At 39.7% G+C, this 72,089-nt stretch overlaps 1 protein-coding gene and 1 long non-coding RNA gene across 9 annotated transcripts; both read left to right on the top strand.

Moving 5' to 3' along the window:
- Window positions 1-17,937: 17,937 nt before the first annotated feature.
- Window positions 17,938-60,290, top strand: LOC131258268 (uncharacterized). Of its 8 annotated transcripts, XR_009178034.1 has the most exons (6): window positions 17,938-18,429; window positions 19,155-19,202; window positions 53,599-53,967; window positions 54,111-58,844; window positions 59,192-59,264; window positions 59,752-60,290. XR_009178034.1 is itself a non-coding variant. In XM_058259472.1 (5 exons), the coding sequence occupies exons 1-4, from the start codon at window positions 18,289-18,291 to the stop codon at window positions 58,794-58,796; spliced, it is 5,244 nt and encodes a 1,747-aa protein (XP_058115455.1). In that variant the 5' UTR covers window positions 17,938-18,288; the 3' UTR covers window positions 58,797-58,844; window positions 59,752-60,290. The 8 variants fall into 8 exon arrangements, 7 of the variants coding, with proteins under 7 accessions (XP_058115455.1, XP_058115454.1, XP_058115453.1 ...); XM_058259472.1 differs by lacking the exon at window positions 59,192-59,264; XM_058259471.1 differs by lacking the exon at window positions 59,752-60,290 and having other exon boundaries at window positions 59,192-59,593.
- LOC131258269 (uncharacterized) lies at window positions 42,117-42,682 on the top strand. Its single transcript, XR_009178036.1, has 2 exons — window positions 42,117-42,171; window positions 42,242-42,682. It is a non-coding gene; the product is annotated as an uncharacterized LOC131258269 (long non-coding RNA).
- Window positions 60,291-72,089: the final 11,799 nt, after the last annotated feature.

Here is a 72,089-nt window from a genome sequence, read left to right as displayed (position 1 = left end):
ACCTGCTGGCACGTGAGACAACGAGACACAAACTCAGCAATATGAACCTTCATGTTGTCCCACCAATAAGATCTTCTCATATCTTGATACATCTTCGTGCTACCTGGATGCATCGCAAGCTTGGAATTATGGGCTAACTTAAGAACCTCCCATCTCAAGTCAGGAATATCTGAGACACATAACCGGCCACGAAATCGTAGGCCCCCATCTGAACTAACACTTCACTTGGAGTTCTCACATGTACCAACCCGCTTTCTCATCTTCGCGAAAAGCTCATCATCTGTCTGCGCTGCAACGATCCTTTTATCAATAAGGGGTTGTACACGAATGTATGCGATAACCTCATATGGCTCTTCCACCGTAAGTTTCTGCTCAAAGTCTCGCACACATTCCAACATGTCCCATTCTGCTATCATTAGCGAAGCCGCAAACTCTATAGTATTCTTGCAACTCAATGCGTCTGCCACAAGGTTCACCTTGCCCGGATGGTAAGAAACATCGAACTTAAAGTCTTTCAATGTTTCCATCCATCGACGCTGCCTCATATTCAAGTCACGCTGTGTGAAGATATACTTAAGGCTCTTGTGGTCGTAAAAGAGCTTGAACTCCTCTCCGTAGAGGTAATGTCTTCAGAGCTTTAATGCAAAAATGACAGCTGCCAACTCCAGGTCGTGGGTCGGGTAATTTTTTTCGTGTTTCCTCAACTGTCTCGAAGCATATGCAATCACCATATCCTTCTGCATAAGGACACAACCCAGACCAATGCGAGAGGCGTCAGTATATATCGTATATTTAACCCCTTGCTCTAGCAATACTAGCACAGGAGCGGACATCAACTTGTCCTTCAGCTCTAGAAAAGCTATCTCCGCCCTCTCATTCCAAGCAAACTTCAAATCTTTCCGTGTCAACTAAGACAACGGTCTGGCTATTTTCGAGCAGTCTCGTATGAAGCGCGATAATAGCCTGCTAGACCCAAAAAGCTCCTCACCTCAGTAACTGAACCAGGCTGCTTCCAGTCCTGAATTACAGCTACCTTAGCAAGATCGACAATTATCCCTTCCTTGGACACCACATGTCCTAGGAACTTGACCTCCTCTTTCCAGAAATCGCATTTCTTGAACTGCACAAAAAGTTGATTCTTCCTAAGAGTATCCAAGACCGCTCTTAAGTGCTCCTCGTGCTCTTCCCGACTCGCAGAATATATCAAGATGTCATCGATAAAAACAATAACGAAACAGAACAAGAATGACTGAAATACCCTGTTCATCAGATCCATGAACACGGCCGGTGCATTCGTAAGACCGAACGATATCACAAGGAACTCGTAGTGGCCAAAGCTAGTCCTGACAGTGGTCTTCTGCACGTCCTCATTCTTGACGCGCAACTGGTGATACCTTGACTGCAGATCAACCTTCGAGAAGTACCGTGCCCCCTTCAACTGATCAAATAAATCATCGATCCTAGGCAAAGGGTACTTATTCTTCACAGTCACCTGATTCAACCTGTGATAATCAATATATAATCGCAAGGAACCATCTTTCTTCTTCACAAAGAGGACAGGTGCTCCCCAAGGAGATACACTAGGCCGAATAAAACCCAAATCTAGCAAGCCATCTATCTGCCTTCTCAATTCCTTCATTTTACTTGGAGGCATACGATAGGTGGACAAAGAAATGTGTACCGCACCAGGCATGAGATCGATAGTAAAATCAATCTCACGCTGAGGGGGTAATCCAGGAATCGATTCGAACACATCTTCAAACTCCCGAACTACAGGCGTGCTTTCAAACGCCAATTCAGCAATACTCTCCAACAGAGAAGTATAATAACCAAGACGAAAAGGGTAACTGACCTGAACTGGGAAAGTAACTGTCTCGCCCTCAGGTCCATGGATTGTCACCGACCTAGTTTCACAATCAATTTCTGCCCGCATCCTCGTGAGCCAATCCATACCTATAATGACATCGTAATGGTAAAGAGGTGCGACAAAAAGGTCAACAAGAATCGATCCACTCCCTAGATCAATCAAACAATCCATACAACGCTTGTTCAAAGCAGATGAGATCCCTGTAGCGGTAGTGAGCGTCACTCCCTTCATAGTGATCGTGCCCAAACTCAAATGCCTAACCGCCGCATACGATATAAGAGAGGTAGTGGACCCTGTATCCACCAACATAGAAATGAGAATACCTTCAATGTGAGCTGTAACCTCGAAGGATCTCGGCACAAAGTCAGCCACAGACGCTTCAGCTGAGAGCGCATGAACTCGAGCCTGCTGCTGGCGATTCGACAGAGGAACTATGGGCCGCTAAGGTGGCCTGAAGCTAGGTACAGAAGGTCTGAAGGATGGATGAGCTGGCGCTGAACGAAGAGGTGGAGGTGATATAATCTGAGGCATCGGACGGTTGATCCTCTGCGGTGGAGTAAATCCATTATCCCGCATACGCGAAAAGCAAGTACGATCCAAATGCCCCATCTTCCCACAGTACGAACAGTGAAAATCAGCTCGCACCTGCTGAGCGGGCGGCGCTGATCGCCTCGGAGGAGAATCTGCCCGCGGCCTCTTGCCGAGAAATAGTGCACTCTGAAAGTCAGGTCGTGGTCTGGGAACCATAGGTGCTCGCATACGGGACGACCTGTCCCTGTCTTGCTCAGCTCGCAAAGACATGCTCACTAACTCCGCATAGGAAGATATGCTAACACAACACATCTTCAATCAGATCTCAGGCCTCAACCCCTCAGAGCAACGCCGCATCCTCATCGGCTAATCGTTCAGAATCAAAGGAGCATAGCGGCCCAACTCAGTGAACCGGTTTTCATACTCCGTCACCGACATCCCTCCCTGACGGAGGCGAAGGAACTCACTCTCCTTCTCGTGTCGGTACGTAACCGGAAAATACTTCTCGTGGAAGCGTGCCTCAAACGCCTGCCACGACCACTTATACCCTTCCGCAACAGTGCGAAGAACACTGTCCCACCATAAACTGGCCTCCTTCTCAAACATGAAGGAGGCAAGCTCGACCTGCTCAACCTCAAAGCAGTGCAGCGGTCTTAGCATCTTAGAGATGCGATCAATCCAGTACTCGGCCTCCTCGGGTCTCTGAGAACCCGCCAATGTCAGAGGTTGTAAGCGCTAGAATCGCTTAAAGGTGCCGCTCGCACTAGCGCTCCCAGATGGGTGCATAGGTGAAGCAGGTGGAGTCGCCCCCACCGACTGAGCAAAGATGCCAGCCATGGAAGACAGAAACTGCTGCTGCTGCTGCTGCAGCATCAACAGCATCATCTGCTCAAACCTATCAGAAGGCGGAGCAGATGAAGATGCATACGGCATCGACGCAGATGCACAGTTCGGCTCAGGAGCCGAAGGCGTGACTGGAGGAACCATAGGTGGAATCACAGGTGTCGGCCCAGCACCAGTATGAGACAGGCCTGACTGTGGATTCGTCTGGCTATCGCTTAGGGGAGAAACCCCGACAAGCGACTCAACCAAAGAGAGACGGGCCGAAGTCTTCGAACCCTTAGGAAGTATACCCTACATTCAACAGAAGATGCAACCTATAAGATTCAACATCCACATAATCCACCCACACAGCAATCATAGCACAACTTCAACGATAAACAACATGCATTCCATTTAACAAAATTTTCGCAATACAAGAAGTGCAACATTACATGAATCGCGACAGAAAAAGCATGTGAACTAAAACATCTAAAACAGCAAACAACAAACAACTTCCAACAACTATGCCAACGACGGCAAACACAAAACAAAGCAAAGGACGACTACAACTGCAGCTACTCGTCAGAATCAGGAGATAGATGCGGGGCACCCTTATCCTGCAAACAACACAGGATAGACTTCAGAGTTCGAGTCACCTTCTTAAACTTATGCTTCACAAGGCCTCGAAGATCCATGATATCCTAGCATAGAACAGCCTGACCTTTCTCAAGCCATGCGATACGGGCATCTCTGGCAGCCTGATCTGCGCTCTAGTCTGGTGCCACAGGAGGAGAACTCTCACTTGTATCCTGTGCCTCAACCTCTTCCTCGTCCTGCTCTGTTTCTTCTTCCATCTCAGCTCCACCTTCGCCATACCTCTCTTCCTCATCGCTCTGTCTCATCCTCACTTTCTGAGGCTTATCGACGATGAGGCCCAATTTGCATCTGATTTAGGGTCGTCTCATTAATGTAGCGAACAGGTACCGGCTTTTCTGCCCCAAGCCTGAAGCCAAACTCATGTGCAAGCTTACAGATAAGTCGGCCAAATGAGAGCGATTCGGTCCTCCTGTTCGAACGAGCGATAAGGATAATCTGGTGCAAGATGTACGACGGCACACATAGCTTCGCTCCTTGCCCCACCTGATACAGAAAATCTACCATCAGGCGTGTACACTCGTTGCGGTTGCTCCACCTTAGATATACATTGAATGTACACATGTGGTGAAGCAAGCGAAAGTCGTCCGTCATATTGGTAGCTAGAAGGCTTCTATTAGGCTGTCATTCGACCAGACGACCACACAGGAGCCGCGTGCGGCGATCCCTCTCACGCATACTGCTCAAATTCTTCTCACTGGCATGCACCTCACCAAGCGGCACATTCAAGAGTCAGGATATCAAAGCGACGTCGACCGTGGCCTCCCAACCGATTCCACAAGGAATCTTGAACTGCAGAGGCTCCAGCGATGGATCACGAATGTTGGCATAAAAAGCTCGAACAGTGCTTGCATTGGCGCGATATTCGCCCTCAAACAAAGGACACCAACCGGCCCCTTCCAGGCGCTCCAACAACAGAAACTTGTCGAATAGCCGCAGATCAACATGAGCCTAAAAAAGGACCCTACGGCCTTCATAGACTCCATGAGATAGCTCCGCCAACAAGGTTCTTCCAATGGGAGCTTGAGGATCAAGGTCCCGCTTGGTCTGAAACTCACGGGTGGCGGTCATGCTCGCCGCGGCACCTCTCGGCCTCCGTGCACAGGTTGGGCAGCCAGGCCCAGCTTCGTCCACGGGCGCTCTCTTCTTCCCCATCAAAGAGAGGAAGGTGGAGATGGAAAAGATAGCCGTGATAAACTCAAATAAGGCCATGAAAAATGAGAGAAAGGGAGAAATAGGAAGAATGGTGAAGCTTTCACACATTTGAGATCCTAAAGAAGGATTTAAGAGCTCAAATGAGGAGAAAAGGGAGTGAAGACAGCAATGGGAATGGGTTTTTGAGATGGTTGAATGGGTGTACACGAAAATGGAAGAAGAAGGAGATTGAGGAGAGATTTTGGTGGAGTTTTAAGAGAAACTTGAAGAAAAGGAGAGGTTGGGAGGGTAGTTTATGAAGGAAAGGGATTTTAGAAAGACCTAATATCGTGGAACCATGGAGGAGTGGGCCACACTAGGCCCCAAAGGCGTCGGCCCGAGCCGGTCCGCCCGGCCTGGCCCGCTGGGCGACGAGGGCTCGCCGAACCGGCGAGGTCCTCCTGGCCCCCTAAGTGTAAAATGATGTGGGCCCCCCTAGGTCCCCCTAGAAATGCCTCGATCGGCCCCTTAGTCCGATTCAACACATATCGGGCTACTCGAGTTAAAATTTGATACAAACAGAGGTTTACAGAAATTTTAAGGGCTGAGATGGGAAGATAAACCATCTAAACTCATCAAGGGACGGTCTAGAAGAGATTTTGAGTCGCTGTGTATGATCAGGAGTGCGCACAGACTCGATCTCGGTGATCGTTTTCAGTAAACTTTCGCCGATAGAAGCAACGGGACACATACACACATTTTACAATAAACTCGCACCCAAATACACTAAGGTGGCGACAGCGTGCGGTGTGTGACCATAACCCAGGTCCGGTTTAATCCAATTCATACTCTGATACCAACTTGTAACGCCCTGAAATTTGGGGGTCGAGCATAACTCAGCTCCCGAGTTTCAAAACACCACTTATGCAACATATTTAATGATGGATGTATGTTGTCTGTAAGAGTACATAAAACATGGAATAGATTACGCCAAACTGCAAACATAATTCAGGTATAAGTGAAAGAACGCAAGCGGAAGACTAAAAAAACATAAGTGTATAGGTGAAAATCCCTGAAATACGTATACATGCCAGGTCATACTTACAAGTGTTGCTATCAAAAGTACAAGCATCAAAATGAAATTCATCTATTCCCAAAAGAAAACCCAGAACTCCCGCGCATTAGGACATAGCTCACATGAACCCGCTTGAGAACTGCATAAAACAAAAAGCGGCCTCATCATCCTCGAACTCCTGCTATGCCTCAGGGGTCACATCAACATCTGCATCTAAGACAGAGTCTGGTTGGTGTTTAAACACCGTCCCAGAACGTAGGAGTGAGTGATCAACTTAGTGGAACAATGAAGAAAAGGTTAACATGTTATCAATTCAATTAAGCAGTAATGATAAAGCAGAAAATCAAACATGTCCTAATTACTCTTGTTAGTGCAAGGATGAATGTAGAATGATGCATGCCCTCGCCTGTACACCCTCAGCGTCTTCATCTTACGTTACGCATGACAACCGTCCTCAAGTGCTCCACCTCTTCCAGGCACATGCAATGCGGTGCATGAACATGATTACCAAGTTGTTATTAGTCCTTTTCATACAGTAGGATTGGGAAGCTAAGGTACCTTCCTTATATCAATTTCCACACAGTGATCCATTCTAGGGTCGTCAGTCCTAGATCATCTCATACGATCATATGGTTTTAGGTCACTGAAAAGGGCTCGTCACCAATCAATACACGCCTATCATACCTTCGTTACTACTCCAAGACTCGTCGCCCTAATGCAGTATCCAGGTATGCTCAAGGTCACTACAAAGGGCTCGTTACCAATCAATGTAGGCCGATAGCACGAATATAGTGTCCCATACCACCATAATCGGCTCACAAGTTTGGTTGCTCACTGGTCATTACGGGGAGGCTCATCACCCCATCGTAGGCCGACAGCTCAACCACGGTGTCCCATACCACCATGTCCGGCTCATGAGTCTTAGCGGATCAAGGTACCATGATTAACAGGATTTCATTGGTAAGTTTGGTACTCTAGATTCATACAATAGCGTCCATACATGGTGAACATACATCAGATAATCGGGTTACTTGACGAACTCGACTAGCACGAGCGCACGTTGGGTTGAACGACATAGAGTGCGCAAACACTCCGTGTGGCCAAACCACTGCCGACAACTCTAATACGACTCGGAATCACGTCCTTTGTGGCGAAAGCAACCTCAGCTACGAACTTAAGGCTGATTACCGATTTCCTGGACTATTTCATAGTGCCAAACACATTCCATTATAACAGATATGCATATAGAATTTAGAACAGTAATGGAACAACAATTCAAATCATGTAGTATGTGAGCATTTGCAGAATATCAACTTAACATGGATTTAACATAAGTAATACTGGAAGTTAAACAACAAAGAATGTGACTTGCATGTAGGAAATCATACCCATCAATAGGAGAGTTGAGAATCGCTTCTCAACGCTTGCAAATAGGATAATATATTACACTTTAAATCATTCAGACATTTCTACAAACACTTAGACTACTAAGTTCAACATACATGACGTATGTTGAAACACACGCATTGGGACAATTCCTTTTGCCAAGGAGTTGACACACATACAATTAGCACAAATACACGACAATTAATCATGGCAAGTACATGTTCATATTTTACACGTATACGATACTTCCTATATATACATAGAATATAAAAATCTCAATCTAATACATACATAACAGAAAAGCAAGATAAACATAGCATTTGACATGTGAAATTTCATCCATAACAAGAATAAACCATTAACCGGCATTAAAAGCCTTGAAAACCATAACCTATACGAATATAGTCCGCACCTTAAACCAGAAATAGCGCACCGAACTGATTCAGACGATATGTCTTCGTCAACGGCGACTAGATAACCTAAAGTAAGAATAAAAATGAGCTACAACAACACATATACTATTCTAAGCTCTAAAACAGATTAGGGTTATATTAACTTACCCAAAGATGAACTTAGAATCGCTGGAATAATGATTCAAAAGTGATGGCTTAAGGATGTAGAGCGACAAGAAAGGATCTTAAAATGATTCACCAACTTCTCTCTCACTTTCTGTCTCTTTTCCCCTCTCTTTCTTAGATAGGGTTAGGAAATTCGTATGGAAAAGAGAGTGAGGGTTTTAAGGTCTTTATATAGGCCTAACATTGATGAAAATAGCCCCAAGGCCAAGGTATACTTAGGTTATAACCAAATCAGGCCTCTCTCGATCCAACAGAGCACTTTTGGTGGTCCTTTTTCCATGTACGGTTGGACTTAAGCTCACTGACCATGGATCTAGGTCAGGCTGAGTTTTCGTACCGACCGGCTTTACAGATCAGCCGTGGCGGACCACACTCAATTCAACGATCACCCAAACTCGATCAGGTCTACAAGCACTATGACATGCCTGGGCCATCTTCCCTGATCCAAGGGTGAAATTGGGTCAGAATCCGACGGTCAGATTGCTTAAAATCGTCGCGCAAGCGAGACGACTCAAATTTCATAAAGTCATATTTAATTTCTCACCGTTCTCACACTCTTCACTCTAGACTCAATCAAATCGACACAGGACATCATCTGGACTTTATTTTTTGAGGTGATGGCCAAGTCCAACATGGTGACCATAACTGTCTAAGATCATCGCTATCGGACTTTTGACGCGCGATCCAGGTCCGATCCAAAGTTTCTAAAAATTTCCGAGAGCAACTAGATTTAGCGTTGAATCCCAGATTTCAGAGTAACATAGCGCTAACTATTCTACAGGTTTTGAGTCCTGTAGATCAAATTTAAAGTGATTGATGCTAATTTCACAAGCAATCGAGTTAAACGCTAATTAACCCACAAATAGCTTATAAGGAAAATAGAAGTAGTACTCGGGTCTTGGCACGAAATTTTTCGGGTCATTACACATATCAATATGAAAATTGTTTTTCCTCTTCATCCATGTAGTTGTGACCTTATTAACAGATTAGATGGAAAATAAATATTATGGTGGGCCTTACAAATTTTTAACAATGAAAATCATATAATTTAAAAAAATTAAAATTAAAATAGAAGATTCGATCCGAACGGTACCCAACCTAATCCAACTTCGCCTGCGTCTTTATGAATTAACTTAACATTAGAATTAGTGTAGGATTATGTTTAGTTTTCAATGTGTTTTCAGATTAGATTTTTATGAGATTTCTAGATACTAATATTGTTATTGTTTCTTTTATTTTCTAGAATCTAATCTAGAATCACTAATTGAGTACTATCCTTCAAACTCTCTTACCTTAGTTATTTCATAAATTCTTATTTTGTAATAGTTTTTATTTCAGTAGAAGTAGTTTTTAAAATTGTGGTTGAGAGTGGTTCGTGCCCAAGTGGGTTTGAGATAACACTCTTCATCCCTTAAGTAAATAAGGATTAGTTAAAGGATTGCCTATCCATCACCAGATTAGACAATACATATGATCATCTGATTTTGCTGAGAATATGGTTGAGAATCGACCTAATATCGTGCAGTTGAGTAACGAGATGAAAACAAAGTGCAAAATGTCTCACCAGCTAAAACTCTACGTAATTATTTACAACCATCTACGGTAAGAACGCCTTCCTACATGATCTTTCCACATAATGCAGGAAATGTGGATTTTAAGTTAGGAGTAATCCAATTACTTCTGGAATTCCATAGACTAGATTCTGAGAGTCCATATTTACATCTCAAATAGTTTGACGAGATTGTAATGACCTTATACTTCAACAATATGTCAAATGATACCTTAAGATTAAAATTGTTCCATTTCTCGACCAAGTCTTGGCTTCACTCATTGAGACCAAGATCAATTGGGAAATGGGCTAAGATGACCAAGAAATTCCTTAGAAAGTTATTCCTATTCCGTAAGACCGATATCTTTAGAAGGGTCATTATGAATTTATCACAGAAATATGAAGAAACCTTCTTCCAATGCTGGAAGAGGTTCAAGAACCTCTCAAGTGCTTGCCCACATCATGGCTACGAATTTTAGTGGATCAGAAGCTTTTTTTTTATCATGGGTTGACTTCATCCATGCCTCAATTCATAGAGATGATGTGCAATGGGAATTTCATGAACAAAGATCCTGATGACGCATGAGACTATTTTGACATGCTAGCTTAAAACGCGCAATCAAGGGATACTTCAACTAAGCCAACAATAATCCCAAGTTGACTCGGTCCAAAGAGAATGGAGGAATATACGTCTTAAGGGAATAAGACGACGTCAATGCTAGGGTGGCTAACCTTACGAGAAATGTCGAGGCTGTGGGATTGAAGAAAGTAGAAACAGTCAAACCAAAGGAGATCATTGAAACTATTTGTAGTATTTGCGGTAGTAATATATACTTGATGCAAGAGTGTCCTACAATTCCTACATTCCAAGAGTTGTTATGTGAACAATCTAATGTTATAAAGAATTATCAAAGGTCATTCAATACTCCTATCTCAAACATGTATAATTCTAGTTAGAGAAACCACCGAAACCTTAGTTGGATGAATGGGCCAAGGGCTAATGCAGACAAAAGAACCCAAGAGTCTGCTTTTCAAAAATTCATATATGATCAAGAGCAGTTCAATTAGAATAACTTACAAGTATTCCAGAATATTAAAACATCATTAAGAGTGTTTCCATCGCCTATTCAAATATTGGTGTAACAATTTACTGTTGGGGAGAAGGGGACTCTTCCAACTGAACCGCTATCAAACCCAAAACCACAATATGAGATAAGTGACCCTGACTTTTCAACTCAACATGTGGAGCAAGCAAAGTCTAACACCACTCTTATAAGTGAAAAAATAATTGACAAAAACATCCTGATGAGGGCTAAGAATCCTAAGGACTTGGAAGAATCTATGGGAGATGATAGGCCTAGCGATATTACACATAAGGAAGAACCAAAAAAACAATATAAGCCGGTTGCACTATTCCCACGAAGGTTGATCTCACCAAAACATCTATTCAACACCAGAGATATGTTAAAGGTTCTAAAGTATGTGAAAATTAACGTTCCTCCATTGGATGTCATAAAACAAATTCCGTCATATGCCACTAAAAGATCTTTGTACAGCTAAGAGATGACACAATATCCAAAAATAAATATTTTTCACATAAAAAAGTGAGTGCCGTCATCAAACAAGATATGCCTCAAAAACACAAAGATCTTGGTAGCCCAAACATATCATATGTGATTGGGGACCACAGGATTGAGTACGCATTACTTGATTTGGGGGTAAGTGTGAATTTGATCTCATAATAGGTCTACGAATAGTTGGGCCTAGGTGAGCTAAAACCCACCAAGATCATACTCCAACTCATTGATCGTTCAATTTGTATATCAAGAGAGACAATGGAGGACATTCTTGTCCAAGATGATAAATTTTACTACCCAATAGATTTTATCGTTTTTGATACGCAGACTATCATTGATGCTAACACTCAGATTCCTATCATCATTGATCGACCATTCCTAGTCACATAAAATGCCATAACCAATTGTAGGAATGAGATTGTGAAACTATCCTTTGTGAATATGACACTTGAGTTGAACGTGTTCAACGTGTGCAAACAATAGGAAGATAGTGATGATGTCCACGAGATTAACTTGATATGTTCATTTGTGGAGGATAAGTCATCTTTTACTTTATGGTCCGACACCTTAGAGATGTTCTTGGACCACCCTACTGATTTAGATGATGACATAATTAGGGAGATGGATGTCTTTTTTTATGCTACGTTGGTACTTGAAACTAACTTGTTGATGCTTGAATTTGAAAGATTACATTTGACTGACTCAAAGCCTCTATTATCTAGTATCAAGACACCAAAGCTTGAGCTAAAACCGTTGCCCATTAATCTTAAATATGCTTATTTGGGTTAAGATGAGACATATATAGTGGTGATTTATTTTCACTTTGATGAGGAACAAGAGAGTATATTGATATTTTTTCTTTCAAATAACATAAAAGAACCCTTAGATGGGCGATTGTAGACCTCCAGGGAATTGACCATCTGATTTCTACTCACCACATTCACCTCGAAGATAATGCGAAAATATCTAGACAACCACAACGCTGTCTAAACCCAAATATGAAGGAAGTGGTTAAGACCAATGTATTAAAGTTATTGGATATTGATATTATATACCCCATTTATGACAGCCGATGCGTGAGCTCAACTCAGGAGGTACTTAAGAAGTTTAAGATTACCATCGTAGCCAGTTCGGATAATAAACTCGTATTAATCAAAGTTACTACTGATTGGAGAATGTGCATTAACTACAGAAAATTAAAAACCGTCACAAAAAATGACTTTTTTTTTTTGCCTTTTGTTGATCAAATTTTAAAAAGATTAGCAGTTCATTCTTATTATTGCTTTCTTGTGAGTATTTGGGCTACAACCAGATAGAGATAGCCATAAAGGATTCGAAAAGGACCACGTTCACATGTTATTTTAGCACTTTCGCCTACCGAAAGATGCCATTCGGATTATGTAATGCCCTCACTACATTTCAACGATGCGAGTTAAATATTTTTTTAACATGGTGGGCTGATTTTTAGAGATCTCTGTGGATGACTTTTATGTCTTTGGTTCATCATTCATCGAGTGCCTTGAGCACTTTAAATTGGTGTTGAAGAGATGCGAACAAAAGAACCTTGTGCTAAATTGGGAGAAATGTCATTTTATGGTTTAGAAGGAAATAGTTATTGGACACATTATATCGTCTAATGAAATTGAGGTGGATAAAGCTAAAATCGATTTTATCTCTAACTTGTCACCACCTAAAAGCATATGCGACATGCGATCCCTCCTATGACATGTTAAATTCTACCAAAGGTTCATAAATAACTTTAGTCTAATCTCTCATCCTTTAAACAACATTTTTCAAAAGGAAACTCCTTTCAAGTGGAGCAAGGAATGTCAAAAAGCTTCCGTCAAGTTCAAAGGTATGTTCACTAGCGCTCCTATCATGCAACCACCCAATTAGAGTATGCGTTTTAAAATTATGTGTGATATGAACAATTACGTAATTGGGACGGTGATAGGCCAAAGAAAAGAGAAGAAGCCTCATGTTATATACCATACGAGTGGAACTTTAAACTCTTCTTAAGTGAACTACTATGTTAAGAAAAATGAACTCCTAGTCGTAGTGTTCGCTTTGGATAAGTTCAGGTCTTACTTCGTAGGATCTAAGATCATTATCTTTATCGATTATGCGGAACTGTAATATATTATTTTTATGAATGATACTAAGCCTCATTTGCTGAGATTGATTATTTTACTCAAAGAGTTCGACCTTAAAATCTAAAATAAGAAATGAGTAGAAAATGTAGTGGCTAACTATCTCTCTCGGCTTGTCCTATCCAATTCCATGGAGATGACGCCTATCAATGATATGTTCCTTAATGAACAATTATTTAAAGTCTCTCAGTTACCTTGGTACACTGACATTACCAATTATCTTGCCACACATACAATTCTTATTCATTGGATTGCACAAAATAAGAAGAAATTCCTTACTAAGGTATATAAGTTCTTTTGGGATAATCTGTATCTTTTCAGATATTGTCCAAATCAAATCGTAAGGAGATACTTGCTTAATCATAAACAACAGAGTATCATCTCATTTTTATCATTCATATCCATGTGGTGGCCACCTTTTTACTAAGAAGACCATTATGAAAATTTTGTAGTGCAGTTTTTATTAGCCCACTATGTTCAAAGATACGAACGAACTCTGTAAAATGTACGAGAGATGTTTTAAATTATGAGAATTATCTTATCGAAATATGATGCCGCTGAACCCCATTATAATCATTGAAACATTCAATTGTTGGGGCATCGATTTCATGAGACCATTCCCCCCATCTTTTGGAAATCTCTATATTCTTCTCGCCGTATATTATGTCTCCAAATGAGCTGAGGCAATTCTGTATCAAAATAATAACTATCTCACGGTCATTAAATTTTTTAAAGAAAATATTTAATCTAGATTCAGAACACCTTGAGCCATAAGAAGTGATGAATGATCTCACTTTTGTAATAAATTATTTGAAACGTTAATAAATAAATATAGTATTCACATAAAATGAGCACCCCCTATCATCCTTAGATAAGCGACCAAGTTAAAATATCAAATAGGGAGACTAAACGGATTCTTAAGAAAATGGTTAATTCGGATTCCAAGGATTTGTTACTTTGACTAACCGATGCGTTGTAGGGTTGTCATAAGGCATATAAAACCCTTATTGGTATGTCATCTTATAAACTTGTATATGGGAAGACTTGTCACTTGCTTGCATAGTTGGAACATAAGGTGTAATGGTCTATAAAGAATTTCAACTTCAATATCGACAAAGCCGGCTTGTTACATATGTTACAATTTAATGAAGTTGAAGAAATCCAGAATGAGGCTTACTAGAACTCTCAAATATACAAGGACATAATGAAGGTGTTCTATTATAGGAACATTTTTAAAAAAACTTTTGAAGTAAACCAGGAAGTCATTTTTGTATAACTCGAGAATTTATCTTCTTTTTTTTCGATAAATTGATATCTTGTTTCACTGACTCCTTTAAAGTTAAAACGATTTATCCTCATGAGATCGTTCAGAAAAAAAATCCAGCGAATGGTAACATTTTCAATTTCAGTCATCACCTTAAATCATTTGTTGAGAAATTCTCTTTAGAGGATATGTTTATCCATCTAAATGATTCCGTCTATCAAGACTGACCTTCTAGTTTGATGGGGGTCCATTTATTTATTTACCATTTTTTTTAAGGATTATGTTATAATAATATAGTTGTTTTGTCTAGTGGAAACCCTTTAAATGATGGAAACATCATGCTATCTTAACGATCTTCTTCAGGTACTCTCTCTATTACTCATTCCTCTTTTATTTTCGTTATCTTATGTTATGATGCATTACATATCTTTTACATTGAAGACAATGTATATTTTAGGTTGTGAGAGATTAAATTATATTTTTTTAGTTTTTGAACAATTTTTTTTTAAATTTTTTAATGTCAAAACTATTTTTTTAAGATTGATATTCCGTGTATTTGAATGCATTTAAATGTAATATCATAAGATATAAAGTAATTCTGAAAGCCTATAATTTAGCTGATTAGTAGATTTTTAAACAAGTTCTTTTTAATGAATTAATTAATAAAAAAATTTAAACATTAATTGAGCGTAGTTCACAATTCACATCCGATTCATATTTTTTAAAAAGTTAAATTAAACTCTTAATATTTAACTTGATGATTACTTAAAAGTGTTACGAACCAAGTATGGATAGCCTTATTTACCTCGCTATGAAAAGAAGAAAAATGACTAGTTATAAAAATATTTGGAATCGAAAATGACTACCCATTGTATATGCTTAAATGAGAAAACAATGGAGAGATGAAAAAAAGAAAAGAAAAGACGATAGTGTGAAAGTTATCGATGAAAAAAATTAAAAAGTTGAAAAAATAAGTTAAAATGAGATGGGTTTGGAATTAGTAAGTTGTGTTGATCTGTCCATTTTAAGGTAATTGTTATGATTAATATCATGAAGAGAAGGTTGACTCTTTTAAATTATAAGTTGGAATTCACTAAGCATACTAGGAATTTAATGTTTAATTGCATTATATTAATTAATTGATGAATGTAAAATTAGTTTCATAGTTTATTAATGATATTAGGTTCTAGATTAAAGATATTTTGTCCTTGTATCTTTAAATTTTACTTAAATATAACATTGCATAGAGTGTTGTTGGATGGGGGATGTATTGAGTGTAAAATATTATATATTTTTCACTTTTTATGCATTAATTTTATAATTACATATGTGCTTAATTGATATAATTGTGGGGGAGTGACACAATGCCTAGCTCTACTGCTCTTGCCCACACCCAAGTGGGGGTGCACACTGGAACACATAGATTGAGCATCTCTACATCTATTTCTCTAACTAAGAATACTTCACACTCAAAGGCTTATAAAGAAAAAGTTTTCTCCCACTCTATCCAATGTGGGATTAAACAAAAAATACTTTTCCTTTGTTTCAAATTCGTTTTGGCAGGAAACAAAATTTTAAAATTTTATATTATTATTATTATTTAAAATATCAAAATCTCAAGAAAACCTCCTCTCATTTATCCCTGCCATGTCTGGTATTTAGTTGGTGAGTTAGAATCTAATTGCTCAAGGTGAATTACAAAATGAACCACATCTTTAACAAAGAAGCCAACTCTTATGCAGCCACTGTGACCACAATCGAAAGCTTGGGCAGAGAAGTTGCCCTATACCAATGTAGGCCTGATCTTCCAAGAGAGACGAGGCACCTTGGCTATGGAGGCATGTGTGAGATCTCTCTCAGTAGACATCTATGGTCGTTTGCAATTGCCGCAACTTTGGTCCAGTCAGTGCTTTTGCTCTTAGCTGTGAGCTCAACATGGTGCCATCCCTCAAAGCGGGGACTCTGTAGAAGTGCCTTCTCCAAGTTTTGTAGAAACAATCAGATGAAATGCAACCCTGTGCAATTTGATAGATAAAATCCTTATGCTCTTTGGAGTGTTGGGGCAGCGGCTAGATCTTTGGATGCGCCTCGTAGGGAGAACCCTCTACTTGCAGTTGAGCTATGTTGAGGAGGCCTATTGGATGGTAGCTCTACGCTCTTTTTATGCCGGTGAAGTGGCTCATATATCTCTGCAAACGAACTTTATTATGGATGGCTGGAAGTACGGGGAGTCTCCCAAGAAATATAGCGGGTCAGAGATGGGTGTCTTTTGAATCTCTATTTTGTTTTATTTATTTATTTGCTTTTCTTCCTTCTTGCATCTGTATAGATCTCTAGATGATAGGTGGGTGGCTTTGGTTGTTGGCTTTAGTCCAAACAATTTTATGGAGTCCTTTTCCCATCATTAAATTTACGTGGTGTGATCCCACATCAAAGGTTATTCTTTATTTTTTTATAATAAAGAATAATTAGGCCAATCCATGTTCCTTCTCAGCTATTTATCAACGGCTATGGTTGCGTGGTCCACTGATGAATTAGTTGGATTTGTCTTACAAGTTCACCACATCATATGTTCCACTTGATGAATTATTTGGAATTCTTACATAAGATTGTCCACCAATACGAATAAGGACACGTCTTCAAAACAGATCCAAACCACTCACAAGACAGCTCCGGCGCCCCAGTGCGAATCAGACATTTTTAGGCTTTCTCATTCAAACAAAATGTAACTCATCTACTAAAACAATTACCTCCTGATAAATTCCCCAAATGGGCAAATGAAGTAGAACATAAACACTAGAGAACAGAATTCTCCCACGGCCAAACAAGCCATGTGGTTTTAAGGTGGCTCAGACACGTTGGTCTGACTTGGAGAGCATTGTCGATCTTTGGTAATACATGAACGGCACTTAACACACCACCCGTGATTGTGCTGAACCTACGCCTATCGGACATAGTCACGCGGCTCGTTAATGAGCACAGGGTTAAGGAAATGGGTGGGGCCCACTTGACACTGGGTTGCGGTGGGATGGTGTGGGCTCACCTAAGTAGGTTGACTCAAATGAGAAAGATCGTCGAGAAAGGCAAACAAACACAAAAGACTTTTAAGATGCTTCCACCTTCTCTGTCGTTGGTGGAGCCCACGATCTCAACAGCTCGGATCACAAAGGTGGGGCCCACATGTACTAAGGGCACATGATATTATATAGTCCCGCGAACTACTGAACGGGCTCGCAAAAAGGTCAGCCTCAGCGGCTTAGAGAGAGACTAAAGAGGGATTAAGGATCCTCTGCTGCCCGAACGAGCGTAAACCCCTTTGCCCGACCTGCCCGACCTGCCCGTCTTGCGCTACCAAGTACCCCTTTTCTTTGCCGTCTGGCGTTGTCTAAAAAAAACCCCATTTCGTCCCCTCTCTCTCAGATCGCGAAATCCTGTCGATTCTCTCTTCTCTCTCATGATCTGACATCCAATTCCATCAATCTCCGGCCAATCGATCTCCTCTCCACCCTCTCTGCGAAGGAATTAGGGTTTCGGACCTGAGGGTTTTCGATTGGATCTAGGGTTTCTGCTGGGCGGATTACCGTCGTGCAAAGGCCTCGTTTATGTAGCGGATTGGAATAAATCACGTCGGGATTGATGTTTCTCATGCGAAGCGAAGGCGATGGGATCAGAATCGGTGGCGAAGATGCAAGGCTATTATTATGCATGGGCGGGAAGTTGAGGAGAGCAAACGTAGGTGGCACATGCGGCCGGGGCCCGCTACCGCGTCGACGCCAGTAGCTTCTCCTGCCGATTCTCCTTCTGTTTCGTCCGCCACTGTCACCGCTGATTCGTTCTGCAAGGTGCTCCCTCCCTCTCTGTCTCTAGTTTCTCATAATCGCCAGTTCATTCTGTGGATATATGTATGTTGTATTGATTTCCGTTTCTTCGTGTTTCGTTTGGTACTTTTGGCTTGCAGTCTCATGAATTAGTGACGATGGGTTGAATTCATCCTTCAAGATTCAATTCCTTTGGTTATCTGTGTTTCATTTCTTTATCTTACATTTGGGCAGAAAACGGAAACTTGATATACAAATGATTAGTTTTTAAATATATTTGCTATTTTTTAAAATTTTGGGTTTTTGTTTTTTGGTTAGATTGGATGCAAATTATGAGCGCAGGTTAGCAATGTGCAGTTTTTAACGTCTCGTGCGAGCTATGTAGTTTGAATTTCAGAATTTCAGAAAGTCCATATGCACCTCTATGCGATTGTAAAGTGTCAGCCTAGCATGTATGTGGGATGCCCAAACTGTGCATCCAGTGGGCCACACTATTCGATGACCTGGAACGACAATTACATGTTGTATGCGTAACTGTTGGAATTTTTTTTAAATTGTCCATTTTTTGTACATGTCTGGCCCGCCTGATGATTTGACCAGTATGACTTTAAAGTTAGATCATCTGTACAGTGGATCCACATGATGTGCAGCTCAGATGTCTGCACACATATCGGTGCATGTGGGCTTAGCAGAATTCGAGATTTCTTCCTCTTCTTTTGTTAATCTGATTTTTTTTGGTGGATCCAAAGGTTGGATATGAGCGCAGTTCATCAATAACGGGTTCTTCAAAATATGAGGTGAATTGCTGTTTGGGAATTTTCACTCTTTATGCGGTGTTTCTATGTGCAGGATTTGTTGGGTTTTCTCTGGCTCATTTTGTGGTTGTTATATTTGTAGTTTAGTAATTTGGGCATTGGCAGCTCCCGCTGTACATCCTTAATGATTTGTTGAGAGGTTGTGAGGGATTGTACCCAGTATCAAACTAGAACTTTGTGTCTTGTCATGGCGAAATGGAAAATGGGAAGTCTGTTAAATTGTATATTATCATGGGTGGCAATTGAAATGTAGTGGGTACTTATTTGGTTCAAGAGATAAATTTCCGTAGATCTCCTTTGGTAATAGATTTCCACCTGGTCTTACCCTGATATTCATGCAATGTACTGATCTCTGTTGAAACGATTTTTTTTTTTTTTTTTCCTTATAAAGATTCTAAAGGATGGATCCCTATAATTTTGGTGTTTGCATCTGTTTGCCTAATGGTGAATGTCAAGGTGCATCCTTTTTCCATAATAAAAATCAAACAATACTTTGATTGGCTGCTATACAACTCTTGAGTTTTTGTCTTGGCAGCATTATGCGATTGCTAGAAGATGAAAGCTTTAACGTTTTGGCAGAGTGTGATAGATGGTACACATATTCTTAGAAATTACTTAGAATTGCATACATGGAAATCAGAATACAAGTAATTTAAATGAAACCATCCAAATTCTGGATATCTGGTTCTATATATCATGAGCCAAAAGATTACTTATTTGATTACCTTACTGCTGACCCCAATTATTAGGGATAAGACCTAGATGATGATGATGATGATTTGATTACTTGATCATCAGATTGGTGGATGTTTACCTAAAATTGGAAAAAAATACAATGGTTGGATTTGAGAAAATAAGTGTCCGTGAATAAGTGGTTAACATTATTCAACCAATCTGATTTTCGGATGGTAACTTCACGATGTTGAGTTTCAAAATCTAGTTGGTTTAATTTGGGTTAATGTGTCCCACTTGTACCATGTCTAAGGGCCTGTGTATCAAGTGCCATACACAGCCAGCGTATTGAATAACACTCCTGCTTGAACTGTGTTTGTTAGTTTTGGTTGTGGAGTCCTGGTGCAACATAGGATTTACAAAATTTCAGGGCCCAAACAGTTAAATGTAAGTTGAATAAAATCTTCAGAGGGAGACTACTGAATGATATTAAAGAAGAGCTCCTATCGAGTAATATTAAAGAATGTAGTAATGCAAAGAGCTGTTTGCGAAGTTACATAAAACAATTCAAGGCCTCTGAGGAACCAACACAACATAATAATATTCTTCCATGGTAGGTCTGTCGAGGTAAATGTAGGTCCAAGCCCAGCCCAGGTGGTGACTGGCCAAAATAGATGGCGCGCCCGCTGTGCATGTACCATGGCCCATCCAATCGTAAACTGGGTTATGGAATTGCAAAAGAAAAATCATCCGATACCTACACACATGTAATATATGATATATTACAAAATGTTCTTGGAAGCACCAAACAGGCTTGGCTTTTAGATGCAACCAAAGCTTGGCTTAATCAATAAACCGGCTTGAATTTTAGGCCCAGGACCAGTCCGCCCTGGTCCTGGTTCTCAAGCTTGATAGCCAGCCCTAGTCCATCCCAAAGCGGGCAAGGCTTCAAAGTGTAATGGGCCAGCCCAGCTCATTGACAGCTTTAACCTCAGGGTCATTAGAAGAGTAGCCAAGCATCTCTACCTCAATAACTTGGAATCCAAACTATATGGAAGTCAAGAACAACTTTGACAATTGTACATTGTAACTTTTAAATGTGGTTAGCGGGTGCATTAAATTAATGTGTCGTTAATGTTGATTCTTTATCAGTTAACTGTGGTACTGTGAATTTTATGTTGATTCAACATTATGATGAGGAATTATATGATATGTGGGCGCATCTTTATGCAATATCATGATCTATCAATTATGAGAAGTGGGGCCTGTGGTTTGATAATCCAAACTGCTGGTCTGTTGAGTCACACCATGGATGCAGCATACTCCAGAAGTCCCCCAGATAGAAGATCTGATGACCCATATTAGGACCTTCAAATGAATGCGGATTGCCTGTTGTATTTATCTTTGTAACGTTCTGTATGCAGGCCACAAATCAAAATGTTAAGACTGCTATATCGATGAGGTTTTTCAGGGATGGCTCGTCAATGGTTGACACAACAGACCACGGGCCCCACTTACGCAGAATTGAGAACCTGAGCATGCTGTGCAAAAATGCACAGTATCGTGTTATTTCTTCTGTAATAGGACCTGATAATGAAGAGGCTGTTTATGTTAGCGTATGAAACTATACAAGTTCATATGCTGCATATCCCGGTTAGTGTAGTAGATAGTTAAACAACGGGGACTGCAACTGTATGTGGTGGTTTGAGCTTGACCTCTATGTAATGGGCCAGGCATCTTGAGCATGAAAGTTCCACTCATGACGACATCGCTCTTCACCTTGTGTGTATATAATTTAAGATAACTGATCACATAAAGCCAGAAGTATGCTAGCTTGTTGTCCAGCCTCATCTTTCCCACTAACGTGCCACTTGCGTAGTAGATCAGGTCCATGCAATTGGCAGGACCAACCATGAAGATCACCTGAAACCAAAATTAGTCTGGTCCTTCCATCAGGTGGTCACAACTTTATCTTGAGTAAGACCATCAGTTGTCCATTGATTCAAATGCTGTGGCGCGCGTGATGAGAGGACGACTGATTTTTCTGCCAGATGATCTTCATGGTGGGGCCTACTATTTTCATGGTACGCGTTTCCTCCACAAGTGGTATATTGACAGGACAAATGTTGCTAGATGACAAGTTAGCATATTTCCAGGTGTATGTGGTCAGTTCCCATTATTTAAACACCGTGTTTAAATTATCTTATAAAGTTGTTCCATGGTATTTTAGTTAGCAGATAGCCTGTTTCACCTTTTGTCATTATGATCGAGTAAAAATAAAGAGATTTAAAAAAAAAAAAATAAAAAATTTTCCGGTTGCAATTCCCTTTTTTGTAGGTGAAATTGCTGGTTTTCTCGTTGAGGCATCAAGCTGATGCTGGTTTTTTTTTTGGTTGATATTTACTCTTTTTTCCCCCTTTTGACACTGTTAAGAGGCAGTTTCAACATTGAGTAGTTGAGAAATGCTGTTTTTACTGAGAATTGGCTCTCTTTTCTAAATTGCACTTGAGCTGGTTCCCATCTACTTCAAGCTACCTTCCGCCATGAGTCTCTATCATTGCCATGCCTCCAACCCATATAGCATCATAAGGACTTATATTTTCAAAAATCTTCTTCTTGGTTCCTGTATTGCTAATAAGTTACATGATTTAACTCCGATTGATGAGTTAATTTGTGTGAATTGATTCGGTTTCCATCGCTAGAGAATCCTTAATCGTCCTTGAAAATTTTAACATTCTGGAGTGACTATCACTAACCTTATAATCTGCAATAGGAAATACTCTCTCTCTCTCTCTCTCTCTCTCTCTCTCTCTCTCCCCTCTTTTATTTCTTTTCCTTTTTGTTGATTGTGTTGTTTGTAGTGATGTTTTAGGATTATATGTTTTTCTTGTCGCTCTTTTTCTTCTCTCTTCTTTTGTCCTTTTTCTTCCCCGGGGCCTATTAGGGTTCTGTTTGCTCTTGGTTTTGTAAGTCTCTGTTTTGTTTTACCTTTATAGATATCTTAAAAGTCTCATAATCTTGTGTAGATTCATGAGAGAATTTTCTTGTTAGTTCATCTCCAGGAAAAAAAGGCACAGGGTAGCTAAAAAGAAACGAATTTATGCAACATATTTATTGTATTTTATCAAGAGAAATGTAGAATCCTTATGGTATCACAACCAAGGTGTGCCAAATTGGTTACGTAACGGCTTGGTGTGTTACTGGATCAAAATGACCCCTCTTGAAAAGACGAACTGTATCGGCCATACCAAAGGGGTTGATTGCTTATGCAATTGCATAATTGCATAAGTGATTGCTCAACCCCCTTTGCTTTTTTTATTTTTATTTTTTGAAAAAGGGAAAAAATCCTAAAAAATTATGGAAAACTGTCTAATTATTACCAAGGGGGTTGATCACTTATGCAATTGCATAATTGCATAAGTGATTGCTCAACCCCTTTTGCTTCTTCTTCTTCTTCTTTTGAAAAAAAGGGGAAAAATCCTAAAAAATTATGAAAAACTGTCTAATTATTACCAAGGGGGTTGATCCATAAGTGATCGCTCAACCCCCTTTCCTTTTTTTTTTTTCTTTTTTTTTTTCTTTGTTTTTTCTTGTTTTCGAAAAAGGGAAAAAAATCCTTAAAAAAATGAAAAACTGTCTAATTATTACACAAGTGATTTGATTTGATTATTTTTAATTTATTTTTTATTTACCTTTTTCATTATAGTTTGTTACAATACATGATTATATTTTAATCTAAATGACTATTAAACCATCTATAACAATCAACAAGTTAACTAACAACTTATTAAAAACTACAACCATAGAAATTTTATTGATGAGTTGATGTATAAATACATGATTATATTTACATCTAAATGACTATTGCACCATCTATAACAATCAACTAACAACTTGTTAAAAACTACAAAAAGAGAAAATTTATTGATTAGTTGATGTAGAAATACATTGTACAAGGTACAAACTACAAACTAAAACAATAAAAAAAACTATAAAGTTACAAATACAATTACAATTTACAAACTACAAATTAGTTAACTTATAAATTCAAAATAGGTTATAATAATATTAACATATTGATCCCTAATCTATTGTGGCGCATGATCACCAACACCATCATTGTCATCATCGTTGTCATCAGAGCCATCTCATCTCCTTCTTCGACATACACTTGATCTTTTTCTATTTCTTTGTCATTGGTTCACTCTAGTTGTTTATCTACATCTAATGGTTGATCTTGATCATCTTCTTCTTTATCTCCTCATTCTTGCCTACCTCTTCGCCTTGATTGCTATTAGGCCTTGTGCTCATTCCTCTTTGTTGCCTTTGTCTTGAATAACCTTATCTAGGTGCCAATCCATATGTGACATCTTTTGCTTGGGCTCATGTTAGGTCACTACTTGCAAAGGTTGGGTCCTTTGTCTTTACAAGCCACTTTGTTGGCCTCCAAATCATTTAGACAGATGGGATCATATAAACTGGGCTTTTCTTACCTAGCTTTGAATTGTTCTTGCAACTTTCGGTTGTATTTGATGAAGACCAGGTCATTTAGCTTCTTTTGTTTAAGACGATTCCCTTTTTGGGTGTGAATCTATCTAACATTTCAATTGAAAGTGATCTCTTCAAAAAGTTTCAATTGAAAGTGAATTAGTGATTCCTATCATATACATATAAGTTTTAATATTCACTCCAAGGCCCCGTTTGTTAAATCTGAAGTCTAAAGACCGAATCTGAAATCTGAAGCCAGAATTTGAAATCTTATGCCTGAATCTGAAATTTGAAGTAAAAAAACTTGTTTGGTAATTATGGCTGAAGTCTGAAAATTAAATACTGGATTTGAAACAACTTGTTTGTTAAAAAACATCTTAAATGTTTGAAATATGTTAATTTGACACATTTATCCCTTTCTCCAGTTTGAAAATGTTTTACATTATAAAGAAGTTATTTTTTATTAAATGAAAATAAAATCATTATATTTAATTCAAATAAATTAAAATACTTAATAGAAAACTAAAATATTATTATTCATAAGGCCCTCAATTCCTCTTAGCAGGAAGATTGTCACTATGTGTCGTGGAGCGTTGAGCACCAGTAGCAACAAAACCTTCAAATAAGGCCCACCTTGATGTATGTGACCCCAAAAAGGGTTTCAATGGTAGATGTTCAATTCCTCGCTGCCTTTTGCAGTGTGGTCCACTTGATAGTTCGATGTCTTATTTTTCGTCTCAAGCCTTAATATGAGCTCGCCAAATGGATGGACAGTTTAGATATAGCACATACCTCATGATAGGACCCACAGAACTTGCTGACGTCAATGCAACAACTATATAGCTGGTTTGAGGTACCCCAGCCAATCTGCATTCCTGTTTTTTGTGGTGGGGTCAACCACATATTTCGATCTGCCTCATTCTTTAACTCATGCCCCAAAATTAAATCTCCAAATAAATGGATGGTGTAGATAAAGCACATACATCATAGTGAGGGCCACATACATCACAGTGGGCCCACATAACTTGGTGACGTCACTTCGGTAGCGAATCTCGCTATTCAACCTGTCAGTAGCTAATCCGCGTCCAAAAAACAGTGGGGAGATTGATGCCTACCGTTGAAACCTTCCTAATGCTCACCGTGATTTTTATTTGAAATCCAACCTGTTCACAAGTTAACATAGACATGAAAGAGGGGAAAAAAAAAAAAAAAACAAATATCAGCATGATCAAAAACTTTTATAGCTTTGGATTTGACTCATTCCTTCAATATTTACCTAAAATTATATTTCTAAATAAAATCCGAAGCCTGAATCTGAAATCTAAAGATAGTTCACCCTCACTATAATCCCACTAAAAAACTAAAATATCATCATAAGGCCCTCAATTCCTTGTAGCGGGAAGATTGTCACTGTGTTGTATAGGATTGAACACCAGTAGCAACAAAACCTTCAAATAAGGCCCACCTTATATTTATATGCTATTCGAACCGTTTATAAGGTCATTCCCAATTGGATGAAGTGAAAACATATTGATCCAAAACTTCTGTGGCCTATTTAAATTTATTTTCCATCCAATATGTTCATAAGGTCACAAATACTTGTATGAAGAGGAAAAAAAAATCATATTGATCCAAAACTTCTGTGACCCCAAAAAGGGTTTCAATGGTAGAGGTTCAATCCCCCGCTGCTTTTTGCAGCTTATCTTTCATCTCAAGCTTTAATACGAGCTCACCAAATGGATGGATGGTTTGGATATAACACATACCTCATGATGGGACCCACAGAACTTGCTGACGTCAATACAACAACTATATGGCTGGTGTGAGGTACATCAACCAATCCGCATCCTACTTGGACGCGGATTAGCTACTGACAGGTTGAATAGCGAGATTGGCTAATGAAGTGACGTCATCAAGTTCCATGGGCCCACTATGATGTATGTGCTTTATCTACACCGTCCATCTATTTGGAGATTTAATTTTAGAGCATGAGTTAAAGAATGAGGCAGATCCAAATATGTAGTTGACCCCACCACAAAAAACAGTGGCGAGATTGATGCCTACCATTGAAACCTTCCTAAGGCTCACCGTGATTTTTATTTGAAATCCAACTTGTTCACAAGTTAACACAGACATGAAAGAATGGAAAAAACAAATATCAGCTTGATCAAAAACTTTGGTGGCCTATTTAAGTTTTTAATGATGGGCGTCACTCTCCTCACTGTTTTCTGTGGTGAAGTCCACTGGAGCTTGGGATTTGACTCATTCTTTGATCTTTACCTAAAATTATATTTCCAAATGGATGGACAACGCGGATACAAAAAATACATCATGATGGGCCCACATAACTTGGTGACGTAACTTCACTAAGTGAGTCTCGCTACTCAACCCGTCAGTATCCAATCCGCGTTTGCGGAAACAGATTGGCTACTCCCCTGCCACCAGTTGATGGCTGATGGTCGGTGCTATGTGGGCCCCACCATGATGTATGTGTTTCATCCATGCCGTCCATCTATGTTTCTAGATCTACCAAAAATGAGGTATATCCCTATCTCAAGTGGACTACAATACAGGAAAACATTGAATGAACGTCGACCAATAAAAACTTTTTGGGGGCCATAAAAATTTTGGATCAAGCTGATCTTTGGTTTTTTCCATTCATCTAGGTCTATATGACCTAATCAATAGATTGGATGTCAAATAAACAGTACATTGGGCCTTAAGAGAATTTTAATGGTGGATATCCAATCACTATTGTTTTCCCGTGGTATGGCCCACCTGAGATTTATATTCCTCTCATTTTTGGTATCAAACTCTAAAATGATCTTTAAAAATGGATGAAACACATACATCATGGTGGGGCATAAAGAAGTTTCATAGTTAACAGTTGATTTTGCATTGCACAAATAATTTAAAGATAAGAAATTGCCATAGCAACTTGAATAGGGGTAATTTTGGAAGCAAAAATTTTTGTTTAATGAAAAATTCACCAAGCGCATTCCGCATTCACCATTAAGCCAGACTCATATCATGGAAAGAATTCAGTGAAAAACCACTTACGCTTTCCTTCTTCCGCGTTAACGGCGCATTAACAAACACCACTAAACACGGAACATTTTCCCAATTCCACATTAAGTGCAAAAATTCAGCATTAACAAACAGGCCCTAAGTATGAATACAACTTTTAAGGAGTGAATTGAAAAAATTTCTGACTCAAATGTAATCCAGTTGCGTTCGCAACCGCTTGTAGAACATGTAAGTCTAAGCATTTTCATGGCCAACTTCTTAATGCTGGATCCTACCTGTTCGGCTCTACTCTGTACATTGACCACCAGTTAGCTGTGCAAACAATAGTTAAATTAAGTTAGACTTGGTAGATTGTAAGAAATTATTTCTAAGTTAGCGTAACTCGCTAAGACGTTCATACTTTGAAATTTCATATTTTATACCTAATTACTATAACTCGTGAGAAAATCCCCACACCCTTCACGTGGAAGTCCAATAAGGGCTTGTTTGATTGGTTATAATTCCTTGTAGTCAATTGTAAATAGGTAATAATTATTTACATTTGTATTTTTTGGAAATGTATGATGTGTGAAAGAAATTTCGAATTACATAACGTTAGGTGCCATCAATGTTGTCATATCGCATATGCGATCGCACAATCACATATGAGGTCGCATATAAATAATTTTTAATTTTTTTTCGAAAAAGTTAAAAATCAGAAAATAGGGGAAAAATAAGAAAAAATGAAAAATAATATAAGAAAGTAGGGGGAACTTTCATAACTAATTTTATATGTTTAAAATACATTTGAGTGAAATAAAGCCAATTAAACAATGAATTAAACATCAAGTCATCAATATTCGACAATATAGTTAACAAATATCAATTCACAGTTAGTAAGTAAACAAAATAAAGAAGCTATTTATTTATTATTGATTGTAGAAAATGGAAATATAATTTACAAGTCAATAAGTCATACACTAATATTCCAATGGTTTTATTAATGCCTTTATTCTAATCGGTCTTCTTTCACCAAGGCTCATTATTCCAACTGGTTGACACTATAAAGCTTCTAAGCTCAGTTTATTTATTTATTTATTTTTTACATACAATCTTTGCAGTGTTAAAAAGGCTGTTGCAAATAATGTAATGGCGGGACGAAGCAAATTACAGCCAATGTCTTTTCTCATGTGAGAGAGTAGAAGGCCATGCTTATACATAAACACAATTATTCTTCTAGCCCTAGCAAGCACTTCAATGTATCACTTAACTTTTTTTTGAGAATTTTTTGTTTAATGTATCACTTAATTTCATCTTCTAACATTAAATCTATACAATGTGCTGCACATGCAGTCCAAAATAAATTTTGTATTTTCCTCATAAGAAGGTGATGGATGGCTATAGAGGAGGCTGCGATGTCAGTGATAATTTGGATAACATATTCATCTCTTATCTCCTCAGCTACACTATTTAATAATTTAAATAAATATTCGGTTGTGTGGGAATGGGTTGATGCATACATGGAGTTCAAAAACAGTCCCAGTTGGACAATTAGCGAGAAAATTAATGATTATCCGACTGGATCTATTGGTTCATCAATCGGCCTTTAATGTACATCCATATATTTTCTATGCCTCTTTGTATTTAGCGATAAAGTTTACAGTAAATGCAACCTCAATTTTGAGGCAAGTATCCTGCTCTTCATGATATGAAGGTGGTGTAAGTTCAGGTCTAAATTGACTTATTGCGTTAACCATAATTTTGAAGCTTTTCAATATAATGGTGTTGAATGCAACACCGTCTTGGTATAACTATTTAGCAATGTTAAAAAAGTGCACCAAACTGTTGTTTTTGTATTTTTATTGTTATATCAGTTTTCAAGTGTTATTTGAGCAGATCCTTCTTTACCCAATTGGTCAACCACATCCTTGGGATGTGGTCTACATCACCTATGCATTGGCCCATGCCCATGAGATCTTTTGTGTGTTGGTGGTTTATATCGTCTTGTGAACTTAGTTGTGGCATCATCAACTTCAACAACATCAACATCTATACCAATATTCTTATAAGCTTCACGTTCCATGAATTCTTCTCTAAGTATCGAACTATTGTGCTTTTTTCAAGCATGTTTGTTCATGTACTCCGTGATTTTCTTGATGATTGATCTTTTGCTTGATGTTTGTTCATGGGGGGATCTTTTGCTTGATGATTGATCTCCTCTTATTGATCTTTTGCTTCTTCAACTTGTAGTGAGGGTGAAACGTAGTAGTGAAACTTTTTTCTAGTGGGATGATTGCCACCTAAATTGGCAACATTATTCATCCGAATTTAATTGTCAAATGCTTAGGGATGTGCATTAGTGGGATGAGTGCCAAATGCTTGGGGGGAAATGCTTTGGGATATTTTGGTGGAAAAAATTTGACATGTAAAATATTGATTTTGCATGTCCCTGGCCTTGCTTGTTGCCAGCCTGCTGGTGATATATACATCATATTTCCTGATATGTACTTTTTACCTAGGTTGAAATGTTTATGAGACAAGTTACCTTGTTTGAAATGCATACATGTGTTTATGAGACAAAAAATGCATAGTACGGGAGCAACATGTAACAACAGCCTTCAGGATTATTTGCACACTAAGTTTCCTTCAAGGCGTTGCTGTTATGTTATTCACATGAACTAGTCTCTGCCACCACATGAAATGTCCAAGTTAAATCTTGAGGTCAGTTCCAAGGGTATTCCAGGTCTGGCTAGGATCAGGGATGTCACTAGATAGGTCCGAGGAAGAATCTGTTGTGTTTATGCTAGCCCAATTGGAATGGTTGACTCAATGAGGGAGGTCGGGCCTCTTGGAAGGGCATGCGTGAGCTTATCCGTTTGCATTCCCCCCCTTTAATAATTGAAGGGGATTTGGGTAATGTAATTGGATGGGCAGCATCTTCAGTTGAATACCCATGGCGCTTAATCCGTTGATGGGGCAAACTAGGGAGGTGAAGGGGGACTGTGTTGGTACATCATTTGCTCATGCAAGTAGGTATGTAAATTATGTAGTGGATGATTTAGTCCGATTTTCGAAGTATCGATATCACTACAAGTTTTGATGGCTGGGGAGAAACAATATTGATATCTCTGATAATTGGAAATGCGGGGAAACATGTGGAAAACTGTGGAATTTTTCAGTGAAACTTCAGGAGTTGTTAAAATACACTTATTTACATATTTAGGAATAAAAAATTGCAAAAAGAATGTATACATAATAAGTCTCCATTTAACTGGTGCCTAAAAGCATGTGTTGTTGTAAGAAATTGGTCCAACCATCCCATCTATCGATCTAAACATCCATCCAACCATCCAACCATTCATACAAATATCCATCAATATTTTAGAATATCGACAACACGATATTTTGTCGAGAAATCGTCGACAATTGGAAAGGAAACGAAAGACTACGGTCTCAATATTGCTCATGTTGCAATGACGATAATATTGTGATATTATTGTTGACAATTTGAATATTGCATGCAACCATGTGCTCATAAAAAAATTGAAATGATTTTTATTTTTTTTTATTTTTTTATAAACGAATTTTTGGCGATATCAATGCATTTGTGATATTATCAAAATATCGCCAATACACTAGCGATACAAGTGACTCCTGGAATCTACATAGTCGAAAATATTGACAATATCGATACATTGGCTATACATCATTGGAATTTCTAATACCAGTGTTATCGGTATCACTACTAATGTTATTAATATCAACGAGCTGGAGATACATATAATATTGGAGAAATTTCGATAATATCGGGGATACTCCGAACAATGATTTGGTCATAGAGTGGCCATTTCTCCTAAGTTTGATGTAAATTTTCTTTTGTTCTTTTAGTGATATTTAATCTTATAAGAACTATTGCCTCTATTATAACATTTCACTTTCTAGTACAAAATGATGCAAACAATTTTTCCATCATTTCCAAGGAGGATCTAATGTGTGCAAATATGTCATGTTATGTTAATCGCCTAATCATGTGTCTCACAATCTATTATCAAAATTTCTGATCTTTTTTATTTCATTTTTTCCCCCCTGATTTGTTAAAGGATTTTTCTTAATGTGAACTCTTTTTCTTCTATTTGCAGCATACTGCGTTTGTGTTCTCAATTCATAATAAAAATCATTTTGGAGCACTAAAGCTCCAATGTACATGCTCTGACATTCATATTGAAAACCTCACTGACAATTGATGTGAGAGATGTCTAACACTAAGGGGCCTTTTGGATTGACATCTACTTCGTGAAGTTCAATTGCTTAATTCATGAAGTGATGGGGACATCCCGCGCACGCCGTCCACACGTGCACGCACACACCCCCCCTACACTCGTACGCTAGAAGGAGGAGAGCCCCACCGTCGATCTGGATGACGATGGTGGGGCCCTTCTAGCGAAAAGACGATGTCCAAGGAGGGCCTCCTAGCTAGAAGACGAAGTTTTGATTCAAAAGAGTGGGCCCGTTAGTCAAGAAAAGCCCATCACGGGATCTCATGATCGTGGCCCACTAGTCAGATTGATTTCATATTTTAGGTTTTGCTTATTGTTCTTATTTAGAACATCATGAACGCTTTAGATTTCTTTGTTTGGTTTTAATTTTAGTTTACTTCATTGCCAAGTAATAGGTTGCGCACATGGCACGAGTTTTGGGGTATAGGGTTTTCTTATAAGTAGGCAGCCTTTATAGTTCTTTTGAGTCATTGAAGATTAATAAAAATTCTGCATTTTCTTACTCTCTGAATTGTGAAACCTAATTGGGTGCGAAGCCCTCCCTTCATCGAATGGTTAACTACCGTGGTGCGAAGCCACATCTATCCCGATTCGCCTCCATTTATCGCCATCTCTACTACCCATCTTCTACTATCCCTTTTTCTCATCTCACCCCATCACCTACACTTCGAATCAATCATCTATTACAACAATTCTCCTCCCCACGGCAGAATTTCAGAATCTGGCCCTACAGGATGGCTGAAACTTAGGCAGAGCACCATGCACAAACCGTACGTGCGTCTGGGTCATTGTTGTTGTCCACGCGTGCGGTACTTTTTTGATTCATCTCTCTCCTCTCTTTCACTCCGCTTTCACCCCATATCCCTAAACCTAACCCTAAGTTACTCAAATCTCCAATTTTATGCCCCTTTTCTTACCTTAGGGTGAATTAGAATTTCTAAATCCCTTGGATTAGGGATTGATTACTATGCATGTGTGGATGATTATTTCTTATCTTTGAATATCGTTTGGTTCATAATTTTTATTGATCCAGCCCTATCATGTGTAGGCCTGGACCCGCATAGATTCCCCTTAATTGGACGTTTGGACTTTCATGTGGGATATGGAATTTGTGTAATTGTTTCTGAACTAACGTGATCTTAAGCCTGAATTTTGCATATCATATTTAATTTTCATGTCCTACATTAAATTTGGTATCAAAGCCTAGGGTTCTTGTAGGGGAATTTATTACATGTTTAGGGTTTGGTTGTTTATGTCCATTACACATCAATTCTCATCATTTATGGCTGTTTAGAGGTCCATAAACCCTGATATAAGCTACTGAAATTTTCTGTTATCCCCTTATTTGAATTATTTTAGAACTTAGTTTTCTATTTTTAGGTTTAGAAACTTTCCTTTTATGTTTTTTTTAGAAACTAATTTTTTAGAAACTTTCTTAATATATTTTTAGAAACTAATTTCCTTTCCTTTTTCTTTTTTAGAAACTAGTTTACTTTCCTTTTTCTTTTTTAGAAACTAACTTACTTTCTATTTTTAGAAACTTTCCTTTTTCGGTTTTAGAAACTAGGTTGCTTTTCTTTAGAAACTTTCCTAATTTGTTTTTTTTTTTTTTAGAAACTTTCCTAACCCGTTTTAAAAACTTTCCTTTTTCGTTTTTAGAAACTACGTTGTTTCTTAAACACCCCCCCCCCCTCTTATATTTTGACAACTATATTGTTGAATTTTGGTTGGCGCCCTACACTAAACATGGAACAATTGCAAGAGTCACTAAACAAGCTGTCCCAGAGAGTTGGAGTTTATGATTAAGCGCTTAGAAATGGACCAATGCTTCGAACAACTTGATGTACGCATTACCTGACTAAAAACCATCGCCAGGACAAACCCCACCATTGGGGTAGATGTCCAATCTCAGGCAGGTGGCCTGGAGGATAGACCAATGAATGGAGTTGGTCAAGGAATCAATTGTGGGTGTGCACCCGTGTACCCACCCCATGAGAGACATCAAGACCACTATTTTGAGGGGTATAACATGTGCGGCCTTGTGGCTGGAGAGAGTGCACCAGAGGCTAGTGTAGAGTTACCCACTGAGGCCATTCCGGTAATGGATGAGTTACATAATATCTTTCCTGATGATTTACTGGATGAGTCTCCCCCAGGAGGGATATAGAACACACCAAAACATGGGACACCGTAATACCTACAGCCGAGTTTACGTTGAAAAGTTCTGCTGATAGGTCCACAGGTCTAAGTCCTCGTGAAGTCGTTACTGGTTATAAACCTAGGAAACCTATTGATCTTGTCCCTATGTCACTGTCCCATAGGCTGTCAAAGTCCGCAGAGTCTTTTGCGCATCACATTCATTTATGGCATCAAGAAATTAGGCAGAAGATCATGACTAGTAATGAACATTGCACATTTTTTGCAGACCAGCATAAACGTTTCAAAGGATTCGATATTGGGGATTCTGTGATGGTCCGCATCAGCCTCGAGCGGTACCCTCCGAGGGCCGTTCGTAAGTTACACGCGCGTAGCGCTGGACCCTTTAAAATTATAAAATGAAACGGTCTTAATGTGTACGAGATAGATCTTCTACCTTCCATAGGAATTAGTTTCACATTCGATGTAGAGGATTTAGTTACTTTTCAGGGGATTACTGATACTTTGTCGGGCCCTTCGCCCACCCATTCTGATTCCCCATATTTATCCCTTGAACCATGGCCCATTCCCGACCCATTTTTCCAGCCTTTACCTCCCATACCTACACTTCCCGACCCATTTTTTCAGCCTTTACGTCCCATACCTACCCATCCCGACCCATTTTCCCAGCCTCTACCTCCCATACCTACGCTTCCCAACCCATTTTTTCAGCCTCTACGTCCCATAACTACCCGTCCTGACCCATTTTCCCAGCCACTACCTCCCATACCTACCCGTCCTGACCCATCTTCCCAGCCTCTACATACCATACCTATCCTTCCCGACTCATTTTCTCAGCCTCTACCTCCCATGCCTAACCTTTACACACCCAAAAAAGGAAATCGAGGATATCTTGGACTATTAGATAGTTTCAACGTCGGACGGTGGGTTTTAGAAGTACCTGGTCAAGTGGAAGTCACGTCCAACTTCAACCAATACGTGGCTCGCTGAGGAGCTTCAGAGACTTGATCCTTACATCTCGGAGCAGTTCAGGAGTTTTATTTCACTAGTGGCGAAATCTTCGTAGCTGGAGAGAATTGATGGGGACATCCCGCGCACGCCGTCCACACGTGCACACCCCCCCTACGCTTGTACGCCAGAAGAAGGAGGGCCCCACCGTCGATCTGGATCGATGACGACGTCCAGGGAGGGCCTCCTAACTAGAAGACGAAGTTTTGATTCAAAAGAGCGGGCCCGTTAGTCAAGAAAAGCTCATCATGGGATTTCATGATCGTGGCCCACTAGTCAGATTGATTTCATATTTTAGGTTTTGCTTATTGTTATTATTTAGAACATCATGAACGCTTTAGATTTTTTGGTTTGATTTTTATTTTAGTTTACTTCATCGCAAGTAATAGGTTGCGCACATGGCGCGAGTTTTGGGGTATAGGGTTTTCCTATAAATAGGCACCCCTTGTAGTTCTTTTGATTCATTGAAGATTAATAAAAATTCTGCATTTTCTTACTCTTTGAGTTGTGAAGCCTAATTGGGTGCGAAGCCCTTCCTTTATCGAAGGATTAACTACCGTAGTGCGAAGCCACATCTATCTCGATTCGCCTCCATCCATCGCCATCTCTACTACTCATCTTCTACTATCTCTTCTTCTTATCTCACCCCATCACCTACACTTCGAATCAATCATCTATTGCAGCAATTCTTCTTCCCACAGCAAAATTTCAGAATCTGGCCTTCAGGAAGTCTGAAACTTCGGCGGAGCACCATGCACAAACCGTATATCGGATTGAGCTGAGATTTAGAAGTTTTGGAGTCCATTCCTGGTCGACCAGGGTCAAGGTGGCCTTTTTCTAACTAGTGGGCCCCACACATGTGCGGCCGGGATCACATGCACGTGCGTCTGGGTCATTGTTGTTGTCCACGCGTGCGGTACTTCTCTGATTCATCTCTCTCCTCTCTTTCACTCCGCTTTCACCCAAAATCCCTAAACCTAACCCTAAATTACTCAAATCTCCAATTTTATGCCCCTTTTCTTACCTTAGGGTTCCCCGAATTGGAATTTCTAAATCTCTTGGATTAGGGACTGATTACTATGCATGTATGGATGATTATTTTTTATCTTTGAGTATCGTTTGGTTCATAATTTTTATTGATCCAGCCCTATCATGTGTAGGCCTGGACTCGCATAGATTCCCCTTAATTGAATGTTTGGACTTTCATGTGGGATATGGAATTTGTGTAATTGTTTCTGAACTAACGTGATCTTAAGCCTGAAATCTCACATATCATATTTGATTTTCATGTCCTGCATCATGAAGTTTGCCAAAGATCTGTTCGGGCAACTATTGTTATCTAGTGCCTGAATTAGCCAATTAGCAAGAGGACCCATATTCATGAAGTGAGAGAACGTAAATAACAGATGAAATTTCTCAATTCATGAAATGGCCAATTGCATCAGGGAAGGGATCTTGAGCTCAACCATCTGTTTTACTGAGAATTGATTGGATTGGGATTGAAGTGATTCTTGAGAAGCAATGAGTAATCAAATGTAAGGTTGATAGGATGGGCCTCTATTATTATTATTTATTGGTAATCTGAAATTTATTAAGAAGAGAAAATAAGGAAAAAAAAGGAGGAACAGGGCACGCAATGGGAATGCACAAAAGCGAAGAAAAGAATGAAACAAAAGCAAAACAAAAATGGAGGCGCACATATAAGAGAGGAAGAAACAAATCCTACCTTGGGTGTTGAATGAGGAGGCTGCATCTTTCAAAAAAAGAACAAAAGAAAAGAAGAGGAAACTGGTTTTTGTAGCTCCCAATTTAGCTAGCCCTTCAGTTTCATCATTGCTTTCTCTAGGGACATACAAGAAAGTCACTAAATGCCTCTGATTACACAGGTTCAAAGCTTCCTCTATCTCCATGGATAGTGATCTGATCGGGGCTAGGTGATTGCATTGTGGCTATCCCCTTCAATAATAACCAGGACGAAATTAAAATCACCAAAAACCTTTATTGCTTGTAGCAACACTGCAGCTTCAGTAAAATTGGAACATATGATTCCAGGGGGACCTGAGAAATCAACAGTACTGTAGCATTGCTGGTGCGGACCATGCCTCACGCCAAATCCAGGATTGAGTTGGACTGTTGGACTGTCAATTTGGACAACCACTGAGTGGATGGTTTAGATCACCCAATCAAAGAGATTCTTAAAGGAAATGAGAAATTGAATGGAAGTGGTGAGTTAATTGAATGTGAATGGTGAGTAAATGTAAATATGTTTTTTCTGATTGTGAACCACTAGATTGTTCGTGATATGGACAATGCTTTGTTCGTTATATCACACCCTAGGTTTTCTAAAGGCATCATATCAATGAAAAAATGATTCCAATCACAGGAACAAGAGAGAACTGTTTTTATTCAAAATAACTATTATAACTACTCATAAAAGAGCCTGTACATGTTTACATGATGCTTTAAATTATTTCTAATCCAAACCATTTATTTAATAAAAAAAAATATGAAGGCAAATAATTTGAATACTGTCACAACCATACATGCTTTCTTTAAGTTGTCCATACTCAAAATGACATTGACGTTGCATGATCATGGGCTCGTTTGAAAGCTAAGTTAATACTATCAAAAGGACCAATTTTGTGTCATTGTTTGATACCCTGAAAGCTAGCTCACCAAATAGGTGACAAATATTAAAGTGAAACTTGTTCAACTGACTCAGCTTACTCCTAATGTAACAACTAACTTCTGCCCTCTAATTTGGTTGCACAGTAGAACTGCTGATCTCCATGAGATCATTTTTGATCCTCGAAACTGTTCAAATCTTCAATAATGATGGTTGGATGGTCAAGATCCTTGACTAGGACACTGTCCTAGGATGGTCTTGATCTTTGATCGGCCAGCTTGTTTGGCTTGCATCAAGTCTGCTATTGTTGTCATCATCATCATCTAAGCTTTATCCCAATTAATTGTGGTTGGCTAGAGCATTCACCAAAAAAAATAAATTGTGGTAATGTGATTGGCTAGAGGATTCCTCTTCCCACTATTCCACTATCTCAAGGGCCATATTCTCAATTAAACCACTGGTCATAAAATCTCCAGCAGTATTCAATGTTTACCGGGTGATACTGTCGACATTGCACATCACTGATGGGATATAGGGGAAATAGAAAATACCCTGTTATCCCTCAATGTATTGCACACATAATGTGGTGTTTAGCGGCATATATTGCAGCATATTGCGCAGTCACCTTTATAATACTCCCTTGTATCAGTGACATGGTCGATATGTTTCATCGATACACTGTGTGCATGAGTGACCTTTTGAGGAAAAAGATCCCATTTCTCCCAATTTTTTTTGGGGTAATTGTTCGTAGCTGCATTTAGGCAACTTCGACAAATCTTGTTTTGGGTGGGAAAGTCACAATCTGATAGTGGAAATGGGTTGGAAGTTCGAACCCATTTGTCCATGCAAATTTTTTTTTTTTAATTTCATCTTTTTTTTTTTCCCTGGCCTAAATTCATGCCTCATCTGTAAATTATGAAGGAACAAGTTGCAAATCCATATCTAAGCAAGACTTTTAATGCACTGACATGGATTTGAGGTTAAGTTTGTTCGAGTTTAAATGTGGAAAACAGAACATATTGGGCTAAAAAATGTTTCATTTTCACCTATTTAAAATGCAAGTAGAGTGTGTAAAAATTATACTTATAGTTCAATCTACAGATTATCCACACTTCTTTTATTTTTGGGAAAGATTAAAAATACATTTTAAAATGAAAATCAACCAAAATTGACTGAAATATATTTGTGTGTGTGTGTGTGTTGACGAGGTAGGTTGATCTATAAATTGGCGAGTCTTTTATGTTTTTTCGATGTATCATGTATTCTGTGTTTTATTGCTAGTATTGTCTGATATTTGAATGATATGAACTCTCTTTCGATATAATAGTTGCATGACTTTTGTTCAACAACGCATAGTTTTGGCCCTATACAATGGAAATCTAATATGCTTGTTTTTGTGTGTGTTGTGTGTGTGTGTGTGTGTGTGTGTGTGTGTGTGTGTGATGTTGATCTGCAATATATTGGTTATCAATGTCATCCCCAATCTAGTCTGGCGTTAACAAAGGCATGTAATTGGGGCTGGAACAACGTAGATATGGAGGGCAAGGGACAGCACCCCTTACATATGATAATTTGAAGAGCAATGGCATAATGAATGAAGTACAGTGAGGAAGCAAACTGTTTCGAGAGGGGGGAGACCAATTCCCAACAAACTTCTATATTGTGGGACCAACTTGAGTTTAAATCAACAACCATACAGTGGAGTCCTTCACCTCAAACTGCTGTCGGAGATGTTGTCTAAGGATTGAATCTGAACTGTATCATAATTTCGTGATGATCATGTAATTTAAATGATAACAATGCAACTACCATTGTCTGAAGCGCAGAAAAATAATGTGCAGTCATGTTCAATTCAATTAGAGGCTTGACTAGAGGTGATTGCAGCAATATCTGAGCTAACTTCTCAAACTATGCTAAATGGGATTGTTTGAGACGAAAGCCTGATATGGAGGATGAAGCATGGCAGGAGGTTGCTTGAGTGCATGTACATCTCTTGAGTCAAATAACCATGAAGGAACACTTTTTTTTTTTTTTTAAAAGAAGGTAATGACAAATTTATTAAAAGGGCATAGATATGCTATTTTTGCAGAAACTGAAAAAGGAAAGACCTAGACGAAGAGACAAAGGGAAAATCAGCAAGTGCCTTTATACTACAGGTCCATCCCATTACATCCAATTTTGCCGTCATGTAAATTTCCTCCTGATGACACCTTTGATCTTGTGAGCATCGATTGTTCCTCTCTCCCCATAATTCCCAAAGACCTGCTTGAAGTGAAAGTTGCCAAATCAGCTTACCTTTTTGACTGCCACCACCTATGTCAAGCTAAAAGGAAGCTATTAATAAACCCTGGCATAACACCTAACAGATTTGAGTATATTATAAACCGTTCCAAAACCTTTCTTTCATAGTGAAGAAAGAGGTGGTCAATTGACTCTGCATTTTGCTTTCTATCACACAAATATTGGTAATCACCATATTTCTTTTTTGAAGATTGTTGACAGTTAGCACTTTTTTACTTTCGTCCGACCACACAAAATCTGCTGCCTTGGGAGGGGCTTCATAAGACAACACAAAAGTAGTCTGGGCATTGAGATCTCCCTGACCTTGCAATTATATCTATCTATAGAATAAGTTGATAGAGAACTCATCTGATTTATCCTAATTCCATACCAATGTATCTGAATTACCCAAAGTGATCTGAAAGCTTTGGAGCGTAGACAGTAGTTGAATGAACTCTTCGCTTCCTCATTCGTGAGATTCCTGCAGCATGGAGGGGACCATTCCACTATGCTACCTGACTCTTGAGTGGCACCAGAAAATGGGAATATATTCCCTTCTAGGGAGAGAGTTACGCAGAGCCCTATCACCACACCTTACATCCTCCCAGAAATGGATCCGTGATCCATCACCCATTGAAAAGCCCACCACATTCTTGAATTTGTTGGCTAACCTGGCCACTGCCTTCCACAGTGCTAATGTCTTGTGTGATGATGGACCTAACTCTATGCTTTCTAGTGATCACCTCTCTATAAACTTCCCTGCTCCGTCCCAAATATCCAGAACCATTTTCCCAACAAAGCTGGATTCGTAGATTTTAGCTCCCTAATACCTCCTCTTCCGTTGTGTGGCTTGCATACCTCTTCCCACTTTATTAGATGGAATTTATGCTTTTCGTTCGCCCCTTTACACAGGAAATCATGCCTTAATTTGTTAAAACTTTCTTCATATCTAGCTGAAAAAATTATCACTGTTTGCTAGTTGCAACAACTATGAGATCAGAGCACAAACTGAAGTCATCTTTGCTAAGAAGGGCAAATATCCCTTTAAAATTGACCGACTAGCCCATCCTTTCGAAGCCCCTAGTAACCAAATGGGCTACTGCCCAATGATATATCAGGGTGATCCTTCACCTTGTAAGTCACCTACAACCGATAATTGTCTTCTCCTTCAAAAAGGGTAACCACATGCCAGATATGCATTGGCCCAAGGTCTGGATCTCTTCATCCATAACTTGTTGCCAGTGTGGGATATCAAAAGCCTCTTTATAACTGCTTTTCTCATGAAATTAATGTAATAATGTGGAAACTAAGTATCTTGTGGAGGGAAATAGGAAGGATGGTATATGGTTATACTGGATAATCGATTAGGATAGGAAACATGAAAATGATCAAGGAAGACAAAAAGTGAATGTGGGATTGGGTAGAGATTTAGGCAAATAAGGAAAAAATGGATAATGTATGGAATCAAAAGATGAAAAAATAATTATAGACGTGAATATTATGGGAACGATGGGCATGTAAGGAAAATAATGAAACACCGTTATGGAGGGAGACATGTCATAGATTTGTAGTTGGTAGAGCAGGGATCATCATAATGACAATATCGTTTTATGCTCCGTCTTGTGGGCCCAAAAAGTTAGTTTGATGAGCTAAAAGCTTGGTATGTTCATACGTTGGCAAGAGAAGAAACATGTGTAGTTAAACACATGGAGCTCAAAATTGAGGTCAACATAGTGCAAAAAGCTCAAAGGGGAGCTGGGGCGATGTGGAAAAGTAGTCGGTAGTGATGGCAGTCGGGGAGCACAGGTTTGTTATGAATTTGTAATTTTGAAGAAACATGGAGTGGTGGGCAGATCTGATCACCATGTTTCGATGGCAAGAGGGATGCGGTGGATTTGGGAAGCCCTAGTACATCTTGGTAGGCTCGTTGGAGTGACCTTTCGTGATTGTGATGAGGACTGTAGTAACTCTATTTTAGTTTGTTGAAGAGAGAGGCTTAGAAGGGAAATCTCCGAAGTGCCCGAGGGGGACCATAGAGCTGGTTAGCTTAGGAGTAGTGTAAGTCTCAAAAGAAGGGAGTTCTAAGAGAGGTGATAGAACATGAAGAAGGGCTAGATCAACGAACCAATGAAGTTGATAAGCTAGAATGTCTACAGTTTGGGTTGTAAAAGGGAGCTCATATTCGGAAAATGAGAAGGCTTCGTAAGGCTCAGTTATTGGTGCTGCAAGAAAGTAAGCTCTAAACCTCGTAATGAGAAGACTTTTTGTCGTGCGATTGAAAGAGGCTTCTTCATGCTTCATGAGGGTTTTTATAGCAGTTTATTGTCCATTCCTTTCGAAGAGACCGGTCGAAGCTATGCCGTGTTGGAGGTGACTTTAATGTGGTGCTGCAAGAAAGTAAGCTCTAAACCTCGTAATGAGAAGACTATTTGTCGGTGTGATTGAAAGAGGCTTCTTCATGCTTCATGAGGGTTTTTATAGTAGTTTATTGTCCATTCCTTTCGAAGAGACCGGTTGGAGCTATGCCGCGTTGGAGGTGACTTTAATGTGGTGTATTGGTTGTTTGGAAAGTATGGAGGGGGAAAGATTACAAAGAATATGATAGATTTTTCGGGATGGCTCTACCAGAACGAGGACTTACCAATGGGCTTAATACGTGGTTTAATGGTTAAGAGAAGGCAATGATGTCAAAATTAGACAAATTTTTGGTCTCTCTGGATTGGTTTGAGCATTTTCCTACGATAATGCAAAGGGGTCTTCTAAGGTTGATGTTCAAATGGTTAGATATTATTAGAGACGGATGAGGAGAATTGGGGGTTGCACCCTTTTCATTTTGAGTTGATGTGGCTAGAAATGGAGGGATTTAGGGAACTAGTTAAAAAGTGGTGGGAATCTTTCGAAGTGGAAGGGCTTTGTAGCATTTAAATTATTAAAAAAAAGAAAAAAGATATTTTGGTCTCTCTGGATTGGCTTGAGCATTTTCCTACGATAATGCAAAGGGGTCTTCTAAGGCCGATGTTCAAATGGTTAGATATTATTAGAGACGGATGAGGAGAATTGGGGGTTGCACCCTTTTCATTTTGAGTTGATGTGGCTAGAAATGGAGGGATTTAGGGAACTAGTTAAAAAGTGGTGGGAATCTTTCGAAGTGGAAGGGCTTTGTAGGGTTTAAATTATTAAAAAAAAGAAAAAAGAAAAAAAGAGATTGCTTAAGAAAAAAAAAAGGAATGAAGGGTTGAGGTGTGGAAAAAATGGAAACAGGACGCTGATGCGATTTGCATTAGGTTCAATGGCTTGACATAAAGGAGGGAGGGGAATTAACTAAGGAAGATAGGGTGGCTAGGGAATCTCTTATGAGGGAGTATAACAAGCGGCTCAATGCAGAGGAAATAAAATGGTATTAGAGGTCAAGAGCGATGTGGCTAAAAGAAGGTGATAAGAATACCAAGTTCTTTCATGGGATTGCCAGTGCGCGAGCTAGGTCGAATAGGATCAAAAGTGTGAAGGTGAATGATAATCGAATAGAAAGAAAAGGAGTGAGTCTGTGAGGTCATAGGTAACTACTACAAGGACTTGTTATCATGTGAGGGGCGAGCAAGACCGCATTTAGATAATTTACCATTCAATCGTGTATTAAGGGCAAGTAGAGAAGCTAGAAAGATCAGTTTTAAAAAGCGAAATCAAGGCAACAGTTGATGATCTTTGCTATGAAGCACCGGGGCTGGATGGTTTCCCCTGGCTTTCTTTCAGGAATTTTGGGAAGTGTTAGGAGGGGACATGAATGATTTTATCATGGAATTCTTTGAAGTGGGCTGTTTAACTTCATAATTGTACTCTTTTATTGCCATTATCCATAGGAAGGTGTAGAGGGTCTGTAGCACTTCAGGCCAATAAGTTTGATAGGGAGCCCCTTTAAGATTCCTTCAAAGATCTTGGCTACGAGATTTAGGGGGGTTCCTTCTAGTATTATTTGGAAAGCGCAAAATGCCTTTATCGAAGGAAGAGAGATTGTGGACCGTGCCTCGGTGGCATATGAGTGCATTGATGGTTGCCATAGGAAAGGGAAAAAGGGGTTGTTTGTAAGTTGGACATCGAAAAGGCTTATGATCGAGTGGATTGGGATTTCTTGGATTGTATGTTGGAAAGGGTGGGGTGTAGGGTTCGATTGTGAAGAGTGGGGTTATTTTTTATTTGTAATGCGGAGGAAGAAAAAGTGGATAACTTACGGAAAATTGTTAAATGTTATGATGTGGTGTTAGGATTGAGAGGTAACGCCTCAAAAAGTGAATTGTTGGGAATTCAAATATCTAAGGAGCTGGATCACCTCACTGGGGTTTTTTTTTTTTTTTTTTTTGTGAAATAGGCTTATTTCCTTCAACTTACCTTGGTATTTCCCTTTGTATTGGTAAGCCATCAAAGCACCTTTGGGGCAAGGTAATAGAGAAAGCCGAAATGAAGTTGTCAACCAAGAAGAGCCGCTACATGCTTCTCGGTGGGAGATTAACCTTGATTAAAGCTGCTATGTGAAACATGCCAATTTACTTCATGTGTTTTTTCAAGTGCTCCAAAGTGGTGGAGTGCGTGGACTAGTTAAGGAGAGATTTCTTATGGCAAGGAGCTATTGAAAATAGAACCTCTCATTTGTTAAAATGGGAAGTATGTAAGCCGATTGGAGGAGGGTAGTTTGTGGAGGAAAATGGTAGTCTCAAAATATGGTGTTAGGGCAGGGGTTGGGGAATGAAAGGCTCATTCCTTTATAGGGTTTTGGGATTTGGAAGGCAGTTGAAGAGGTGGGGACCAAATTCATGGAGGGAGCGAGATTTGCAGTTGGCAACGAGGAGAGGGTTTGCATTTGGGATGACATCTGGATGGGCGAGAGTTTTCTCCGTGCTGAGTTTCCTAGGCCAGCAGGTCTTGCAACAGAGGGCGAAATCAGTGGGGCTAGAAGCTTCTTCAAAATCGACATGGAAACCGTGGTCCCCCATTTGTGGAAGAGAGATGGTTGAGTTCCTGAGGTTATCGGAAAGGCTTTATGGTGTCTTATTCTTTCTTGGGGAGAATTACGTTTTGGTGTGGAGTCTCGATAAGTTGAGCAGATTCTCTGTTCGGTCTTTTTACAAGCTCCTCACTTAAAAGGGTTTGGTCTCGGCTAAGGTTCCTTTAGCGTTTGTTTGGAGTTATGTGAGTGCCCCCAAAGGCTGCGATGTTCACTTGGTTGGTGAATATGAATCGTGTACTCACTATTGACAATCTCCAAAAGAGGGAATGCACATTCCCAATATGTGCTCCATGTGCCTTAGTCATGCGGAGTCGGTAACAATGTTTATTCACTACCTGCTTGCAAGATCCTTTTGGATGTACTTGTTGGGGTTTTCGAGGTGTCGTGGGTAATGCCGGGGTTCATTGAAGACTTGTTCCTAGCTTTGCATGTGGTGGTATTGGGAGAGAGAGATTGGAAGAAGCTGTGGAGGCTTTCCTTGCTTGCCAGCATTTGGACCATATAGGGAGAGTGGAATAATTGTTGTTTCATGGTAAGAGTGGGATGCTTGTGAAGATTATTGGGCAGGCTAAGGCAAATGTCAAAGATAGGGTTGATAATTCCAATATCTTTGTAGAGAGTTTTTGCTTTTTATAGATGTTGAGGCTTTTCTCCTAATCTGGGTTGTGCACATTTGGCGCTTTTGGCGCCTTTCTTGTTGTTCCTTGTTTGCTTTTGGCACCTTTTAATAAACTGTCATAATCTTTAAAAAAAAGCTTAAAGGCAGACCATAAGTGGCATACGCTGGAATCCAGTTAATTAGATATACATATGGAAGAACTGCATTTCTTTCAACTAGTCTATTGAGGGGTGTAGGCCCATAGGGATGAGGGAGACAAGAAATAGTGCCATTACGGACAAGCAACTCCCTAAACATGAAAACATAATCTCTAGTCGAATCCGATAAGAAAATGTTGGTTTTGGCCTAGTTTACTCTAGTACGAATACTAGGTTTGGCTCATGTTTGGGAGGGGACTCGTTTGACTTCAAATCTCAGCATATGAGGAAATAACTTTATATTGAATATTTCAGTGTTTCTTAACAGAATATTACCAAAACATTATTTATTTATTAAGTTTTAGAAATTTAAATTAGTTTTTACTGTAAGATATTTGGGTACGGTTGAGCCATGTCGGACATGGATCCAATAACCATGCCCATCATATCATATTTGGCACGCATATACTGAGGGATATGAAGGATCTGAGTATCATAAAAATTTGTGGAGAACTATGGATCGAGTGAAAAAAAAATCATGATAGGAAATCATGTTGTATTTGCCACATGTTGGAACTATCATGCAGAAGATGTCCAAGTTTATGGAGAGCTCTTATTGACAAAAGAAGAAGAAGAAGAAGAAGATCTGATAATATCATCTTTTAGACAGGAGGGTAGGACCCTAAATATCTTTATGGATGAGATTGGATGGGGAATGGCAGAAACTGATTCATGTGTTAACCCAATTAGTTGGGATGAGGCTTTGATGATGATGATGATGATTAGGTGGGGCAATAGGGGAATTTTTTTCTGTTCTGTTCTGTTCTGTTCTGTTCTTTCTTCTTCTTCTTCTTCTTCTTCTTTTTTTTTTTTACTTTTTTTTTTTTTTTTTTTTTTTTTTTTTTTTTTTTGTGGATATTCAAAACGAGGTTAGCTTAGGTGGTGTGAGGTTGAAAGGGTGTTTTTTTTTTTCCTTTTATTTTTCTTCCTTTTCAAGAGATATATGTAAGGGTGCCCTTGGCTATTATGTGGAGTATTTGGAAGGAAAGTAACAATGCGATTTTTGCAAATAAGGTCATTTTTTTGTACGAGGAAAGGATGTGCAAAGATCATTGAATGTTTGATGCTTGAGAATGAATTTCTAGGTTTGATGACATCCGGCATGAGGAGGGATTCGAGATAGGTTATTGAAATTTTAGGAAGAAAAGATGTAGCACAATTGAAAGCACTTCTCAGTGACTTCTGGAAGATTCATTCTAATAGTTCTTTGGGGGATAAGTAATTGTCTGGCATGTGAGTGATTAACATGAAAATGGTGTAAACTTGTGTTTTTTGGATAGCTGGTTTTGGGCTAGGAAGAAATGGAGGCAAGGGCATTGTGTGGAGTATGTTTGTTTAATGATTCTTCATTGGGCTCATATGTTAGTGGAGGTGACTTGTCACATGTCACAAATTAGGCTTTGCATGTTGGTCCAAAATCATGGTAGTTATTGTTTCTTTTTGATGAGATTTGGGAGCTTCTTTAAATTTTTTGTTTATCCATGTCACTAGGGAAGTGAGCAGAAGGAAGGAGTCTCTACACCAGATCATTGCATAGAGCATGCACTTCAACTTCAACGTATATTTTTTTTTCTTCTGGCCCAACCCCTCTCAGATTTGAGAAATGGTTGCTAGAGGGGAATGATTGTATTTGACTTATCGCCACATGGTGGGTGGAGTATCAGGTTGGGGGCTGGGCTGAGTATCGGTGTCTAAAAAAGCTTTGTAAGATAAAAGGCAAATCTTGGAGAGCAACAAAATCAGATCTGGTATCGGCAAGGCATATGAAGATACATATTTGAAGCACATTGAGCTCATTGACAAGGAAGAGGATGAAGGTATTCTGGGTGAGGGAAAATTTGTTGAAAGAGAGAATCATGAAGCGGAATATATGGTGATCTATAGAAGAGAAGAATCTCCATGGAGGCCAAAGTCAAAGGCAACGTGGTTGAAGGCGACCGAAATATGACATTTTTCACAACATGCACTACAACTGCTACTAACAACAATGATAAACAGAGATCAAATGTCATCCATAAGCTAAAAGTGAGCAACTCCTTGGTTGAGGATCATTCATGAATAAGAAATTTTTTTTTTTTTTTCCAAAATTGTAATATAAAAGAGATCTTTCGGAAAAAAAATTGTAATATAAAAGAGTATTATTAGAGAACTTTGATGGCTTCTTTCAAGTCTCTGCAGAAAGGTATGGTAGAGCGGCTTGAGCAGAAACATGGTCTTTGAGATGAATAAAGACAAATTATTGAGGTCAGATGATTTCTCCATGGTTGTCTTTCAAGCTTTTGGGATTTTATAAAAAAGACATTTTTGAATTATTCTTTGGAATATCATAGGAGATCTGAATTGAGCAAGAGTTTAAGTGCCATATTCATTACCCTTATTCCGAAGTATGAGGGCACAGCTGAGTTTAGAGATGTTAGACCAATTAGCTTGGTGGAGGCATGTAAAAGATATTGTTGAAGGTGCTATTGATAAAATTGACGGAGGCTTTGAGATTTGTCATTTCCTGCAATAGTGGCATACAAATTTGAATGTATTTGAAGGGACTTCTTGTGGGAAGGGAATGAGATGGGGCATAAGTATTGTCTCATCAATTGGAAGGAGGTGCAAAAGCCATTGTGATATGAAAGCTTGGGTGTTGGAAGTGTGAGAGAATGAAATTGGGCCTTCCTAAGCTAATGGCGGCAGAGATTATGGGGGGAACCTGATGGTCTTTGGATAGCTGTGATTTGTGGTAAATATGGTGAGTTGGAGAGTGGGTGGTTTTCAGGAGCCTATGCTATGCCTACAGGCTTCAAGATATGGAAAGCCATTAGCATGGTGGGCTAAAGTAATGAGGGAGGCATGGGAACTTATCCGATGGGTTTGGCGCTGAATTTGGGTAGGGCATCAGTTTTGTAGTCGGCGATGGAGCCAATGTGCTATTTTGGAGGGATACTTGGTTAGATGGGAACCCTTGGTCATCTCATTCCAACATTTGCTAGCACTTCCCATCACTATGGATGAAGAAGCCAGTGTTTGGAAACCATCGCATCAGATTGCCTAGAACTCTATCAGATGAGGAAGCAATCCTGTTTGCTTGTCTGCTTGATAGGCTGAGGCTGCTGCAGATTGATAGCTTGGCTGAATACTCGAAAATATGGAGATGGGCGGCAACTGACTCCTGTTTTACTAGGTCTTTCTTCTACTCGAGTTTTATGGCTAGGGATGGTGCTTGTCGTCCTTGGGCTGTAGTTTGGAGAAGCTTTGATGCCTTGTAGACTTAAGGCTTTGGCTTGGGTGGCAACATCAAACAAATTGTGTGGGTTGTAAAGCATAAAAAAGAAGAATATGGCCTTTCCAAATTTGTGCCTCCTACACAGGAAAGAGGAAGAATCTGTTAACCACCTTTTCATTCATTGCATGGTGGCAAAAAGAAGTGTGGAACTTCTTCCTGGAGCGTTTCAGGGCTTCTTTGGTTTTTAAATAATTCTATTGAGCTGGAATGGTGTTGTGAGCTGTTCAGAGGCAGAAAGGTGACCCCGCAGAAGATGGTGTGTTTTGTGGTGATTTGAGGTCTTTGGAAGGAAAGAAATAGCAGAACCTTTGCAAGTGTGGCCTTGCTGATGGGTCAGTTCAGGTGAAGACTCCCGGGTATGGCTATATGTGGGTACTCGCCAAGATTAGAATTCTGAGGGTTTTCAATGGAGGCTCCATTTAGTGCATGGGGGTGGGTTTTAATCGTTTTCGGGTTCCCAGGCTGTTGTGTAGTTGAGGCCTTGAGGGGTTTCTTTTGTTATTTCTTTTGTGTTTGTGGTTGGCTGGCTTTTTTGAGTGACGAGCGGGGCACTTGTCGCTAGCCGCTGTTGTTTTCCTGTTTCATCTTCAGCACTATAATCGTCGTCTTTTGAAAAAATAAATAAAATGTTCTCATTGTTTTTTTGGCTGAACTTCAATTGGTATCTTTAATTTTATTTGGACAGCATTCTTACTAAAATTCATCTTTTCTATACATTTTTAAAGCCCAAATTCTATTGCTGCTGGGAGTCTCAATGAACATCTTTATGAGATTGCTACCATGAAGAGAACTATCCCTCAGGTACTAAGAATTCTCTGAGGTTCTAATTTTCACTTATTCAGCCCTGGGTGTCAGCAATCCTTTAGGTTCCTAGTTTAAGTTCAAATGTAGCATGTGGATCACATGAATAGTCAGCTCCTTTCAATTAACTTGGGATATTGGGCATGCTTAGCAATCTAAACTGAATCTATATCATCGTCATTCATCTGTGTATATTCAAGCTTTATGTATCTCTCTTGTTTTCCAATTTTCAGATATTCTTTCTGAATCATCTGCTTGAATGAGCAAAGTGTGAGTGGAGGTGTTATCAGATTTTTGTGCAAGACAGGGAAGGTGTCTATTTCAAATTGTAGCAACTATAAATGCTTAGAAGGTGGAATTCAAAGTGAGAATTTGAAGCAGGAGTTACAGTTACAGCTAGTTAGCAGGTTCTATAGTTGCATGTTGCCTGAAGTGAAGTGGCAATGGAATCGGTTGCAGGGTTTTAGTGTCTGTTTCAAAATGCTTTCAACTATAAACAGGTAGGAAGCGGGAGTGCAAGTGGGAGTTAGACGTAGGAGTGACACCTCATTGGTAGGATCATGCAACTACGGTTCCTGCAATTAATTGAACAAATAGTTACACTGTAAGAGGAATTAAATTCGATGAGCAGTGTATGGCAGGTTGTCAATGGTCACTGCCCGTTAATGAGCCATCAGACAACAGCCTAATTATCCACCATGCATGAGCCTGTCGAAATCTTAGCATTTTGTTCATGATGAAAAGATACTTAACATGGCATTCTAGCTATTGATTATATTGTAGTCAGGAGCTTCACATATGCTCATTCTGCCATCCACATGCGTTCCAAATTTCTGGCACTTTTAGCTTGGGGGGCTAGTTCGGTATGATGATAGGCAAGTAAAACCACCTTCCAAAAACTGTAATGGAAAGTAATGGTCAAAGAATAAAATAAATTTGTGCCTGCGTATTACTTGTATCTGATTGAATGGAAGAGTGAAGAAGAGACAACTGGGAAGTTTAAATGAAAACAGACACAGGAGGCAGAAGAATGAGCTATTTACAATGCCAATAATCAGAACATGCAGATCTATCTGAAAATGCAGGCACATAGTAGAATAATAATTCACAGATATCGCATACTAATCAGGTGGAAAGACGGACCGATTAATTTGGTTGGTTCTTGGATCCCATTATGACTAATATATCAGGTCTGTGGTTCACTTGGAGAATGTCATGATAAATAAGGGATGAGTTTATAGAAAAGGATTATGACACTTCTACTCCGATCAGCAACTTTGATATCTTTTCAATGAGGATGGGAAAAGTGCATGATCTCTTGTCAAGGGACTGCGATAGGGAGTGCAAAGCAAATACCCACGTCTAGAAGCTCTAGAACCAGTTTATGACCACTTCTAATTTTATTTTAATTTCTGTTAGGGTACTCGATGCAGTCCATCTTGCCTTTCGGTGTGGTTGATCATATTAACTACCTAGTTTGATGCTCTAACCAGGTCTCTCAGAGCATGCATGAATCCACCACTATCATCCATCCTCAGAAAGTGCTTTGCTTGCATCGATGGCCTTTTGGCTGGAATCCATGAGGCTTGTTCCCCGATCAGCATATCAGTATCTCTTGTACTGCGTATCCGCTTTATTCTAAACTTTTCTTTTATGAACCTTTTATTCTTTTTGGATTTAACTAATTGTTTAGGGAAACTTTGTTGAAAATTACTGTAAGAATGTGCCTAACAACTGCTGGAACAGGTTATAGTTTTTGCACTTGTTCAATTGATGTTTCACTGTCTGTTATCCTGATTTTTGGACTTCCCAATTCGTGCATGCCATGTTTGTTGTTGTACCTAAATGCATGACAAGATCCAACTAAGTTCAGAATTAGAGGCCGTATGTTCATACATAAATACAGGGTGGGGGAGGGAGGGAAAGAGGGGGGGAGGGAGCTCTTTCCCTTCCAATCAACCACCCGATGGCCGCAACTTTTGGGGGAGGGAGCTGTTTCCCTTCCAATCAACCACCCGATGTCTGCAACTTTCGGGGGAGGGAGCTCTTTCCCTTTCAATCAACCACCCGATGACCGCAACTTTCGGGGGAGCTCCATAAGAGAGAATAATAGAAGGGCTTTACCGAAGAGCTACCTGAATTGTGGCTGTCTGTTCATTTTAGCTTGAAATTGGATGGGTGTAGGAGCATCTTATTTATGCAACTTGTCGGGGCTTTCTGTGATACAGATCAAGGGAGTTGTTTTATGGAGATAATTGTATGCGATCAGTATGTGCCGGATGTGCAAATAGTTGTATTGGACACTTGGACAGTTTGACCATTTATTGGATTGTCCATTTGGTCCAATACTCCCTTCTTTTGAAATGGGCCATTGAGCCAACATCACATTGACTCCTAACCATTTGATGAATGACTTCCAAAATGGATGATGCAGATAAAATGAAATATAAATTATAAAAGATCCAGTAATCAAACCTGGAAGTCTGTAGGTGGACCCCACCCTATTAGAAATCCCAACTGTCCAATTGGTACATTGGAAAATGAATTTTAATGACAAAAAAAAAGCATCTGTCGGATGGTCAGATTAATCAGTGTGATTTTGGCATGGTGTGGCCCATGAAAGGTGGATGGATTGGATGAATCATCCATTTCATCCAACATACTCATAATGGGCTACAAAGCTAACATTGGATTGATTTCCATGATCATAAACATGCAATTGGCTTGCAGAATGGATGATACAAATAAGTTTGAATAAAAAGGTCCAGTAGTCAGAACCGTCAGTTCTCCAGGAGGATCCTACACTCAATGGGAAAGCCTATCCATAAGCTATCCAATAGGTGGTTTCAAAATGGACAGTTACAACAGAAAGAGGCCATCTGTTGGATGGTTGGTTGATCAATGCAATATGGCAAGGTGGGACATGAAGAGTGGGTTGGACTGGATTTATGGTCCAGATGATTGTTTTGGAAATATCTTATTCATCTGAATGTTCTGAAAAATCTATGCTATACATCTCTGACAAGGAAGGGACCCTTTTTTTTTAAAAAAAAAAAAAAAAAATTTTAAAATTTTAATTTTTAGATGCAATCCTATGTTATTAGTTTGCACCCGATTATGGTGAAGATGAGTTTCATTGTACATGTGGGCAGTTCGACCTCTATTGGAGTTGCCCGTTTGGTCCAGTGATCTCTTAATGAGCCACCAAGCCAACAAACACCACATTGATACTGATGACCCAAACCATCCATTCAATGGCCTTGCAGAATGGATGGTCCAGATTCACTAAAATGGAAAAAAATTCCAATAATCAAACCTGTCAGTACTTTAGGTGGGCCCACTCTCTCAGGAATCTCGATAGTCCAATCAGTGTGTTGGAAAATGAATGTTTATAACAGAAAAGGCTATCAGTTAGATGGTTTTATCAATCAATGCAATTTTAACAAGGTAGTGCATGAAAGTTGTGGTGGAGTGGATGGATTATTGCAGATCATTTTTTAGTCCTTGAAAATTGCCTACAGTTCTTTGAATCAGGACATGAGATATCTATTCTTTCATTCTTAGGAGCATATGCTGAAAGTTAAGAGTTATCATCTTTCGAGTGTTACGGTGACTGTATATTTTACTGAGTTGATAAGCTATTGACAATAAAATGTTGACATTATTCATAATGAAAGAAAGAAAATGTCAATTCCTTATTTTGATATTTTGTGATTCCATGTGACTTTGGAGAAAGCAATTTGTTTGGAAGCTTGATATTTATTTATTTTGACTAAGCTTCTAACTTGATCAAATGGTGGTTAATAATATACTTGCTTTCCTGGAACATTGCCTGCGTGCTTGCTTTAGATCTTCCTTCCAAGGATTCTATTCAGCTTTTCCCCTTTGCATTTACAAATGCTTGATTTTTTCTCCCTTTCCTTTCGAATCTCATCTCCTGATTTTGTTTTTACTGAAGATATCTTGTTTTGTAGGACGGACGCAAGATTAGTGTTGGCGACTGTGCACTTTTCCAGGGCAGAGATTCCCAACCTTTCATTGGAATAATCCGTTGGTTAACATCTGGCAAGGAAGATTCTCTTAAGTTAGGTGTGAATTGGCTTTATCGTCCCGCTGATGTAACACTTGGTAAAGGCATTGTGCTGGAAGCTGCACCGAACGAAGTCTTTTACTCATTTCACAGGGATGCGATACCTGCTGCAACTCTACTCCATCCGTGTAAAGTTGCATTTCTTCGTAAAGGTGTTGAACTTCCTTCAGGGCTATCCTCATTTGTGTGTAGGAGAGTGTATGACATCGAAAACCATTGTTTATGGTGGTTAACTGATCAGGACTACATCAATGTAAGTATATCATTTTTGTTCCCCTTCCATGTTGAATAGTGCCATATTTTTTTTTCTTTATATTTGTTTATTTTTTATTTTTACATCTCATGACCTCTATTTTTTTGTTCTCTTGTTCCTTCCCCCCTCCCTTTTTAACTCAGGAGCGACAGGAGGAAGTAGATCAGCTATTAGACAAAACACGACTAGAAATGCATGCAGCAGTGCAATCAGGAGGTCGTTCTCCAAAACCATTGAATGGTCCAACATCAACAGCACAGCAGCTAAAGCCTGGTTCTGAAAGCGTACAGAACAGTGCGGCCTTGTTTCCTTCTCAGGGTAATAAGGGTAGAAAGAGGGTGGCTGATCAGGGCTCAGATCCCATTAAGCGAGAGCGTTCTTCAAAAACTGATGATGGTGATTCTAGTAATTTTAGACTTGAAAGCATGATTAAAGCTGAAATTGCCAAAATAACAGACAAAGGAGGGCTTATAAACGCTGAAGGGGTTGAGAAACTGGTGCATCTCATGCAACATGATAGAGCTGAGAAGAAGATAGATATGATGGGCCGAATAATGCTGGCAGAAGTGGTTGCAGCCACAGAAAGGTTTGATTGCCTTGACCGGTTTGTGCAGCTCAGGGGAGTGCCTGTCTTGGATGATTGGCTCCAGGAGGCACACAAAGGGAAGGTTGGTGATGGTAATAGCCCCAAGGAAGGTGACAAATCTGTTGAGGAACTTCTCCTGGCTCTCCTTCGTGCACTAGATAAATTGCCTGTAAATCTTCATGCCCTGCAGACTTGTAACGTTGGTAAGTCTGTTAATCATTTGCGCAGTCATAAAAACTTGGATATCCAGAAGAAAGCCAGGAGTTTAGTTGATACATGGAAGAAACGAGTTGAAGCAGAAATGAAGATCAATGAGGCGAAGTCTGGATCTAGCCACCAGGCTGTCTCATGGCCTGGCAAGCCAGCAGGCTATTCCGAAGTTTCTCATGGTGGAGGAAACCGGCGTGCAGGGCCCTATGAGGTTGCCTTGAAAGGCTACATCATGCAGACTTCTGCATCCAAAACGACAGGATCTATTAAGCTTGGCCAAGGAGATGCTGTTGCCAAGCCCACATCAGCATCCACTGCCGGGTCTGTGAAATTGACACCGACATTGCCTGCATCGGCGCCGCTCAGCTCGAAGGATTCATACTGCAAAATGGTTGGCAGCGGCAGCATCTCAGATATGCCACCGGCAACGACGTTAAAGGAGGAGAAGAGCAGCAGTTCCAGTCAGTCTCAGAACAATAGTCAGTCTTGCTCCAGTGATCATACCAGAGCTGTGGCTTCTGCATGGAAAGAGGATGCGAGGAGCTCCACTGCTGGGTCTATCAGTGCCAAGACTTCTACTACAGGTGCATCTCGCACTCGTAGATCGAGCAATGGTGTTTTGGGCTCAGGAGTTTCTGTTGTTCAAAAGGAAAGCGCTTTGGGAAAACCTAGCACTTCAAACCGCAATAGCACACCCGACAAAACATCGCAGTCTGGTGTGACATGTGAGAGAGTGCTTGATATGCCCCCTGCAGATCATGGAAACAGCCACAGACTGATTGTTAGGCTTCCGAATCCTGGCCGTAGTCCTGCGCGAAGTGCTAGTGGAGGTTCTTTCGATGAACCTCCAGTCATAGGCAGCAGAGCTTCTTCTCCTGGAGATTCTGAGAAGCAGGATCACTGTGACCGAAGAGCAAAGGGAAAGAGTGATACTTGTCAGGCTGTGGGTACTACTGCAGATGTGAATACAGAGTCATGGCAGAGCAATGATGTGAAGGATGGATTGGCTGGGTCTGACGAGGGTGACAGATCATCCGCAGCTGTTGTTGATGAAGAACGCAGCAGGAATACTGATGAAATTGTGAAACCAACGGACATGTCTAAAGCTTCCTTCCAATCATCAAGAAATGGAAAAGGGGATTTCAGCTCCATAAATGCATTGATCGAAAGCTGTGTTAAGTACTCTGAAGCCAGTACGTCTTTATCAGCTGGGGATGATCTTGGGATGAATCTACTTGCCAGTGTGGCTGCTGGGGAAATGTTAAAATCCGAACTGGTTTCTCCTGGTGGTTCTCCTGACAGAAATCCACCTGCACCTGACGACTCAGTCACAGGTAACAACACCAAATCAGGACGTGAAGAAGTCGGGGCTCAAGCTCATGGCCAGCCTGATGGTGATCCTTTGAAGCAGGGTAGCAATGTTGAACCTTTTCAGGTAAAGGACGAATTACTACAGATCAGCAGCACGCATGTAACGGTCAATACATCAGGGGATAGTAAAAGTATTTCATCCCTCTCTGAGCATAAACCAACAAACGAACAAAGCGAACTTCCTCCTCCCAGTGTGGATTTGCACCAAACTGCAGAGCCTTGTGTAAAGTCTGATACAAAACCAGATGAAACAGCACCCAGTGGATGTGTGTCTGAATCTACTGGCTTGACGTGTAGTGAAGCTCCTCCAGTAGTTGCTAGAGAGGGTCAGGAGGTTGAAAGGCCCAATCAACGTCCTAAAAGAAGGAAGGCAAGTGTTGGCAGGAATGCAGATTATAAACCAAGGCTAAGGAGTGCATCATTAGAACAAAATAAGATGGTTGATCATGCATCCGACAAGGTTGCACACAATAGTTCGACGGCACCATCCAAGTCTGTACGTGGGGATGTACGTGCTATTGATCAGACTGCTCCAAGTATAAAAGAATCCAAGCAAGAAGCAGTTGAAGAATCTCCGTCATGTCCAGCTTTGAAAACGGGTAGTGAGAATGTGGATCGAGTACACGAAGGCCTGGCTGCTTCTGTCCCGACTGAGCAGCAGCCGCCAACTGTTGTTGCAAATCATACTGAGGCTTCTGACAGAAGTGGTGAGCATGCTTCCGCCCCTTCTGGTTCTGGCAGTGCCCCTTGTCCTGAAAGTTTTGATGAATCTACTATGGCTGAGAAGGCTGAAGGCATGGAAAAGAAGAGTCTCTTGGGGCCAGGTGCCAGTGAATCAATAGAGCAGACAGCTATTGCCCCTCCAACTGTTGACGAGCGGGCTGCAGGAAATGTAGATCCAGTTGTTTTAGATCACAGCAGCAGTGACAGGGTTGAGGAAAATACAGAAAGGAAGGAGGTCGTGGAGCACCGCCCTACTGGTTCTGCTCCACAGCAGGAGTCAGCTGCTATTCCTGCTGAGCAATGCATGAAGTCTACAGGACCTAAGTTATCCAGTATTGAAGCAGACGAAAGAGAGGAAAGCATGTCGGCTAATGCTGCTGGATCTGATATAGCTTCAAAGCTTGACTTTGATTTGAATGAAGGGTTTCCAGTGGACGAAGGGAACCAGAGCGAGCTGGGTGCCTCTTCTGCTGCACCTGGATGCTCTTCTGCAGTTCATTTGCCGAGTCCAGTTTCTTTTTCTGTCTCTCCCATGTCTAGCGGCTTGCCTGCATCAATAACAGTGGCAGCTGCTGCGAGAGGGCCTTTTGTTCATGATAACCTATTGAGGAATAAAGGGGAGGTTGGATGGAAAGGATCAGCTTCTACCAGTGCATTCCGACCAGCAGAACCTAGAAGGGTTCTAGAGATGCCACTTAACACTATTGATGTTCCACCACCTGATACCACTGCTTGTAAACAAAGCAGACCTGCTTTGGATATCGATCTGAATGTCCCTGATGATAGAGTTAATGAAGACATGGCTTCTCAGAGCTCTGTCCGGGAGACAGGTTCTGAGTCAAGGGGGCCAATTAGCAACCGTGACATGGCGCGCAGTGACATGTTCAGTTCTTCTCCTGCGCCCTTTCGCAGTACTGGACTGGATCTTGATTTGAATAGAGTCGATGAAAGTGCAGATAATGGGCAGTTTTTAGCAAGCACCAGTCGGAGGTTGGAAGCACCTCTGTTGCCAGCAAGGTCGTCATCATCCAGTGGATTCCCTAACGGCGAGATGAATGCCCTGAGGGATTTCGATTTGAACAATGGACCCAGCCTTGATGAAGGGGGTGCTGAAGCTGCACCACGCAATCAGCATGCCAAGAGCAGTGGGCTGTTCCTGCCACCGCATGTTGGTAGCATTAGAATGAATAGCACAGAATTGGGGAGCCTCTCACAGTGGTTCCCTCCAGGTACCTCATATACCATCCCATCGTTCTTGTCGGACAGAGGAGGAGATCAGCCTTATCCTACTATGGTTGCGACTGGTGCGGGTCAGAGGATTCTGGGATCAGCTACTGGTGGCACCTTTGGAGGTGATCTCTACCGAGGTCCAGTGCTCTCCTCCTCCCCTGCCATGACTTTCTCCCCTGCTAATGCTTTCCCATATGCTGGGTTCCCATTCTCCTCTGCTAATCCCTTTCCACTGGCCTCAACCTCCTTCTCTGGCGGGCCTACTCCATACATGGATTCTTCATCAGGAGGGGGTCAGTGCTTTCCAACCATTCCATCCCAGCTTATAGGACCCACCGGTGCTGTTTCATCCCATTATCAAAGGCCCTACATGATGAGTATTCCAGAGGGTACTGCTACCACTAGTAGTAGTGGCGGAGGAGCCGAAAGCAGTCGGAAGTGGGGCAGACAAGGTCTGGATCTCAATGCGGGTCCAGGAAATGCAGACGTGGAAGGGAGAGATGAAAGATTGTTGCCTTCAGCATCCAGGCAACTCTCAGTTGCCAATCCTCAGGCATTGGCAGAAGAACAGGCAAGGATATACCAACAACAGGCAGCAGCCGCAGCAGCAGCAGCGGGAGGTGGGGTATTGAAGAGGAAGGAACCTGACGGAGGAGGGTGGGATGGCGATAGATTTAGTAGTTACAAACAACCCTCGTGGCACCAGTAGGAGAGCTAGCTTCAAAGGAAACAACTCGGGATGTTGCATGAGGGCGTGGTGAGCCACCAGCCCCTTTCTTTCTTTCCTTTCTGTTGTAGCTGTGAGAATGTTTATGGTGTTTATAATATGTATTTTCTACTCTGGCACACAAGGATGAGTTTATTCCTTGAATCGCAGGTGCACATGCATATGTGGGAGTCTCTCTTTCTTTTTTTTTTTTTTTCTCTCCTCCCTTCCCCCCCCCCTTTCCAAGTGATACACAGACCAGCCCACATGCTTCCTGCAGTTTGACTGGAGGATTTGTGGGGAGCTCTCAGAAAAATTCTTTCCTGCCTTGCTGTAAATGTTGACTTTTCATGCTTTCTATGAATGTCATCTGTATTTCTTGTTCTCTCTTCCCCCAGCATTTTCAGGACACAAATACCGGCGACTCCAAGGAGGGTGTTGATTGGTGGGGTTTCTCTCAGGGGCCTGGTGGTGAGTTTTTTCCCCATTTAATCTTCTGATTGGCACACCTTTCCTGCTATAGTTTTACTGTGTAATTAAAGATAATGGAATTTTATAAGCTCTGTTGAATCGTTTTTCTTCTTTACATGGAATTGACTTTTCATGATCAATTTCCTTTTGTAAATGTTAACTACTGAAATGGTTTATTGCTCATGCTCGAGATGAGGTTCCACACCTGTTCGTGATGTTAACATGTGGGGCTCATATCCCTGCTGTCGGATCCTGCTTTTATATGAGAGGATTGGGTATTTGAAGTGCCCCCAATAGAATACATCTTCCTCAGTGTTGTATTTATCTTAGTATCCATGTTTGCAGAATTTCACATGCGTGGTTGATGATCTGCCTCATCTTTTTTTCTTTTTGCCTTTTTCTTTGTAAAGCATATTTAAGTCTGCAAAACTCCAGCTGAGATTTTCTTTGGTAGCCAGATAGCTAAAAAGCTCAAGTTTGCTTTCAGGAGTTTATCATATTACATTTGCGGAGGCATACATTTGGTGTGAGACCCCATACCCGACTTCAAGGCCCAAAAATCTTGCTAGGGAATGGATTGTGCAAGAACTGTTGGCTAGCTGTGATGATGTGGTTTGCTAGCTCGTATGCTTCCCTCCACAAGTACCTCTACATGCATCTGCATGGCCGACCTGGCACGTGTGAAATACATCTGAGCCATGCATCAGGTAGGACCCCAGGTAGATTTGTAATATATGCTAGGTTTGTTTTCACGTGTGGTGGGCAAACAGCAACCTTGAGTTTTAGGCCAGATCATCTACATGGTGGTCCCTAACTGACTGACGGCTTAGATCTTTTGCACATGCTTGTTGGTGGGGCTAGCAAACTTGGTGATACTCGCAGCGTGTGGAAGGGTTCTTTAGAAATCCTTGGAAAATCTCTCAGCTGTGAACCTGATTCTTCATATTGAAGGGACTTTATGCTTCATGGAACAGTGGATTTTTATTGTAACTATGGGCATGAGTATGAAGATTGTAGTGTTCCGGATTTAAGAGCCACTCGCTGCAAACATGCATGCTGGTATGGTTGTCCATGCTGAACCAGAAACGATCCCTCATCATCAGTCTCAAACTGCTTCCTTTCCAGGCTGGAATTTATGTGTGAGCGGGTTGTGGAGTTAAAAGAGGGTCAACTTATTCACCATTCTTGTGCTGCACTACCCAATCTCCGTCGCCATCTAGACTACTTTTGTGATGATTGCCCCAAGCGTGGGCAGATGGAAACAACACACCAGGATAGCATGCCGTCAAAAGGCTGTGTATGGTAGGTAGTCTTTTGTTTGGTGAGAGTGGGAGGGCAGTTAGTTGGCTGCAATGTTTCGCCTGGGGCTACTTGAAGGCCAGATAAGGACATTGCCTTGTTAGGTTTAAGGCCTTAGAAGAATTCATCAAGTCACCAAATTGTAGGGCTGATGGTGGCTATTGGGCATATAACCTGGAAATTGAACTGATCATGCAATCCAGAGTGCTCAATTTGTGGCCATCAAATGGGTGGTAAAAAAGAAGCTAAAAAGTTAAAAAACTGGCTCACTAAATCCTGTCAGATCAGTGGCTTTGCTCCTACAACGATCGGTCGATTTGGGCTGGGCCAGTTCCCCGCTTAATAGTGTTGGTGAAGTGGATTGGATAAAGCGGTTGGTTTTGTCAAAATTTATTGAATTGTGTAAAACCAGTTCAAGATTTCCAGGGCTTATATTTTGAGATGTTAGTAATTTTAATTGGTTATCATCAAATGGACTAGTGAACACACTGCCGCTTGTTTCTCCATATTCAACAGCAACATCAGCTGTTTCGGTTTGGAGGTCGACGGTCATTAGTGAAAGAAATACTCAAGATTGTATGATGCCTTTGGGCAATGGGCCTACTGCTGTTTGGAAGGTCCTTGCATGCTGGATGGATTGCCACTGTTCAATAAAAAACAGCACGCAAATTCACCATTGAACTGTCCTTGAAGGAAAATCAATTTTCTAGACCTGTTGCCTTAATGTACTTAACATGTGGCGAACTCAGAAAACCATCTGACTAACATGGCGTGGAGTTTGTAGAGAACGAAATGGAGGGAACGATTGGTTGGCGTGTTAGAACTCTTCCCCATCTCCAAGAGATCTTGTTCGCCAATTCTTCTCGATCTTTTGCATCTTATTGGGCAGAAAGAATCCAAAACTTGGACATGGAAAGCGCTTATGGAATCCTTAGCAAATGGAAAACTATGGAAATCAACAAGAATTTTGTTGTTTGGCTTGGAGTGCTGTTTTTTAATGCTCAATGGGTAAGAGATGTCTCTCATGACTTTGGACGTCGACTCTTAAAATGTATGAGAAATCGATATCCATGTTTTTAAGTAAAACCTTGGAAATGAAAATCAAATCCCATAGTTACCATTTTACATAAACAACAACAAACTCGATTATCAGGGAAATCTAATTCATCTCTGGAGTATTCTCTTAATCCAAACATTATCCCATTCTTGTGGGTAGCAGCTTAAGGGAGAATGGAGAAGGAAGAAATGGAAGGCTTTTATCTTATGCGATGGTGATCAATCAATGACAATGGTGGCATAATCAGGGATGCACATAATTAGAAATTTTCTTCTTATTTCAATGCGTCGGAAATTCCTGGAAATCTGTAAAGATGAATTAACAGCAAATGCTGAAGAAACAAGCTAGAAAAATAAATGAGGCATCGGAGCTACAAATAAAGACAACAAAGGAACAAGGCAGCCACAGCCCACAAGGAATTATGATCAAATATCTTAAGGGGTCGTTTGGCACCATGGATTTGGGGGGATTTCAAATTCTCTGGTTGTTTGGCACCATAAAGTAAGCGGGGGTTTCAAATCCTCTCAAATAGGGGGTTTGAAATCCACGGTGAGAGCTTGGATTACATCTAAAATCATTTCAATAGTTGTATGTGTAACATGTGTCACTAGATTATTATTCTATTGGGCACATGACCCACTAATGATATCCCAAAATAATTAGATTATCAATTGCATCACTATAATTACTTGAACATGATGATCAACACTGTCCAAACATTATTCACGTACATCAATAGTTAAAAATCGTTGGTTAGTCACTCAGACATGATCTTGTGCTTGTGGCCCATTTGAGACTTGGAATTTCATCATTTTCAGGTAAAGCATATACAAGCATTGTGTCAAACATTACATACGTCACTAATTAGATATATTAAAGTTGATTTAGTAATTAAATTCAAACCCCCATGAATATACCATGCTAATTAGATATATTAAAGTTGATTTAGTAATTAAATTCAAACCCCCATGAATATACCATGCATAGCTACTTTTGGATTAAAGTTGATTTCCAATCCAGGGTGCCAAACACAATAGGAGGATTTCAAATCTAGGGGGTTTCAAATCCACGCTCCCAAACAGGCCCTAAATTTACTTTCATCTTTTTTGTTGGCTAGCTTGTTAGTACACCCACTGTCAAATCACACTTCACCGTTAGCCACCCCCACTAGGGAATCGATGCCAAGACCTTGGTGTTGAAACGAGGTATCTTTCACTCAATCTATCACTTGAGCCATGGATCTAGGTGTAAATTTACTTTCATCTAAGAATAGGAAAGATGGTATGGAATCTTGTTTAGCCTCAGAGTGTCACGTAGCTGAGGGAAAAACGATGGCTTGGATTCTTAAAGCATAAAAGAGTGTTGCAAACAGATTTGGAGTGTTTGGTCATACTCCAAAAATTGTAATAAATCCATAATGACAAGACAATGATTTAATGGCATTGTAATCATTTATGTGGATCTTAATGGAGTCATGAACCATAATATCAGAAGTAGACCAATTAGTTGAGTGTTAGTATCTACCCCATTCATGGTAGAGATGATTTTAAATATAAACAATGTTGGCAAAATATTGAAAATATTGTCTACTTGTGTCGATATTACCACAATATAGAAGTTTTAAGATATACTGGCACGTGCCCATTTAAAATGTTACAAAGTAACCCAAACATAATTAGAAGAAAATCCAGAAAAGAAAATTTGGCTTTTTTTTTTTTGGTCAAATTCTTCATAGTTATATTTTAATAACTCTAATTAATTATTTCACATAAAAATCCTGATTTAGAGGAGAATCACAATTGAAGAGAGCTTTTGGGATGGAATGCATGAATGTGAGAAAAAGTCTCTCTCTCTCTCTCTCTCTCTCTCTCTCTCTCTCTCTTCAATAGATTAGCAATGAAGTGAAGTTGGAATTCCTTTAATGCAATGAAATAGAATTCAACCGATAAAATTGAAATTCCTAAGTGAGAAGAAATTTGAAAATTCAATTTAATTGATTTTTATCCAAAAAAATTGCTATCCAAGAGTAAAATGTATGTGTTGATGAGTGTTGCTTGATCTATAGATTGCCCAAACCTTTTTTTTTTTTTTTTAAATAATAAGAAATAACTAAAAATATATATTATATAATTTATGGTTAACATGGCATACATTTGTCTACCAAACAATTGGAAAATTATTATGGAGAGTTTTCTTTTTTAATTTTTTGGATTCTAAGTGCATAATCATGTGTCTTAATATGCCCTGAAGTTTATTTGAAAGCCTTTACTATTTGTGCATATTTGTGTGCCTTAATTTTTTACGTTCTAAGTGCATAATCGTGTCTTTATAATTTTAATAATCTTAATGTAATATATAGCCAGACAGGTGCGATTAACGATTTGGATTAGTTCTCCGGCCATCGTACACACTTGAATGGAGATGATCAATTCTTTGCATAAATAGTTTAGTTTTGACACAATGAATTGCTCTCTACGAATAATGATAGATTTATATTTGTAAGATAAATTAATTAATATCAATTTTGGTAAATTTAAAATTTAATTATTTGGACAACGCAATGAACGTGCCAGATGGACTTTACGATTATTGTGTTGTTAGATCTGGAAGTGATTAATAATGAAAGCTCATATTTTCTATGCAACTGTTGGTATTACTTAACATATAAGGTTGAGATGGCTCATCAATGAATATGTGGTTAGATTTACACTATTCATCCAATGTGTAAAGTCAAAATATAAGCATGAACCATGTTAGGTTTTCTCACTAAGCCTGGCCAGTTTACATTTTTTTTTTAAAATAAAAAATCATACAGATGAGCAATTAGCTGATGAGTTGGTGAAGGAACAAGAAGTTGTAATTGAATTGGTGCACGACCCATGTGTAAAATGAATATTATTTCTACCTTTAAATAATCGTATAATGGAATGAGTTAAGTACACATAGTGTATGAGTTGTGACTCGAAACTTGTCTGCACACTCTGTACTTGAATTTCGGGTGTGACAATTTAGCCATCCATTCAGTAGTACATACTATGTGAGATAGAGGAGAGATATCACTCATGCTCTTCAACAGAGAAGAAAGACTAGTGCTCACTTTTTTCCTCCGTTCATGGAATAATCAGGTATGATAATTTATAGCGAAATTTTACATAGATTTGATGGGTGAATCCTTAGGACAAAATTAGATTAATGCTTATAATTAGTATCATAACAACATGTATCGGATTAGAAAGAATTTATCCCATCCTAATTATTTTGATGCAACAAATTAATCAGATTTCTTTTGACTGATTGTGTTATGCCCCGAAATTCGATATCCGATTTGGCCAGGCCCGAACTTGAATTCCAAGACTATGAGTTATATTTAACCAAAATATACATCGCAACCCACCACATTTTCATACATCTTCAAGGCAATTAGAGCAACTACAAGGAAAAAAATAATTCTTCTTTATCGAAAGTTTGACTAAACCATCAACAAGTCTTCCTTACATTAGAAATTAAATAAACTAAATAATAAATTAACATTCACAATGCAACATAATCTTAAAACAAAAATAAAACTAAAGTCTTGTCTAGTTTGCTTGCATTATTCCATCTTTGCACCTGTAAAACAATCTACAAGGGTGTGAGCGTGACGACTCGTAGGGTCAAATCATTCTCAAAATTGAAAATTCTACGTTAGCATGTAACAAAGAATACATAATGAAAGGTCAAGTCATAGTACGTAGTATTGTAGGCCGGTAGGACCTCACACCAAGGGTCACAACTCACGTTAGTCCCATACCTAAAATGCGAAGTAATTCCAAGATGATAGACTCTTAATCTCAAATAGTCCATACCTATTGGGAATCGTGGCCTATGAATATGTGCATCGAATTGTATTTACGCATCAACAACCCGAATCTAGGAGAAAATAAACAATCTAATAATAGCAATTGAAATTTTGACAATGAAGTCAAATAAAACTAAATAGCTTCTAATCTGTTTTTGGCACCTATGTAGAGATTTACTTAATGTTGCATAAAGAAAATAGAACTTGTATCCTAGAACACAAGCCAATAATTGAATATTCAAAAATGACACATCCTATAACATGGGTTAGGATTCAAATGTTCATAAATGCTAATATCGACAAGAGGGATAGAAAATAAACATCATTTCGAGAATGAACCTGGGCAAAATACCCGCAACAAAATAACACAATGATCCTCTTAGGGCAGAGCACCCATAACAAAATAACAAGTGAAAATAATAAAATAAATTCACCTTGCAACACATAATTATAATAAAGGAAACTGGTCTACGATACACAAACAAATAAATAAATTCCATCCACAATAAGTAATAATAATCAAGTTGATTTGATCTACAACACATAATACTTAAATAATTTAAATCCATAATATACAATGCATAATCAATTAAAATCAAACTACACTAACGTAGGGTTTTCAACTAGGAAGATTACTTAACTGATTTATGAGTAAAAATCTGAAGAAGATTTGTTTATCTGATGAGGCTACACTATGAATCGGGCAACATTAGTTAAACCCGATTTGACAAATAGATCTTGAATTTGGTTGCGACATGGCTCTAGTTGGTGAGATTCTCTTAGGAATTAGATAAAGGTGATACATATTACTTTTAAGAGTTATTTGAATATAAAAATTGGGTTGATCTAAAATATATGCTAACTAGCTATATTTTGGTGTAACAATTACATATAACATGGATGCTATTGTTGTTAATTAAGTGTAACTTGATCTAACATCTAGCATGGAGAAATTACTTGGGATAATATAGATGACCCTCATTGCAATGGGATTATGATCTCCTCCGTCTAGCGATGGTGTTAAACCGTCGGTCCTTCTACATGACTCAATGAGTCACCCGACTCGCCAGTAGCTATCACATAATCTCTCTCTTTATCTTTCTCTGCTCCATCATTCTCTTGGTTTATATTCTCTCTCTGTTTCTCTATATTCTCTGATATCCTTTCTTCCTGACATCCGACAATAAATGTTGCAACTTAAACTTAGATGGTAGGAAGTTCGTGAGTCATCAACTGGATCTCATCCTCTTGTAGTTTCTTGTCTTTAGCTGAACTCACTCAATCTGTCTCTCCCTCTCTAAGATTCTCTCATTCCTCAGGTCTTTGGGAGTTTCAACAAGTATAAAAGGGTTTCAGAGTCATGCTTGTACAAAGAAGAGTAGCAACGAGTTTTGTGCAGCAACGTAATTGCACTCGGGTCATCTCATCTCCAAATATCGCATTGACCTGGTCAATCTAATGATCGTATATTGATTTGCTGGGCCTCATGTGATGGCTTAAGCCATGAAACAAGGAGTCATGTAAGTTAGGTCACAGTGGATTTATGTGGGGAAGATGATGAGGGCGATCATGATGAATCTTGATCTAAAGTTTCTTTTTTTAAATGGACAATTACGGAGGGTTATGATTGGTCCTAGAGAGATTTTGGATTCATAAAATCAGAGGATGTGATTAATTTTCTTAATGGGTTCAATAATGGAATGTTGTGGCTGTGAAAATGCTACTTGCGCAGAAAGAGACTAGAGAATGACTCTTTTAGTGATGTTGATTGGTTGGTGATGGAAAATGATGCTTAATGATTAAGAACCATTGGTTTGAGAAGCTTCAAATGGTTGAGATTGGCAAGAAGGATTTCATGAGGATCGTTGCAAGAGTGAGGAATAAGTTCCATTTTGAACAGGACTGGTTGCTGTAAAAATGCAGGTTCCTGACAATTGGCAACGCTAAGAGAGGTCCATTGTTTCATCTATGAGAGATCTATATTGTCCATCAGTTTCATCAGATCAAGTTTGGCTAGTGGTTCAAAAACAAAGGAGTTCAAAGGTTGGAGGTGGGTTGCACATCAGAAAAGTCATACAAGGGTATAAGTGGCTAAGGTTTTATAGTGGTGTGGTTTTAATGAACAACTCCGATTACACAGTGGGTCCCACCATGATAGATGATGCACAACTAAGATGGGTTCGGGTGAAACTATATTGCAGATAAGAAGGAGAGGGGAGAGAATTAGCAGGGAAGTTGGTTCGTGGGGTGACGTGCTGATGCACATCACTGTTTATTTGTTTTTTTTTTACACAGTGGGCCCCACAAATATGATGTGATAAATCCACTCCGTTCATCAATTTTGTCCAGTCAATTTAGGGCATGAGCCCAAAATGAGGCTGATCTAAAGCTAAAGTGGGCCATGCCAAAGGAAATAGTGGAACCCATTGTTGAAAAAAAATGGAGTGTTACAGATTAAGCCATCTAATTTCTCTTCCATTAGTGGTTTGATTCAACATAATCAATTTGAACCTTTGGATGCTATGACTAAGTTTTAAAATTGGGGCCGTGCTTGAACAAGGGTGTTAGTTTTGTTGGGTCATATAATTGATTTTAGGTTAACAATTGGTAATGATGTCGATAATGGTTGCCAAACACCAAGAACAATAGAGATTCTATATGGAGAATTGCTATAGTGTTTGAGGACTCTCGATAGTGAAATCCCATTTTAGCCAATTTTGCACCCATTGACATTATTTAATCACATGTGCGACTTAATCATCTCATCACAGTTGTGTTCAGGTGATGTAAAACTTATTTTGTTGTGGATGAATTTTGCGCTATGATCTTCAAAAGATCTATGACTAGGGAGTGAATAATTTAATCACTGAATATTCGATTCTTCTTTTAACTTGAAATCAATTCACAATAACTCTTAAAGTTTTCATATAAAAAAATGGATTCGAGTTGTGATTAATCATTTGATATTTTAGTATGTATATGTACGTATACAGGGTCATCATTTTTGTGAAAAAACTCACCACTAATGAGGGGGTTGGGTTATACAACTGGCCATATATCACTCAACGGGTCTTAATGTTGGTTGATCGAATTATATGTATGATCCGATCATGTGAAGAATATTAATAAAGTTTATCATCATTCGTAATTTAGTTGCTTCATAGCCAGTTTGATCCAATAACATAGTTGTTGTTTTGGATGTCATTATATATATATATATATATATATATATATATATATAAGTTTAGCCTTTCTTGTTAAGTGTATAGATTGGGTGTATTTTATGCTTGATTTGATTCATGTAAAGGTAGCATATTTGTTAATTTTGATCAGTTCAAGAGTGCATAGGTCAACGGTGGTGTCCAATGGCTTAGTTTTGGGTCATCAAAATGGGACGATTCATTTTGTGCACATGAGATGTTTGATTAGGTTGTATTTTATCTAATATTTTGATGTTTAAGTGGTATGATATAGGGATAATCATTTCATAGATGTATGGTGTCACGCCCCAAACCCAGAAATCGGATTCACAGGAATCCTGATCGTCGAATCCGATGTTGACAGCCTCCTTAATGCCCCATTCTCGGTTCACAACGCCCATATGACAGGTTTCGATCCTGGGATCTTACAAGGAGGATTTTTCAACGTACATTTATCTTATAAGAAGCATAACCACAAGTTTACCCAAATCACAATGGCAACATCATCATCACATATCCACTAATATAAACATTTGAATACAATGCTGAAAGGGAAATACATATGTCAAAATCAAGCTCCAGAAGTCAGCTACAAGCTCCATGCTCCACGCTGCTACAACCTAACATTACCTGCACGCATTTATCGTGCATAAGCTTATAGAAAACTTAGAGGGTGGTGTAAGTGGGTGCACAAGGTAAGTGTCAAGTATTTAATATAATGCCATAATCATACAATATCGAAAATATTCGTAAGATCATGAATCATACGATATCAGAATAAGCAGAAATACTGACAATTTCATAAAGATATCATCAACCTCATTCAGGATATACGATGAAAAGGCATAGCAAGCCAATGTCATATATTGAGAAAGTAATGTAAATCGACTATGTAATGCGAAAACATAATGAACCAAATATCAAATATCGAGGATACAATATGCAATTCGGAAAAGCTACGAATACTATCGACCTCATCTAGGTCATATAAATGCAGAAACATAGCAACCCAGAATGCCATATGCCGAGGATGTAATGGCAATATGCAATATGTGGTGTGAATGAAATGACCAAGCTGCAGTGTGAATTTGGGATGATAGTACGTGGTATCACAAGCTATGGGGCCTATCACAAAGGACTTTTATCCAAACAAGTCCCATACCTAAATTTGGATAGATAGACTCAATGTGTAACCTCCTTATCTTAGGTTAGTCGCGTGCCCCAACTGAAATCCTGGTCATTGTGAAAGTACACATAATAATTAGTTGCGCACCACCAGCTCGAGTGGATAGTGAATGAATGAATAAATGAATATAATGCCGAGTATGCAACTCCTGCTCCATAAATCAGTACTGTACATCTCTGGGATCATCACCAGGGTCTAGTACACTCTAGATGCAATAGTCGGCTACTGACATGCGACCATGTAAGTGGAAAAGACCTCACTATTTGCCTAGCCAGTAGTCAGCCAATATTTACCTGGCATGTCGATAGTGGACCCATTTACGAGTTAGTCAAACTCAGCCTAGCCATGCCCCCTACCCTCGGGTGGGTAAGGCAACACCCCCTCCTAACCGACCACGACACAGTGGGAGATGCGACCTCCTGGTATTCGGCACTCTGGCGCTCATGTATCCACTCGGTCTCGACGTTGGGGCGTCCTCTGGTACCAAGAAGGTTTAAAAATTTTCACCCAGGGCCATCTATGGCAGCTCGATGCTAATAATAGATTTTTGGTGTCCCATCTGGCCATCCATAATATGCCTGTGTAGGCTATGACCCTGATGTCACTAGGGCGTACAGTAATCATAACACATAATGCAAGGTGCATGAGTCATATAATTCAGTCATGCATCAATCCTGCGCATACCGTGCGCTCATGTGAAATAACCTCCACCTATCTGAGAATCTCATAACAACCTGCCCAATAACATATGCAATGGTCAACCACATCTCATAACAAATATGCAGATGATGCGTATGGGTATGTATCATGATGCTATGTTGTCACATACTCATAATCGGTATCAATAATCGGCATCGACAATCGACCTCGACAATGTGTGCATTTAATCAACATTGCTCTCAAGGAATGACCCACCTAGAGCCTAACATATAGTGGAACCATGACCTCACATAAGGGTAAAAAATACAACACCATGGGCCTCACTCAAGAGCTTAATACAGATCACGATGGGCCTTTCACATGGGCCTAACATACATCACAATGGGATCCATCGCCTTGCCCTCAAATGCATCATAATGGGCCTCATCACATAGGCCTCATATACATCACATTGGGCCTCGACAATCGGCGTCGATATCCGGCCTCGACAATCGGAATCAGCCTCGATAATTGACATCGACAATCTGAATCAACCTCGATAATCGGAATCGAAGTCGTCCTCAATAATCGGCCCTAACAATCGGAATCGGCCTCAACAATCAGAATCGGTATCGACAATCGACAATCGGAATTGACAATCGAAATCGGCCTCAACAATCAGAATCGGTATCGACAATCGACAATCGGAATCGACAATCGAAATCGGCCTTGATAATCAGAATCGAAATTGGCCTCAACTCCGCCTCGACGATCGGAATCGGCCTCGATAATCAGCCTTAACAATCGGAAGCCGTATCGACAATTGGAATTGGCCTCGATAATCAGAATCGGCATCGACAATTAGAATTGGTATCGGCCTTAACAATCGGAATCAGAATCAACCTCGATAATCGGAATTAAAATCGTCCTCGACAATCTGACTCGGCCTCGACAATCGGAATTGGCCTCAACAATTGAAATCGGCCTCGACAATCGGAATCGGCCTCGACAATCTGACTCGGCCTCCATAATCGGCCTAACAAAGGGCCTAAGGGAAGGTCACAATGAGGACATATAACCATCATTACCCATCAATGTGGATATTCAACCAACATTACTCCCAAGCAGTGGCTCACATAGAGCCAAACATAAAGTGGGCCCATAGCCTCACACAAAGGCCTAATATACATCACAATGGGCCGCTTATATACATCACCCTACATATTGTAATGGGTCGCATACATGGGCCGAAAACACATCATAATGGGCCGAAAATACATCATAATGGGCCTCATCATATGGGCCATAAATACATCACATCAGGCCTTGCCCATGGGCCTCGAATACATCACAATGGGAATCGCCCATAGGCCTCGCCCATGGGCCTCGAATCCATCACAATGCGCCTCGCCCATGGGCCTCGAGTACATCACAATGGGCCACAACCCATGGGCTTCAAATACACAATAGGTGGGGCTTATACATGGGCCATAAATACAACATATCGGGCTTCATTAGATGGGCCTCATCATATTTATAGTGAGCCTGATGGGGCAACCCATGGTCCAACAAAACAGATGGCTATACATCATGGTGGCCCTACACA

This window comes from Magnolia sinica, chromosome 10 (assembly GCF_029962835.1).
Source record: "Magnolia sinica isolate HGM2019 chromosome 10, MsV1, whole genome shotgun sequence".
Taxonomy (NCBI): Eukaryota; Viridiplantae; Streptophyta; class Magnoliopsida; order Magnoliales; family Magnoliaceae; genus Magnolia; species Magnolia sinica.
This window is presented reverse-complemented; position numbering and strand designations above follow the sequence as displayed.

Bases quoted from the DNA above. Each gene is read 5' to 3' on its own strand.
- LOC131258268 (XM_058259472.1), top strand. From the start codon at position 18,289: ATGCATGGGCGGGAAGTTGAGGAGAGCAAACGTAGGTGGCACATGCGG. The intron at 18,430-19,154 runs GTGCTCCCTCCC...GTGGATCCAAAG, and splicing joins CCGCTGATTCGTTCTGCAAG to GTTGGATATGAGCGCAGTTC. The intron at 19,203-53,598 runs GTGAATTGCTGT...CTTGTTTTGTAG, and splicing joins CGGGTTCTTCAAAATATGAG to GACGGACGCAAGATTAGTGT.